The following is a 51,766-nucleotide window of genomic DNA, read 5'->3' on the forward strand; positions in this document are numbered from 1 at the left end:
CAGTGGTCTTTCTAGATGACACAGAGAGAGTTATAAACTTACATCATACTGTTACAGCTATCGTTGAATGAATATCAGGTCAGGGAAACAAGACTTACGTTACTACATAATGTCCTGATGGGACAAACCATAAAAGGTGATCCAACTGAAGGAAGTACATCTTGTTGACGGGATCTTCGTCTGTCACAATCTTTCAACTGATGATGTTGACTCTTGAGTGCTATAAGACCAGACAGCTGTCATAAAACAGCAGAGACATGGTAGATGTTGTAATAGGTGCTTAAAGCTGATAAGGTTTCTGGAACCAGACCAATGAAAGCCTATCTGCTGTTCTTTAAATATATCCTTACCTTAGAATGACTCACAGAATGACTATAGCCATTAGTGGTCAATTTTTACACAAGTTAAACATCAGTTTTAAATATCGACAGAAACAGTATGTTCTTGTGTCTTGCGTAGGTTCAATAAATGCCTTGATGCTTTCTATAACAAACCTGTTTAAAGCCAGCAACACTAAAGAGGTAGTAGTGTGGGCCTGAAACTTACTGTATTATGCATGTGAACATCTTAAAATTTATTTAAGATAAAAATAAACATAGCACAAAAAGTAAGGAAATTTGTGTGTGGTAGACTTTTTCTTTGTTGTAACAATACTTCTTGGCAATAAATCTGTTGGAAAGCCCGTTAATTTCCCTTTTAAATGGTACCACATTTATAAGGAACATGCCTTTGTGGGATGAGCAGCAGAGCTGAGTATGTGGGTTGCCCCCATAAAAAATTTGCCAAATCTTAGTCAATGCCAAACAGCTTATTCTGCCGTTGAATTTTATTTGATCTTGTTTGGTGGATTTGATGATTGAAGTTTGAAGACAAGACATATTGTCAATTAAACAACTGATTCACTTTACAAACAGGAGCCTCAGCAGCCTGTGGAAGAGCCATAAACAGCCTCAACAGCCTGGCACCTCCTCCTCATGCTGGTCACCAGCCTGGTCACACACTGCTGTGGGATGGCATCCCATTCTTCAACCAGCATTTTTCCCAAGCTGACCCCACAAGTGTTCTGTGGGGTTGAGGTAGTCTCTGATAAACTCTGTGGGAGTGAGTGTTGTCATCTTGGAGGATAGAGTTCGGCCCCAGACAGTGGAGATATGGGATTGCTACTGGTTGCCAACACCAGCGCAAACAGGCCTGATGGTGAATGGCAGTCATGGCAGTTTTTTCCAGATTGCTGGGCAGAGAGCCATCAGCCATATCGTCCTGCAAACCTTGACTCCAAATCCGTAGATTTGTTGTTACAACAAAGAAATAATCTACCATACACAAATTTCCTTACTTTTTGTGCTAAGTTAATTCTTTTGCACTTCAAGTGCAAACCAGCACAGTAGCACATTACAGGTGCAAAGAACAGTTACCATAGCTGTTAGTTTTTGATGTTTAAATAAAAGAACACTGCGTTGCTTGATCACATGACAAACACAAAGTTTGACAAAAAGGATTCCTAGATGTTCTAGACAGATAGTAGACATTTTTATTTTGCTGCTGTGTGGCTGAACACTACATATCCACCACATAGCTGTGAGTCATGTTTTACCTGACCCTTTAAGTGTGCTGTCCTTCAAAAAGAAAATCCAGGAGCTCTTCCCACCCCAGAGATGCTTCAGGAGCTGATATCTGGCCTCTGACTTCACTTTACAGAGGAATAAGGAAAGAGAATTTCCCTTGTGGCGGTCACTTTAGCATTGTGTTGTTATTCCATTACAAAGACAAACCAACATGCTGATGGGATCTGGCAGAGACAGCTGCTGCCTGTTGCAGCCTGTTTGCCTTATAAATATCCTGCGCTTTCAAGCTGTGATCCAGTTACTTATTTGAGAAACAAATAACACATTTTTGGCGCCTTGATCTCTCACAGCATGGACAAACAAGACGAAATCCAGCCCCTTTTCGAGTGCAAGTGGGCCACTATTTTCTGAAAAGCTGGATTCTTGTTAGAGCAAAGAGGCATCTTGACTGTGTTTGTGTGTATGTCAACAGGGCCAGAGCATGGGGTGATGAGGAATATCCTCTTCTGATCTCAATGCAGATGACCAGTGATGGCCACAGCATCACCTCAACAGTAAGTCATAAATTTAAACCCATTATTTTGTCAAGATTAAAACAACAACAACTTTTTTCTACAAATCAAAAATTTCTTCAGTTAACCTCCGTCTAGATGCAATGGATGTTTTGGCCATCTTTGTTTTGTCTAATTGCTTGTAAAGTTGCTTTCTAATGAACAAAAAAAATAGGCCCATAATTCTCTCCAGTAAATAAGATGTTGGATGGCTGTAAAACCTGCATTATCCCGCCAGATGGTAGGTTGCATACTCTGTAGTGAGGTTGGCCCAGCACCAATATGTCACCATATAATATATGAAGTCAAACTGTTATAAGTAGTGCTGAAGTAGAGCACACCTGTTCGCTAAACTCTGTAAAAAGTCTTTTTTCTCTATTTTTAATCCTATTTTTCATCTATTTTATTGTCAGGTCATAATGCTAACTTAGATGTATTTTTTGCAGTTTGTTGGATGAAGTACCTAACACTGGCCAACAACAGGAACATCAGCAGCAGCAAGAATTTCTTCACTCACTGGAGACAGTTGTCCTCACTATCTTTCTGTCCATCATTATCATAATGACAGTGTTTGGTAACCTGCTGGTCATGGTGGCACTCTGCAAGGACAGACATTTACGGTGAGCCTTTTGTCTTTTCCAAAGCTAAAATCAGGAAAAAAATGGTTCAATTTGGATTGACAAGGATCTGTTATCAGCAGAGATCAGAATCAGTTGTACAGTCTTTGGGTGCTTTCATATTTTAAGCCTTTCCTCAGCTGCCTGTAAACTAAAACTTGGCTTGAATCATGGTTTATAGGATGTAGAATTGATGTTAAGCAAGCATTGACTTGAATGATACAACTGTATTGCCAACAGTGAGCTGTTTCCAACTACATATTTTAAGACTGACATGTTATTGTGAGGTATTCTGGTTAAAAGTTAACAACACAAGCACTTGCAAGTAGATTTTATGTGATACTAAGTTTTCCTGTTTAAAAAAATTGGAGACTTGTGTGGGACTCTTCTTTTAACCCCGCTCCCTCTGGATTTCTGACCATAACCACCCGCTCCTGAAGCATGTGCTATCCACTACCGCCCACACCTGCATAAGTCTGTCCAATCCTGCCCACATTCAGACATATTTTGACAATCCATGTTTACTTTCCAGAATAACAGACAGTGTGTTTGATTAAAGGATTAATGTGTTCACTTGAGCACCACCTTGACAAAGATTCCTCCATGAATGAACGACAAGTCTAGAAAACAACCGCAGCACTCACATCCCTGTCATTCTTAAAAATGCCACACATAGATAAAAAGACTGTTGGGAGTCTTGGACTGATTTACCTCCTGGTTATGGCTTAGTAATAGCAATGTCAGAGTAATATTTACCAACCTTATTTACACATGATTTATCATCATGTTTTTTTAAAGTCATTTCCTGATCTGTGGAAAGTTTGTACATCATAAAAACCGCAGCGCATCTCCATCAGCTCTCAGTAAATTCATCTTTACTCTATTTACATCATACTGTTACCATCACAGCCCGTGTCATTAGTCCTTAATGCAACAAAGCCAATTTGCATGGAAAGGGGTGTTTTTTCCCCCTTGCTACTGCATAATGGCTCAGCATCTCCTCGCACCAGTGCGTTTGTGGTGACTGCACCACAACACAATAAGAGGAGCATTAAAGCTGGGCCTTTTGAGTTATTGACATAGTTTTAGAGAGTGCACCTCATTTTCGAGCTTTAAAAAGCAGCACACTGTTTGGCTGCACAGAGACAGACACATAATCAAACATTTTATGCAGCACCGCCAACTACAACTGACATACGGTCACGGACGAAAGTATTGGCACCCCTGGAATTTTTCCAGAAAATACACCATTTCTCCCAGAAATTGTTGCAATTACAAATGTTTTTGGTATACATGTGTTTATTACCTTTGTGTGCATTGGAACAACACAAAAAATCAGAAGAAAAAAGACAAAATTGACATAATTTTACACAAAACTCAAAAAATGGGCTGGACAAAATTATTGGCACCCTTTTAAAACTGTGGGTGAATCATTTTAATTCAAGCATGTGATGCTCATTTACACTCACCTCCGGCAGTAACAGGTGCTGACAATCTAGAAATCACACCTGAAGCCTGTTAGAATGAATAAAAGTTGACTCAGCCTTTGTGTTGTGTGCCTGTGTGTGTCACACCAAACATGGAGAAGAGAAAGAAGAGCCGAGAATTGTCTGAGGACTTAAGAAGCCAAATTGTGGAAAAATACGAACAATTTCAAGGTTACAAGACCATCTCCAGAGATCTAGAAATTTCTTTGTCCATTGTACGTAATATAATCAAGAAGTTTACAACCCATGGAACTGTGGCTAATCTCACTGGATGTGGACAGAAGAGAAAATTTGACAAAAGAATGCAACGCAGGATAGTTGGAATGGTGGATAAACATTCTCAGTCAACCTCCACACATATTCAGACTGTCCTGCAGACTCAGGGTGCAAAAGTGTCAGCTCGGACCATACGTCGTAATCTGAATGAGATGAAGCACTATGGCAGGAGACCGAGGAGAACCCCACTGCTGACAAAGAGACATTTAAAAAACAGACTGGAGTTTGCAAAAATGTACCTAAGTAAGCCTCAATCCTTCTGGGAGAACATTTTGTGGACAGATGAGACTAAGGTCGAGCTTTATGGAAAAGCACGTCATACTGTTTACAGAAAATGGAATGAGACCTACAAAGAAAAGAACACAGTACCTACAGTCAAACATGTTGGAGGGTCAAGGATGTTTTGGGGTTATTTTGTTGCCTCTGGCACTGGGTGCCTTGACTGTGTGCAAGGAATCATGAAATCTGGAGACTATCAAAAGATTTTGGGCCGCAATGTAAGGCCTAGTGTCAGAAAGCTGGGTCTGTGTAGGTAATGGGTGTTCCAGCAGGACAATGACCCCAAACGTACCTCAAAAAGCACCGAGAAATGTTTGGAAACAAAGCGCTGGAGAGTTCTGAAGTGGCCAGCAATGAGTCCAGATCTAAATCCCATTGAACACTTATAAAGAGATCTTAAAACTGCTGTTGCAAGAAGCACCCTTCAATTCTGAGAGATCTGGAGCAGTTTGCAAAAGAAGAGTGGTCCAAAATTCCAGTTGAGAGGTGTAAGAAACTTGTTGATGGTTATAGGAAGTGATTGGTTTCAGTTATGTTTTTTCCAAGGGTGTGCAACCAAATATTAAGTTGAAGGTGCCAATAATTTTTTCTGGCCCATTTTTTGAGTTTTGTGTAAAATTATGTCAATTTTGTCTTTTTTCTTCTGATTTTTTGTGTTGTTCCATTGCACATAAAGGCAATAAACACATGTATACCAAAAGCATCTGTAAATGCAACAATTTCTGGGAGAAATGGTGTATTTTCTGGAAAAATTCCAGGGGTGCCAATACTTCCGTCCATGACTGTATAACAGCAAATAAACTGTGAGTTCTAACACCAATGTGTGACACACCTCCTGTTTGATATGAGCCTGGAGAAGTGCTTTAAAGAGAGCTTAATTTAATCAGGGATCATTGCGGAGGTAGATCATCACATCCAGGTGTGCCAAATACATTTCCATGTGAGCGTGTTTAACCAAGTCCAGTTGTTTTACAGCTATGTCACTTTATCTCTCAATTAAAAAGAATAATCTGATTCATGTCCCCACTCTCTGATTTTTGTGTGTGTTTAAGAGCAAAGGCTGTCTCCTCTTTGGCATTGAGTGAGTGTATGTGTTATATAGGGGAAGTGATGTAATGGGGGATGGGGCAAACTGAAGCAAAAGTAGCAGGAATTTTGGATTTTAGAGATATCTGTACATATTTATGATTTTGTTATGGCACCAGTTCTGAACCAGTACACTCAAAAAGTCTTCAGAGAGGTATCAAGGACATATGGAGCAATGCTGTGGCATGTAAATCAAGACAGACAGACAAATAGACAGACAGACGGACAGACATAGCACCAGTTATAGTGGTAGTAAGACGTATCTTTGAATTCACCTAATGTTTTAATATTTGATATAAGGATTAATTTGAATTCTACCATGTTCCTCTCATATCCCCCTTTGTTAGAAAGAAGAAGACAAACTATTTCATTGTGTCACTGGCGTTTGCTGACTTGCTGGTTGCCGTGGTGGTGATGCCTTTCGCTGCAATCGAGCTGACCACCGGACAGTGGCGTTACGGAGAGATCTTCTGCCTGGTCAGAACATCTTTGGATGTTTTGTTAACTACAGCATCCATTCTGCATCTCTGCTGCATTGCACTAGACAGGTTTGTGTGAGTGGATGTAATGCCAAGGTTAGACTACAAGATCTTTTTGGCTTTTATGATGACTGCTGTCAAAGATTATGTGATCTCAGAGCCATGAATTTGTGCCAATGCTTGACCAACAGACATGACAGACTACATAGTGGTACTCAACCAATCATCACAACATATTTACTATACTAAACTGTATTTTTTGCCTATCAAGATGTTGAGATGAATGATCATAATGCTAACGACAGTTACTGTCTAGGTTGCTAAATTATGTCAGCTGTTTTATGTCAACATTTGGATTTTTTTTACTTCTTGCCCTCTACAAGAAAGCTGAGATATTGTCATCTTTTGCTTTATTATTTTGTTTGTTTACACCTGTGATTCCTACACATGCAGCACATTCTGTGTTTTCATTGGTCAATCCCACTGATGTGATGAAAAAAAATTATAGAGTGCAGATGAAAAAATCACATGTAACCTTGATACTGGGACATTATACGTGGGTGAAAACTATTGATTTCTATGGCCGATGTGTCCCAGAACCCTTTGAACATGGGCTCTGATGATGCTTACAATGTGTGGTCTAACCTTGGCATAAGAGAGCTAATGTGGAGGATTTTAACCTCATTCATAAGTTTTAACAAATTCATTTTTCTAGACACTTAAAGACTCAGAGGACTATTCATAAAACCAAGAACACTGCTACGTATTTAGTGCAAAAATATATTTTTCCAGGTATTATGCTATCTGCTGCCAGCCTCTGGTGTACAGGCACAAGATGACCCCCATCAGAGTTGCAGCGATGCTCAGCGGCTGCTGGCTGATCCCCACATTCATCTCCTTCCTTCCCATAATGCAAAGCTGGAACGCCATCGGCATTGAAGATATTGTAAGTTTTAGAGCTGAGATCAGAATATGAAGAGAGAGAGTTGACATAATAGGATGTCCCAAAATAATCACTTGTTACATTATCATTGTCATTATACATATTATTTTTATAACACATTTTTATGTGTGCATCAGTGAAATACTCTAGAATTCTCTCTACAGATTGATACTTTGTTAAAACATGCTGTCCTCTTAAGAGTGAGAGGCTCTCTGTGAGGGCAAACACAGCATCAAAATCTTCAGCTTCATATTCTGATTTTAATAATGTCTCCAATCCCTTGTAAAATGACGAGATAATACAGTGATCACACAAGTATTCCAGTTTCTGTGGAAGCTCTCTTGCTGTGAGCAAAGACAGCACTTCAACAAGCATTTCTTTTAGCTGGTTTGGAAATGTTTTGGCTAAGGTTATTTCAGAACTGCCTTAAAATGATCTGCAAGACTCCCAGAGGCAGAGGGGATAGATGAATTTATTCAGCCAGAGCTAATGAAATACACAACTCTTCTCTCTCTATTTGTCCAGACAGTGTAAAAAAAAACAAGAAAAAACAATGTCCTGTTTGTAAAAGCTGGCTGGATTTCTTGAACTCATATGTCAAAGACGAAAAGTGCATAAGACTTGAAATGCCTTATGTCTCCACATTTAAACCAGGCTTGACTGTAGAATGTTTGTATATGTTTGTCCGTACTTTGGTCATTAGTCTTTCTCTCTGGAATTTCAAAAATCTACACAACATGCCTACTTTGACCCAAAAAGGAATTGTTGTACACTTAAACAATTTTTCTTTTCAGCTGTCAAGAAGTAACAAGAACTGATTGAAAAACTGAGTTTGATTGTATTAGTATGGTAAAAACATGCTTAGTTTGACTCACGTCTGTACCGTGTTTAAAGAAGGGAAGAATGAAGCTCTACACTCTGGTAGAGGGGATTTGTATTAAGGAGTCTATCGAATTCAACATTCCTTTTTGTTTTATTTTACATTTTAGATGGTGTCCAACTTTTCTGGAACTAGGATTCTACATCTGATTTAATTGTTTGACTTTGTCCATCCCCATATTTAATTATTTTGTGGACCATTTCATCACACTTAGTCTTACATGCATTGTTTAACTTTGAGGAACAACATGAAAGACAAAGCGAGAGTGTAGTGCTCATGGAATTGATCATGGTGCACTGTTTTCTATTTAATACAGGGTTTTTATGCATATTTGCATATTTACTTTTTTTCAACTCCTCAGCCAAGGTAAAACCCTAATCAGAGAACACAAAGGTGCAAATGAAATACAACTTGACTGGCTGGTGGAGGGATATAACCATTGGATGACGATTTGAGTTAAATAACTGTAGAGTTACTACTCATCATCAGTGAAGGTTTGTTGTTATATGGTTGTCAAATATATTAACACTTCAGTACATTTGCACTACCATTTGTTAGAGATGTTACAATATCCTTTGGTTATACATTACATTGATAGTGTCAAAAAGGACCAATACTGCCAAGAAACAAAAAAAAACTATTTGACTGAAAGCTGCTGTGAGTAAGAGAGACAGCATAGATGGTGGAATAATAGAGAAGGACTAAAGAAAGCAAACTCCATTTTCATGACCTGAACTCTGATTAAGAAAAATAAAACAATTTCATCCATGGTTTCGTTCTAAATCAACTCACCTGCAAATGTTTGATAACTTTTTCTGCACTGTTTCTTTAGGAGGTAAGTGATAAAAAAGGATAAATACTCTACGTGAAATTTCTTGACTTTTTGTTATGGTGTCAAAACAGATATCAAGTAGTGTTTTTTTGTGACATCCAGGTTTAAATTCTCATTATAAAACCCAATTGCAGCCACAGATGAGACACTGCTTCTTTCTAATGTCTGTTATTTTTACTCACCCGCATCCCAGATTGAGGAAAGGCGAGCTCTGACAGGAGGCTCCAACGACACAAGCTGTGTGTTTTTGGTCAACCGGCCATACGCACTGATCTGCTCTGCTGTTGCCTTCTACGTCCCGTTAGCACTCATGGTCCTGGCCTACCAGCGTATCTACGTCACTGCCATGACCCATGTGCGACAGATTGAGACACTTCAGCGAGCAGGCTCTGCTCCTGTTTCTGGGACTGTTCCAATAATCACCATAAGGTCGTCTACTTCCTCAGATCCAATGGAGCATTATCGCTTTAGGACACCTATGGGCTCCTCCCATTCAGAGCATGCTCCGATAGCGAACAGCCGCATGCGTGTTGAGACTAAAGCGGCAAAGACACTAGCAGTAATAATGGGTTGTTTCTGTCTATGTTGGGCACCGTTCTTCATAACCAACGTGGTGGACCCCTTCATTCATTACTCAGTGCCCTGGCAGCTGTGGACAGCATGGTTATGGCTCGGGTACATCAACTCAGGGTTAAACCCCTTCCTTTACGCCTTTCTAAATCGGGCGTTTCGGAGAGCGTTTCTGGTGATTCTATGCTGTGGGGATGAGCGGTACGCGAGGAAGGCAAGCTGCTCATATGGACATGCCAACAGAGCATGCTCAGCTGCATCAGTGAATGGGACCTCCATGGCATTAAGGTAAATACACAATAAAACACACTTTGCTGGACTTTCCTGAAATATTTGACTGTAGTTGGTCCATCTGGTTGACAATGCAAATCAGATATTAATAGCATGTATGTTCTACAACAGATGGACCATTATAGTTGAGAGCGGTTTCAATGAAGCATTGATCTGTTGAACTGACCAAACATTTTTAAGGACATATGGAGGACACTGCTGATAATGATAAGGACAGGACTTCATAGAAAGTGACTGGATGAACTGGAAAAGTTCTTGAGTTAACTCGAAACAGAAGCTGCAATCGTTGCTGACTATTATTAGAGCCAGTCAGTGAAACAAACAAGGAAAGCTTTCAGCATTATTTTTTGCATATCTTTAAATAAAGAAATTATGTTCATTTCTGATAAAACTGCTGCTGTAGCTACATCCAAACTAATTGCTTCACCAACTTCTATTGCTAAACCCCACTCTTAACTACTGCAAAACCCCACTCTAAACAACTGTAAACTCATGGTGAGGCCAGTCGGGAGAAAAAGCAAGATCATCTATTCTGACGAGAAAAACGTCAGAAAAAAAAGTACCACTTTTGCTACATCTAAGCTAATTGCAACTCCTGTTCCCATTGCAGCAAATAATTATCAGACCAGCACAATCAATTTAGATTGGAGCTTTGCAAGATGCATCTGCTTGATGACCGACATGGAATCTGGCCAGTCCATCAGCTTTGCAAGGTCACACTTATGTTTTCACATCAGTTAACTAGTGAGTTAACTTGCTTTGTTTTTTAAATTTGTGAAAATAACACACTCCACTCTGGCATTAAATTGTGTGTACACTGCCTTGCCTGGGTCCATGACTTGGTATTAGATGGCTGAAATCAACTGACGGACAAATGTTTTCACAACACACCAGGCGATCCGACCTGCCCACTCACTTTCCTCCAAGCAAGCTCCTTTTTTATTCCTGTGCTAGCAGAACAGGCAAGTTGTGTTGTATAGCTCAGGGTAGCCACAGACAGACACCACAAGTTTCTCCTCCATTTTCTGGCTCAGTGAACCTCCGCCTACCCAGGTTGGTCCCCCTGAGATCTGATGATGTATTTTACTTAAGTCACCTGAGGTTCTCTATGCTGATTGGCCATCGCATGTAAGTGATTTGCTTGAGTTCAGATTTTTCAACTCGCGCCAATAACTGAATGAAGTGAGTGGCACATTTGCCTAATTCACACCAATTACTCACTTGATTTGTGCAATTTGCACCCCCCGAGGGTAACTTGCATCTACTCGCATCTTTACATTGACTTTGCATGTAATTAACGCGTGCTAATGATTTTATCCAGTCGGTCTACAATGTCCTCCCCAGCCCAACCAACTTCTTTCATGCTGATATGGGCCTGGAAGATACTCCACAGTGTCAACTCTGCCAGAAAGGAGGCTCACAAGAGCCCTGGAATAGGGGGGCATTGCGGAATGTGCAGGTGCTGAGGGTCAAAGCAGATGTTATCAGCACAGGGATCTCTTGCAGCAGACAGCAGCAACCAGCTAGTCCATCACTTTTGTCAAAGCAGGGGGGAAGCCTCAGCAGTGCCTTAGCCAAACAGCAAGGCTGCTGGCAATGGCACGGGACTGGCAGCTGAAGGCCGACCTGCTGAGGCAGCTCAGATTCCCAAGGAACATCGCAGTGACCACACCCAGGCCAGACATGGTTTTGGTGTCCAAAATAACGAGGAAAGTGGTCCTGCTGGAGTTGACTGTTCCTTGGGAAGATTGGAGGAAAAAGGCCTTTGAGAGGAAGAGGGCCACTGAGGAGCTGGCAGATGAGCGTCAGAGCAGGGGATGGTGGACCTGTTGCAACCCTATTGAGGTTGGGTGCAGAGGCTTTGCTGGCCAGTCTCTCATCAGGGCTCTCAAGATGTTAGGAGTGAAGGGACTGCACAATAGAAGGGCCATCAAGGGCATCACAGGTTGCTGCAGAAAAGGTGTTGAGATGGCTGTGGATCAAGCATGGTGATCCATGGACCACACAAGCTACTCAGATGCAAGCAGGGACCTGATCACCCCGGCTGGGTTGCTTGGGCGAGGGTGTATGATGTTGAAAGACCTGTCTGAGTTGCATCAAGAGGTGTTTGCTAGAACTCAACATGTACTTAATAGACTGCAAAAGAATTCAGTTCACATGCTTATTTCTATATGCTGCATAATGCTTACGTTTTTCTATTAGATCAATATTTGTCAAGTACATGGTGTATTACTGCTTACATTATTATTGACCTTTTTATTAGCTTTACAGCTGCTGCACCTCGCATCTATGCTAATAGCAGTGTTATGCTATTAAAAATTATTGCATTGTAAACACAGTAAAAAAGCGATGCCTAAAAGTCACTGCTGTCAATATCAGCCAGGAGGTTTGTTCTGCTGCCCTCAGGCTTCCATATGTTTTGAGTGTCCTACTCCATGTCTGTTACTCTTAGTTTTGTTGTTTGTTGTCACTTATAGATTTGGAAAGTTTGCAGCCATTCACTCTGGAGTGCTCTGGACTCTGATGCAGCAAAAGTTCCAGCAGGCCTTTGAAAATGTCCTACACTTAAGTTGTGTTACTTGTGCAATTTTTACACACAGAGGATATCTGGTACTTTTTATAACCATTATCACAGCTTATAAACTTTATTGCCTTAGTATTTATTGCCTTTATAAAGTCCTCAGTTAAAGCTGACAGAGAATCTAACAAAATTCCTGTTTGGCTTGCCAGTAAACCACATGTCCTGTTTAAGATATGAGTCATCAGATGTCATCTGTCCATGAAGCAGTGGCATACTTCTGAGCTCTGTGACATCTGAGGTGATGAAACAGTAGTGGACTAGTGGTCTGCTGTGATTAAGCTGTCTCAATAAGCCTCAAAGTCCTGGTAAGAGATAATGGATTTCACAAATGGACTTTCTCTGTTTAACCCAGGTTTTGGTCTTTAGGCTCTGATTGGATGAAAGTCATGAATATGAAAACAAAAAAAACAGTGAGATACAAAAAAGGTCACTGCTGCAGCAAAGGAAGATTCTGGAGAAAAATATGTCTAATTTACAGATTTCCAGTCTAAAGGGGGGTACTTATGTTCCTGTTATATATTCCCTGCAATGTGTAACACACTGAGACAGAACGTTGATATACACTATATGACCACACCTGTTCAGGTGTTTTAATCGGACCTGTTGGACCTGGTGTATAAAATCAATGCAGTCTCCATTTGCTAATGTTTGTGATACATAATTGCTCCTTCTGGAGAGCTCAGTGACTTCAAGCATGGTTCTATTATGGATGCCACCTTTGCAATAAGACAGTCTGTGAAATTTCAACCCTGCTGGATATTCCACAGTCAACTGTAAGTATTATTATGAGAGAGTGGAAGTGTTTAGGAACAACAGCAACTCAGCCACAAAGGGGATGACTAGGTAAAATCCCAGAGCAGGGTCAATGACTGTTAAGGGTCATGGTGAAGTAGCCAATGCCCTGCTGATTCCATAGCTGAAGCGTTACAAACTTCTGGCATTAATGTAAACACAGCAACAGTGCACCAGGAGTTTCGTGGAATAAGTTTTGAGCAACTGCATGCAAGCCTCACATCACCAAAATCAAATGCCTTTGGGATGAACTGGCACAGAGATTGTGAGCCAGGCGTTCACCTCCAATATCATGCCTGACTTCATAAATGCTGAACAGAATGAATCGGCACAAATTCCCACAAAATCACTCAAAAATCTTGTGGAAAGTCTTCTAAGAACAGTGGGTGCTGTTATAGCTGCAAAGGAGGGGCCACCTCCATATTAAAGTACATGTTTTAGAATACAGGATGGCAGGATTTTAAAAGAAAACCTAAACTTAACTTTGTGTCCTTTCATGTCATGCCTTTATTATTCTTAGACTGTGTGGGTGATTTGCTGAATTTTAGTAGTATACTAAGGAATATTAACTGAATCAAACAGAAGAGTCAGAACTGGGTCAGGTATGTTTATCACTATAATGAATTGGCTTCCATCATATACAGTGCATGCTACTGTTAGTGCACAGCTCTGTTCTATGGCTTTATTGATGTACTTTGTTGCAATTCCACAAGAGTCACTACAGATTACATAAGATGAGAATGTTTACTGCTGGTGGCGAATAGCGCCAGGGCAAAACAAAGAAATGATGGAACTTAAAGCCAAAACTTTTAACAAAATCTGCCCTGACCAGCTTGTTAGTTTAGAGAACATGATCATGCTGATGTGGTCTGAGCTTTGTAAAACAAAATGTGTTCTCTGGGGACGATGGAGTTGGTGACCTGCTTGTGTCTGCACTGTTTAACTTTAACACAATTATACACACATCATACTCACAAACAGACATAAGTAACAAAATATGGTAATGCACTAATTTGACACATCTATAAAATGTGTAGAAGTTCAGGTATTTAAGTGGCACTTTGTGATGTGGTTTAAGAATCTAATGATGCATACTCTTGACTTTTCATATAAAGCAAGAAAAAATGTTTTAGACCTAGTGATCACTACGTCACCTTGTTGATGTGTGCGTTACAAGTGTGTGTGTGTGTGTGTATTTTTTGAAAAAAAAAAAAAAAAAACCTGCCGACCTCATTCTTTGCAGCAGTCACAGTGGTTGTCCTTATAATGTGCATGTGGTCTGTGTGTGTTCCCTCTGTGTCTGTGTGGATTTTTTGGGCTCTCCTTTTGTGTGTACAGGAAACAGAGAAGCAAACAGTGTTAAGTCCAATCTGATGTCCTCTCTTTAAATCTGACTTGGACAGAAAACAGACTCAATCAGATAACAGCCGGCAGGGTACTGGAAAATGGAACTACTGGAGGAATCCCGTAGAATTGTTTTGCAGGCATTTGGGGGTAGATTGGTGGTGGATGGTGAATGTTTGTGTGTTTCTTTGTGGTTAACTTTTTGCGATCACACTGAAGAAAAATAGCCATAGGAAACTGTTGATTTGCTAAAGATCCATTATTTTTAGAACCGTAACTAAGTTTGCACTTTATGTAACTCTAGAACATTCTTACAAGTGTTTTTATAGAAGAAGTTTTGCCTTTTTAGCAAGCCTGTACTTTTTGATTTACCTGTCATCTGTGGTTGAACAACTGCATTTGCTTTTAATGGCAATGAAAATGTTTAATAGTGTGCGATCATGTTTATTATAAGCCATTCTAGTTTTCACATCCATTTAATTTTTTAGATTAAGATAGAAAAGAAAAACAGCCCAAGCTGTCCAAATCCTCTCATTTTATGCCAGTGTTTCTCAAATGAATTATATTCTTATTTCTCATCAACCTCTGATTTCTCAATTATGCATTTATTCATCTTTAGAAAAGAAAATCTTTTCTAAAGATTTTCTTTTCTAAAGAAAATCTCATGTTTTATTTTTGATTAAGGTTAGATGCCTTCTGTCTTTACTAAATATGCTCATGAAGAATCAACATCAGTGGGATCTTTTTTCATAATGATCCTAAAGGTAGTTTCCCCTTGTGGTCCCACAACAAACACACATTGTAGATACTTACAGCTTCAGCAGTGGATAGTCGAAACTTGTTTGTGATGAGAGTCAAAACAAAGACCCTGTGTTGTGCCCACCAGTAGAGAAAGTAGAGAAGTCCATCTGGAACAAGTTAAGACTGTTTGTTTGAATCAGTCTTGTGTTACTTGTGCTTATGATTAAATGATGCAGTACAACTTTGTTCGATGTGAATTTGTTTTATACAGCCTAACTGCGAAGTTAGGTTTCACCTTATTATCCAGAGGCCATAGTCCTACGAGCAAGTGGCCCTGGATCAAAGCACTGGCTTCATTGGGGTTACCCTATTGCTGGCTGCTGCCAAACAGCATCAGTCCACAGAGCAGATCGATCCAAACAGTTGGAAAGACTAGTAAAGTATGCGGTCAACTTCAAAATACAAAACAATGCATGGACTCCCAATCATATATTCAGTCAACATTACATCTCATTCTGTTGCACAAGCAAAGGGTCATCAGGGGGTCAGTGGGTCACATAGTTACAACAGCACCATTGACAAGGAAAAGTTCCCTTCTGAGGTTAAAACAACCCACAGAAAAATACATAAAACCACAGATTCTTCGGAGCAAAAATGTACCTTTAAACTTCATAATGTACTCACCCATGGCAGAAGTAATTAAATGTTGAAATGATCAACCCCAAAAAGGCAACATAATCTGCTGTTGACATACTATTCCTGCATGAACTCATAGTCCCCCCTGTGATCTCTGCCCTCTTGTCTAAAGCTAAGGGCTGCGCTGCTTTGAATCATCCTGAGTTACCTGGTGGTGTAGGTGTGGAAAATGCAAAGCCATGCTTGAGATCTCTCCTGCACAGAACTTTCAAATTAAGTTTTTCCGCTCTCTCTTTCAGCCCGCTAACTCTCCGTCTGTATAAGTTCTTCTTTTGCGTACTCCAGTTTGTACAAATGTCCTCTTGTATCAACAGTAAATGGCACATCATCATCACTCGAGTCGAAATCACTCATTTTATCCTTGTTTTAGCTTGGTGTGGTGTTATTATCCCTGTAGAAGCCTGCAGACCCACACAGCTGCTCAGAGGATATCAGTGCACGGCAGAAGGAGACAACATGGCAAAAGCTGCATCATAAATTAGTGCCTGATACAGAGGAGTTTTTTTGGGGGGGGGGGGAGAAATGAAGTGCTTTGTATGTTTTCAACACAGTGTACAGGTGAGCCAACATATTTTCTTGGCCCATTTTTACGCAAAACTTGTTAAACTATGCAGATAAAATGTTCCCAAATACAGCCAGGATCAACTTTCCCAGAAATCACTGGAGGCTAATGCCACCACTATAGCTAAGTACCTCAAATGACACAACTTCAAAAATCCCTAAATATCCCTTTAAATTTCCCAGTTTATGTCATGATAAAGGTTTTGATTTATTAAATTCCTAAGTTTTCCAGTGTTTTCCTGTGTTTTTTCTGTGTATTTCATGTTTCTAGTTTTATTTGGTATTTTGTGAGTTAGTTTTTCTCCCTCTGTGTTGGCATTTGTTCCTTGTCACCTGTGTTTCATGTTTAGTTTAACTCCCTGTATTTGTATGTGTTTCCTTGCTCCCCTCCTAGTGTCTCTTATGTTTTGTATCTCTTCCTGGTTCATTGTTCTTGTGTATTGTGAAGTTTACTGTTTTATTTAGTAGTTGCCTTCCCTTGTGTGTGATTCCAGTTTTTCTTCCTGCCTCAGTTTCCCTCCAATGGTATTACCCTCACTAGTTTCACCTGAGTCTCGTTAGTCACACCTGTCTCTGCTTGTGCAATCACTCCTTGTGTATTTAGGTTCTGTGTTTCTCCATGTCCTTTGTCAGATCGTCAAATGTCTTCCCAGTGTTACTCCTTGTGAAACCTCCAGTGTTTTTGTATTTGATGGACTTTGATTTAAGTAAGGTTTGTTTTATGGCTTTTCCCTTGTGGCTCCTCAGTTGTTTTTTCCTTGTTTTGGACTTTAGTTTGTTTTATTAAATCCTTTTTTGAGTTCTGCATTTGGGTCCTTGTTTTGAGTTTTTTACACCCTGACAGTTTTAGTCACAGAAACACTGTTTGCTTAAGCATAATTATATATTATATCTAAATCAAATAAAAAAAAAAATGAGCATGCATTCATCTTGATTAATTTCTTCTACCATTAAATATTTAAATATTTCTAGGAAAGGGGACCAACATTAAACAGCACAAGTGTAGCTGAAAAAAATTATCAACCTTTATGACCAACTACAGCAAAGCCACCATGTGGTAAATATACCTTTGTAATTATTATAATAATTTTTGTATTTGGTAGTTAATGTTACTTGCCTTGAATAAGCAGATTAGTGGATTGAAACCAGAATTTGAAGCACAGTCCTGCTAAACATGAGGCACTTCTAAGAATGGCTCGCTCTTCAGGCATATGATTGAAATACAATTATATTGTTACTACTACTTGAAATAAAACAAAATGCATAGACATAAAAAATGCGATTTTAAAAACTACATAGTGTAGCCCAGTTCTCAGTGCAATTTAAAGCTATGATATTTACGCCCCTATGATGTTCCACCTTCACCATTAATGCTGTGGAGGCGTAATGGGGGGTTGAAGTGATTCTCCCTCTATGTCATCTTTGGAGGTAGCAACCGAGGCTTAAAGAGGATCAGCGGTGCCAGCGGGGAAGCGCTGTGTACATGCTCATGTCACTCTGTGTGTAGCACTGTGCAGTACTTGCTAGTTTTCCTGGAAAGCTGAACCGCGCTGTGAATTGGCAGATGAGGACACTTAATATTAAGTATCTATATCACAAGGCGTAAAGACTGTAAAAATTCATGATAGGGTTGTAATTGAAATGCGCAGTAAAAACACTTTGTGCCTTCTTTAGCCCTCTTCTATACGGGGAAAACAAACCAAACAGTGCCTTTAAAAAGTATTCAACCCCTTGGATGTTTTACTCTTTTATTGATTTTTTTCATCAATCATGGTCAACATCATTTTTGATAGAAAAAAATCTCTTAAAAGTCAAAGTGCCATTAATTTGTTCATTCATTCATTTGTGGCAAGGAGCTTGAGCAGTTTCACATAGGAGAGTTGAGTAAAATTGCAGTGTCAATATTGCAAGCCCAATGATTGAGATCTATCCACACAGACTCTGTTTGTGCTGTGATTGCAGCCAAAGGTGCATCTACTAAATACTGACCTGAAGGAGTTCAATATTTATGCAGGCACTTATTTTACATCACATATTTTTGTTTAATTATCTTTACTTTGTAGAAATCTGTCTTGACTCTGAAACGTAAAGTTTTTGTTTTTTTTTTTGTAAAAAATGCCAAGTTCTATTGACCATTGATTGATTTAGAAAGTCAATAAAAGAATAAAATATCCAAGGGGTTGAATATTTTTATTAGACACTGTACAAAAGGTGGTGCAATGAATGCTGTGAATAGACCAAAACATTTTGTAGGTGGCTACATGCTGGGACTGTTAACTCTGCTTTTTCTACAGTTGTTTAAAATCATTGACATTTATTCTCACTTCTCTGGTACGCTGTCGTTCCTCTTCATTTCTCTCCACTCTTTCATATTCCCTCCTTCAGAGCAGCTGACATTAGTACTTAAAACAGTGTGGGCTGAATGTGTGAGCTTGAACTCAAAAATAAAAGTATGTGAGTGAGTCAAGAGGTGTAAGATAGGGGCTGGTGCAGGCTTTATGTGTATCCATCAAACTGCAGATAACAAGTTACCTGCCTAGCCTGCAACGACAAACCTTCTGCAGATTTTTGGTGCATATCAAAGAAAAACATCTAAGATATTGTGTTGCTAAATTTTTCAGGAAGCCAGAGAGCTGTTATAAGTCTCTGTCAACAATAAGTGCCAAGTGACTGATAGGATAAATAACAAGCTACAACTCTTAATGTCTAACTCTTCCTGTAGCACTAAATCAGGTGATTTGTCCTGATTTCACCTTCAGCATTGTGGAGATCCCAAGTCTTGTTGAATATCAAAATATAGCTGAGAAGCTGCCATTGTTATCAGGCTTTACAATCAGTGTGACTGTCATGCAATTTGACTGTCTGGCTGTCAGTGCCAAAGCAAGCAATAGCTGTTAATATACCCCTAGAAAGAGGGTTGTGGGAATAGTGTAGGTAACTTTTTGGCTTAAGGCGACAACTGTTCTCAATCAGTGCCGCCTTTTCTTCCCAACTGTTTCTGTGTTTTCACTTAGATAACATAAAACTTGCAGGCCCATTTAAGGACATTAGAATTTTGCTGTGGAACAGCAAGGCATGTGTCAAATGATTGAAGAGTGTGATCAATAGCCATTGAAATACCAATATAATGACATAAGTGGGGTATTAAACATAGTGTCGATTATAGTTGAGCTTTATATGAGGGGCAGTTCTTTTCCCAGACACTGTAGAGTCATTTTGGTGTGAGCAAAAATCTCAGTGCATCAGCTTAGAGTTCAACTCAGTTCTCCAGCGCTATGGTGTCTAATCAAAAACACAAAAAAGTCTTTAATGTCAAAGTAAAAACAGATTTCTACAAGATAATGGCACTTAAACAAAAATATGTAAGGTAAAATAAGCGACTGCACTTTCTTGGGGCATGCTGGTGGTTGGGTGGTTGGGGCGCGGGGTTCAGGTCCGGCCCATGGCACTATTTCCTGCATGTCTCTCCCGCTCTCTTCCCTGTTTCCGACTCTATCCACTGACCTCTCTCTAATAAAGGCATGAAAAAGCGCAAATAAATCTTTAAAAAAAAATAAGCGACTGCATAAACATTCACCATCTTTAAAGTGACTGACCCATTCAACAGAGGTCAAGCCAACTGGTGCTGGTAGTCTCAGAATTAGTAAAATAGGAATCACCTGAGTGCAGTGAATCAGCAGTTTTCCGTGTCAGCTCTCCACTTCAGGCTCTTGGAGAGGGAAATTTCTCTGCCTGAGAACCAAAAGAAAAGACCTGTTTCCTGCACATATTTTTCACCAACCAGGACACACCATATTAGTGCCAAACCAGTGATGGACAACATCACAGGAGGAATATGTGGCTAAATTGTGTCAACCGCCCCCTTGTGGCAGGCTTCAGTATTGCCGGTAGGGACTGATCCTACTGTTGATGTCTAAAAACATTCAAATTAGACAAAATAATTTTGTTTATTTTAGCATTTTGATTTATTTGAGAGTCAAGCCCACGGAGTCTATTGACACAAAATCTAGCCCTTGTACAGATGTAGTTGATGACCCATGCTATATGATAGGTGGAGATGGACCATATTTGATTGCTCCATTTTTCTTTTGGTTGGTACTCAAGCAGTGTTTGAGTCCCACCAATCTCTGATTATTCACTTTGGCAAACTCTGAGCAAGAGTCAGAAACTCTGAATTTACACTTTGTGGTATAGAAAACAGATTTTCTCCCAGGAGAACATGAAGTTGTTTTGTTATATTCCAAATCAAGGACATGGCCACGAGTGTTTGAAACATAATTTCTCAATATCACTCTATTCTGTCCAACTCATCTTCTGTGTACATCTGTGTATACACAATTCATTGGCACGCGTGCTTGATTGCTCCTAAACTTTCACTTGAATCTGTTGTGAGGAACTTTAACTTTATGCTAGATGCAACTCTGTGGACAAAAGTAAGGTCTCATTGCTGATGCCATCTTATACATAGATGAGGGATTTTTTTGGGGCTAAAAATTTCATTTAGCTTTCTTTGTCGATCAAACGTTTCAGTCACTGTGAATCTTCGTAGTGGAAAATGTAAACAAAGGCTGTTGCTGCAGACTGCTATAAATCAGTGCTTGACCTGGTGGCAGCGGTAGGAAGACATAAAAAATAACCATATACAAATAATCAGTCTTTTATGTGACAGACGTGCATGCTGTTGTGTGATGTATAGAGGAATTGGTAATATGGATCTGTACACCTTCACACCTTGGACAGGTATGAAGGTGAACAGTTATGAATAAGAAGCAGATCACTGATGAAAAGGGTCACATTTGTAAACCAAAGACACCAAGTTTACAGACTGGCTGCAGCCATGTAAACGAATCACTCTGTGATTATTATGAGACCTGTATGATTTATTTCTGTTTGATTGAAACCTGAACTCCTCCAGCTGCTCCTCTCTGTATCTGCATCCACTGTGTATTTCTCAGGAGACCTCAAGCTGGTGTTAATTTTTCCCTTTATTTCCTACTGGCATGTGCTCTCATCATATTTTTCTACCCTTGCTGCTTACCAAATTAGTGTCTTAAAACAACAGTTTTACTGTAAGACTCCCAATTAAAGAATTATTTCGATTTCATTTTGTACTGGCTCAGTGGGGGTGTCTCTGACAGGTTGAAGTTTATTTTTTAATTTTTAGTTCTGGAATGTAAAAATGATGGAAAAAGAAACTTGAACGGTAAAAGTTGAACAGTTAAACTGTTGCTTTTATTGCCACACTGGATTGTGGACATCAGCTGCTGTCAGGTAGCGTAATCTGCAGGTTTAGACTCTGTTTGGATGTTGTGAGTTCATCTCTGAAATTCACCCTCTCTCATTTTCCCCATCTGCAGTAAAGACAGGGTTTCCTTGGTGACAAATTGGTAGAAAGGACCCACCTGGCCAAATCAACTCTTTGAAATTCAATTAACACAGTCTTTTTTGTGTGAGGGACAAAGGGCTTGCTTTGTTTTTTGTTATTTAAAAATGATTTTGTGTCTTAGAGACCATCTGGATGTCATTTCAGTGGCATGGAACTTGAATTAAGCCCAAGCTCTAGAACAAAGGTGGGATTAATCAAAATAATTAGAATGTTTTAATTAAAATGTATTGAAATGATATGAAAACACAAATGCCAGCCATGATTGTTCTGGCCAAGAGACAGAATGCAAATGAATCCAAAACAACAAAAAACACTATGAACACTCTTCTTGCTGTCACTGCTTTCATGCAGTCGTAGTTTATAATGGTCATTGTGATATGGGCCATCATAAATGAGTCTGTGATAATAGAATGAATGGAACTTTTCTAAATATGAATCAGCTCATTGATAATGGAGGCTGAGTTTGATAAGACACTGTGAGAGGGGAGGTACAGGTGTGCAAGTGAATTTAGTGGGTGCTTGTTTGTACTGTACATAAGACATAATAAGAGAGGTAATCGAGCTGTATAGCAGAATTGTGGGCTCGTCTGCCTTGATTAATGAATTACATGCATGTTGTACTTTACGTTGTCGGAGCGTACGTGATATAGAAAGTGGTAGTGGGGCGACTGTGGTTCAGTAGGTAGAGTCGTCACCTCCAGTTGGAGGGTTGTGGTTTGAACCCTGGCTTGTTCACTCATGTCAGTGTGTCCAAGACACTTAACTTAGTTGGCAAGATGTAGATGTGTGTGAATGTGTTGGAATGGGATTAGCTTATACTGATGGCCAATTCTCCATAGAAACATCTTTTATCAGTGTGTAAAAGTCGTGTGAATCTGTGTGAATGGGTGGGTGTGACCTGTGGTGTAAATGTGCTTTGAGTAGTCAGACAACTACAAATGTACTAAACAGATAAGTGAACATGTCAATGCAGCTAAATATGAATGCAGCAACTCCTCATTAATAGGAGTTCAGTCAAACATTTCACGTTTGCAATTTTTCAAGCATTTATTAAGGTAGCCTAGCTTAGCATAGCATAGCAAAGCATAGTTTGGCGGAAGGCTCCGACTTTATCACTGCCGATAAATCTTACATGCAGCATTGAGGAGTGATGAGATAACATCTTAAACCCCCGGTTGGAGCCAACAGGTGGATGCTGGGGTGGAGGTGGGTTGAAGCAAGAGCATGGCAATCTCCAGGGTAGCAGGCAATTGTGAGCAGAGGAAGAGACGAAAAATCTTGCAGCTTAAGTAGACCACTGATTTAGAAGGATGAGTCATGTGATTGGATTAGATGCATGTCAGGTGTGAATCACTACTAGAAATTACTGTCTGAACTAACTCACAAGGTTCGTCACATTAGTTACTGTCATCAAGTAATAAGATCACCTGGATGTCTTATTCAAGACATGATTAGCTCCTGAGTAAGCTACCAGAGGGTTTGACATATTAAATAAGTGTAGTAATAACACTCTGAACCTGGCGTTTTAATATATTTCAAGAGGCACATTTTGCAAAGTTAAATAACTTTAAAGCCACTTGCTTGTTTTTTTTTTTTTTTTTTTTGTCCTCTGTTTTCTTAAGACTTAAAATGTGCTCAATCATCTCAGAAAATAGAGATGAAATAGCTATTTTGGATTTTTAAGTTAACACAACTCAGTCTTACAGTACAGCACTACAGAGATTTAAGTGTATTGCACACACGCTGAAGTGTTTTGGCACCTTTGGGTGTTACGATTTTAGCACAAAATGGAGTCTTTGGTACATAGAAGGTTTCAGAGACACACTATGCAGACTGCTTACTATAGAACATCAGAAGTGAAGCTGTAAAACCAGCAGTCTCATGTCAGTCTTTGCCTGCCTTCCTTCTTTTAGCTTCAGGTGTATCACATACTTTACATTTCTCTGTCTGCTCAACAAACAGAAAAGATAGGACTCAGACAATATAACGGCTCACTGTAAATCTGACATAAACACTTGCAGTCAGCATGTGCACAGCTGATATTACATTGGAGATGAGGTTCAGGCATTGTGAGGATTTGTTGGTTCATTTGTTTTCATTTTTATGATCATGTGTTCTTACTTTAAACTGTCTACAGAGCAACATTTCCCCCATGGAGATATACTTCAGTTCATTTCAGTCCAATTCAGTTCAGTGGGTGAAACTGTTCTCTGTTTGGACGTTGTGTTCTCAGTTAAATCCTTAAAGACTCTCCCTGCATGCCAAACACTAAAATGACTTTGCTGCCCCTCAGTGCCATATGAACTGTCTGTGTGTGTGTTAAAGTGAGATAAATGGTAGGGGAGAAACTGACTCTTCAGTAGAGAATTGGACATCAGATAGTTCAATGTTATATAAAAAGATTTAAGTCAAAAATATTTACAAGAGGGAGAATGATTTTGTCTGTTTTCCATAACTCTCGTGTTTCATGTAAGTGTGTCACTCTGGCTGTTGAATACGTAAAAAACTGTTCCGGGAAGGAAACTCTGTGCATGTTGATGTTTCAGTGAATGTCATTTGATGGTCATATGTAACCATTTACTGATAAATTTATTCTTTGTCCCCTTTTTATGTTGGATTTAGTGACCACCAGTAGTTACATATAGCATTACTTATGTTGCTGAAATTATCCTTTTTAAGTGCTTGCCTACTTTCACAGCAGTTACATACAAAGTATATTGATGTCCGGTTAATGGACTCACAGATGCAAAGAAATTCAAACAGCAGCTGATAGCTGGAAAAAGTTTTTTTTTAAGTCTGCAGCTCTTTTACAATTTTTCAGCACACTTGCAGCAAAATGCTAGGAAGGGTGCAACCTTTAATCCATGTTACAAAGTAATCTGCTAAAGTTCTCAGATTACTTCTTTTTTCCAAAAAATGTGTTTTACCGAGTCACATAACACATAAGTTTCTCAATTAAATAATTCAGTACAAGTCACTTTTTCTCAAAAGTAATGTGTTCACCAAGGAAAACTGCCCTCTTCTTCCTGTTGGCACTTAGCTTCATGCATGTGGATGGTAAACACAGCTGTCAGTGTTTAACCCTGATGGTGTATTAATCTGGTAAGATGGCAGAGAGGATGGAATTACTCCTGGAGTAATACCCCTATTTTGTAAGGTTTTTGGATAAAAGGGAAAGGAACATCTTCATAATGGAATGTAATTTCAGCTGTGCTGCAGAGCTGTTTCAGTGAGGTATGCAACATTACGCACAGCTTGAGTGTAATGCACATTGCCAGAATACAGTATTCCTCTACCTATGATGTAAGTATGGTTGTTCTGATTCCAATACCAGCATTGGGAATATGTCGGCGAGTACACAGGTTTATGCACTGATACCGTTTGGTTTAGCTTTTTATTTTGCTTCGTTTAGCAAAAAAAAAAGTTAGCAGTGTAAACCGGAAATCAGTTCTTCTTCTCTGCCTGAAAGTACTGCATGCATTGGCTACCATTTGCAGAGCAGTGAAGAAGAAACAAAGGTCCCACTGCAACAGCAAAGAATGGTGGCTGAGTGACAGTTTTTCTCTGAATGTGATCATTAAGAATGCCTTCCAGACCAGCGCTGTCATACGCAACAAGTGACCCAGTTCATCAAAAGTTTAAAAACTTTTTAACCATAAATCGTTGCCTCTCACTTGGTTTTCCTCTTGAAGCTAGCTGTTGTTCCTTCCCATTGCCGCCACTGATGTCTTTGAATCCGGTGGGCAGCGTTTTTCAGCGAGCCTGGAACTCATGTGACTTTTCAGGACTTTAATGATTAAATCTACTTGGCATATATACTACAGCGGTTTCATTTGTTCCGTGCTTACAACAAGGACATTTTCTGAAACAATCCCATGTTTACGGAAAAGATTTTCACCTGCCCTGCGCCGCGCTGCGCCAACGGGGTGTGTCCAGGGCATTTTGAAATTTTCGTGCAAGGCACAGTCCGGCGCAGTGCAGCACACCGTGCACACCCACGCCTCCATCCCTCCCACCGGCGCAAGTGGCAAAGAGGGAGGAGAGAAGGCTGAGTGGGTTTAACACAGCCGAGTGTAATCTTCACCAATCAAATGAACGCCTCTCCTTGCCTTTAAATGCGCTGCGGGCAAGGCACAGTGCCAATTTCACCTCGCCACCACCATGGACGAAGAAAAAGGCAGCAGCTCCAGGCGGCCAAACTTCTCCCAGGAGGAAACTGATGTGCTGGTCCGGGAGGTCCAAGCTCGCAGTACCAGAATATATGGTATTGCTAACAGACCTCCACGGGCTGTTGATGCAAAAATTGCCTGGGAGGAAGTTACTGATATTGTCAATCAAGTTTGCCCAGATATTCAGAGAACTGCTGCCCAATGTAAAAAAACGGTTCAATGATGTAAGGAGAAGGGCCAAAAAAAGCTTTAAGAGCAAAGAACGCACACAGTGGCCACCGGGCTGTGCATCAGAGGCCACGATGCGCGTCACCGTGTGGACCACCTCACAGGACAGATGTAATCTGTTCCTGTGTCATGAATAGGAGTACAAAATTAAGTGACAATTACATTAAACACAGCAGCAGGCTAATCCAGGCATCATGCTTGTGATCCACCTGCATTCCTGCTCTGTCATCACCAAATAGGAGAACCTTTGGTGATATATTCTCTCCCGGTATCTCCTCCTTATCCTCCTTGCAATAATGTACTCTATCTTTTTAGATCAAGTTAAGAATAAAGATTAAAACAGAGAAATATGGGCAATCACAGGTAAATCCTTAAGACACCGACTAACATTTATTCAAGGAGCATCTCTCTCTCTTTTTTCTTTTCTTTTGAATTTCATGAGATGAGAGAAGCCGAATATATACTCCGTATCGGATGCCGTGGCTGTTTGTGGTTGGCTGAGAGATGTGAACTGGTTAGTTTTTATCACTCCCAGCTGCCATCAGGTTGAGTTTCAATTACGCGTGACAAACATCTTTGATCTGACGTCAGATGTGACGGGAAAATTTATATAGATACAAATGTATATGCTGGTTCAGACGGTTACATTAAATAGTGGTTGATGTGATTGTTTATTGCATTGAAATGTGCCTGACACTCTGGAAACCTGCCTGTGAGGTTTTGGTGACGTGTGCGCCTGTCAGCAAAATTACCACTACACCAGGCGTGCTTCGCCTGCGCCGAGAATAGACCAGGTTGGAGCTGGCGGGCTTTCAGCGCACCTTCCGCGCAGTGTTTTGGCACGAAATTGTCACTGCGCCAAGCAGAATCTGTCGACACCTCCCCCTGGTGCGCCGCCACACCCATCTCGGCACAGCCTGGTCTACCAAATTGCCAAATTGGCTGTGCATGGTGGTGCGCCGGACGAAATTACCACTGCGCGGGGTGCCCCACGCTCTGCCACCCTGCGCCACCCTGCGCTGCGCCATGAAATTAGAGCCAAACGTCTTTCTCTGCTTGCCTTTTGTAGATGCTAAGAAGAATTCTTACCAATTGGAGGCACCACTGCTACATAACTTCTCCTTAAAATCTTTGGAATGGACAGTACCTATAGCAAGTGTTGGCGGGGAGGTTGTTGACAAAACTTTAGAACAGATTAGATTGAAAATTCATCCCTGAACAACCTTGCATTGAAGCAGAAGTCTATAAATGATTGTTACATTGAGATGATAGGAGACATTTCCAAGAAGTGTTTATATGACCTGCATTACTTCTTATAAACCCTTTTTTTTAAAGCAAACAAACCCCCTGTTTATAACAACACCATCAGACTAGCATTTACCTATACATGATAAGCATGATGGATTTAGGAAGTTAGACTTTCCACTGAAGCCAAACTAGGTCAATGTGTCAACCTACTTTATTACACTTCCAGCACACACAGATGTTTATGAGTGTACTGTATTTATTTAGTGAAATTTGATTTTGGAGTTGCAGTAAGAGCCCGCCTCTCACTCTGTCTCCTGTACTCACACAGTTCAGTTTTGCCTCAGCTCTCCACTGTTTGCTGCTGACCTGCTCTACTCTGTGGACATGCACTTTGCCAAAATATAATGTAACCACTGAAGAGAAGACACTTCTTACTTATTTTCATCATTTTTATTCTCATCTGCTTTTCTGCAATCTTCTATTAGCGTGAAGCTGTTCAATGAACAAGACATTCAAATAGTTTTTGTTATGAGTTTCCCTAGCAACAGCAGCAGGTAGGAGTAAATAGTTGTTTATTATGGGTTAGTCATCAAAATGGGTCACACTGATTTTTTTCTAGACAAAATCACATGTGATGGGCTTTTGTTCTAAAAGGATGTTTGTCTTTAGGAACTTATGTAAACATAATGGTAAATGGACTTGAACTTGTATGGTGCTTGTCTAGTCATGTGACTACTCACTGCAGGTCACACTAACCCATTCACACCACATCCAAACATTGATTGGGAAAGCTGTTAAGTAAAGTACCTATCAGTATTTGTCCCATTTATAAACATTCACATGCCACTGATACTGCAGTGGAAGCAATATGGGGAATAATAATGTTAAAGATTCTCATACTGCAGACAGTGAAAGACAATGTAAAAAAGACAGAAGGGAAATAATGCACTTCACGTCAGTTTCATGCAATATCATGTAATGTTAGTTTTCATTGCATCCTGCTGTTTTTTTACCCTTAATATTAGCTTTTGCTCTTAAAATTTAAAGTGTTTTAAGTTATATTTGTTTCCCCACACTTTTTTCTGCACGATGGTAAATTCACAGAGCTGGTTGGCTTTGTGGCTAGCTCACGTGCCCTGTGTATAGAGGCTTTTTTACTTGAGGCAGGAGGCCCTGGTTCAACTCCAACCCTTGGCTCCTTCCCTGTATATTATTTCCCTCTCATTCTCCCTGGGGAAAAGTGTATAGAAATAGTTGGATAGAAGACACCTGCATAAACTTGGACAGGTTTCAGAAATACTAGCTAGTATGATCATCTAAGGTGGGACCATAAAAGAATACGGGCAGCTGAAAGGAAGGGTCTCACTGGCTGTCAGATCTGCTATAATCCATCAGGGTTGATGTTTCTTGTGCTGCTTTCCAGACAGATTTTGGCTGCTGACCGCTTCCAACTGTTTCAGTTCTGGCCAAAAGATTAAATCAGGATAGTTTCATTCATCATACTTAACTCATAGTGACTGACAAGACTGTGTTTGTGTGTGTGACAGAGTTTGTGTTTGACAGAATGATAGTTGCATGGTTTTGGTCTGAGTTGTCCAACAGCCATCAGCTATTAATTTAAAGCTCTGAGAGCTGAACCTGGCATTTAATGTGCAGCCAGATAAAACTCTGGGCTTGATATGCAGATATCTAATTTGAATTTTATCTTAATGAAATTGAATTAAATATAAACAACCTGAACTATTGGGTAAAGATAGATAGAGCAATCACATTTCTGAATCAATGATAAACAATTATCACAATTTTTTCATATATATTAAATTTCTAAAGTTCTGGCTTGTGCACAAGGTATTCCACATTTTTTTTCATAGTTTACACGCTGTCTATAAAAAGTAGTGACCCTCTTGGATGTTTTAACCTTTTATTGATTTTATAAATCAGTCATGGTCAATATAATTTGGCTTTGTTGATGAAAAATTACAAAAACCTCTGTAATTTCAAAGTAAAAACAAACTTTTAAAAGTAATGGCAATTAAATAAAGATTTGTAATGTAAAATAAGTGACCGCATTAACATTCAACCCCCTCAAGTCAGTATTTAGTACATACTTTTAGCTGCAATTACAGCACAGAGTCTGTGTGGGTTGGTCTCAATCAGGCTTGCACATCTGAACACTTACATTTTACAACATTCTTCTTTGCAAAGCTGCTCAAGCTCTGAGCCATGTAGCGGTGGTTCTCTTGCAAACTGAACAGGAATGCATTCATTTTACCCTCTACCTTTACAAGCCTTCCAGGGCCTGCTGCTGAGAAGCATCCCCGCAGCATGATGCTGCCACCACCATGCTTCACAGTGGTGATGGTGTGTCTGTGGTGATATGCAGTGTTTGGTGTCTATCAAAAATAGTGTCTTGTCTGATGTCCAAATAGTACCATTTTGGTCTCATCAGACCAAAGAACTTGATCATGGAGACTCCCACATGCCTTTTGGCAAACTCTTTAATGAGTTTTCATCAATAGTGGCTTTCTCTCTGTCAGTCATCCTTAAAGCTTTGACCGGTGTAGAACCCAGACAACATTGTATGCAGAGCCTCTCCCATCTCAGCTGATGAAGCCTGTAACTCCTTTAGAGTAGTCAGAGGTTTGCTGGTGGTCTCTCTCACTAGTCTCCTTGCACAGTCACTCAGTTTGGGAGGACAGCCTGATCTAGGCAGATTTACACAGGTCCATATCCATATGGACATGTTCATATTCCTTCCATTACTTGAAGATGAATTTAACTGAACTCCAGGGGATGTTCAGTGCCTTGGAGATGTTTTTGTATCCATCCCCTGACTTGTGCTTTTCATTAACCTTTTCTCTGAGTTTCTTGGAGTGTTCTTTTGTCTTCATGGTATAATGATAACCAGGAACATAGATTAACCAGCAACTGGGCCTTCCAGACATAATCACTTGAGACACATTCACTGTGCACTCAGGTGATTGCTATTTCACTAATAGTGATAATACTAGCACTGAGTGGCTGGACCTCTATTGAAGTAGGTCAGTCACTTTAAAGGGGGTGAATATTTATGCAGTCACTTATTTTTTTATTATATACATTTATATTTGTTTTCAAAAAAGCAAAATGATATTGGCCAAATTGATTTATAAAATCAAGGCACTGTATATTATAAGTAATCATAATGTAACTTAATATAAAGCGCAAACACAATTGAACATTAGAAATCTGAATTTAGAAATCAGAAAACACTATGCATATTTTTCAGCGGAATCAATAGGCCTGACGATAGTGGTGTAGTGGTGCATCCAGAAGTGGGTATACTCTTTAGAGACTGCAAAATAAGTGGATATTATCCCTATACCTGTCCATACCCTGCACTACACCACTAACTGACGGACAAATTTAAAAGAAGATATGGATAATAAGATTCCTTAAATCAGTTTGTTTTCAGCAGATAATCAGTCTAAAAAGTAAACTCCTCTACATTGTATGTTTTAAGTACTGCATTTCAGATTATTTTCTTTGAGGCACAAGATGAAGCTAAATTTAATGACTGGAGTAATTCCCCTAGATTAAAAGTATACAGTGTTATAAAATGCAAAAGAGACAAATGAGCTCACCTTTTCCTTTTAGAGACAAACACAACTCAAATATGCAAACACGGACAAGAAGCTCAAAATAGAAGCAGCAGCTTATTATCAAGTTGTCCATCTCTGAGCAGGAAGTGAACTAATTTAACTTCAATGGGGGGAAAGTAGGTCCGAGATTCAGTAAGATTAAATCTCTTAGAAATGAAAGGATTTTTTGGATGGTTTTCTTAAAGACATTGCTATCTGAATGATGAGAATCTGCTACGACATATTGAGACATACGGACCAAATTAATATCACATCTGCTAGGAGAAATTCAATATTGATATATTTTATTTGAAGGAGAATATTAAACAAATTAACTGTTCTCTTTCCAGTTGTATAAGCTTGAAACATTTTTGTTATCAAATTGCTCAGAAATATCTTGACATGACATAACTGAAAGATAGCCTCAGACATTGACCCTTGTGCATTTCTGCAAAAGTGCTGTAGTTAAGCTCCACGGCATTATGCCTTTGTACTTTGTATTGATTCCATAGACTTCTGCATCACCAAATATTCAAACTCTTTAAACTCTTGTTCTACTTGTGGATTTAAAAAATAGACTGTCATTTTTACAGCCTAATTTACAGCTGTAATCTGTAACTCTACAGCCTGTAAAACACTGCTAACAGATGTGAAACCTTAACAGCACTTTAACATGCTCACAATCTGACAACAAACTTTGCAGAGGCATACATAATACACACATGCTGCCTTTTATCAAGAAAACCAACATAATGGGGATAATTCCACAGCGTAATGATGTCTTCTCTGCTATCTCACTAGCTCAGTAAGCTAGCGACATGCACGTACAAGCACGGCTGTGTTACCTTCAGCTGGCACAGTGCTATGGGCAAGCAGGAACTACAGATGCTTCAAGGGCCCTCTTTTCTTTCTCTTTTTTGTGGTCAGAAGAGAAAAGAAATAGGGGATTTTTCTTTCAGTGATGGGTAACTTCTACAAAAAAGTGACTAATAATGGATTAATTGAGTTATAAAACTAATGTGTTATGATACTCATAATAACAATAATGTAATCGAGTACTCTAATGGATTACTTTGTAACATAATACCCCCAACACTGGTGGGTATATACAGTGGCTGCTAGTGGAGTGATTAGCCACAGCTACAGTTTTGTCAACACCAGACAACATTTCTTTATTAAAACAAGAGTAAAAGTGCCACACTGTAAGTTTCAAATACTTCTTCATGAGTTACCAATGTATCTAATGGATGCTGCTGTGGTAGCTATTAGCTCAGATGTAGCTGTAGGAAAGCAGCATTTACTCTGAACTGGAGCACAGTTCTTTCTTAAAAAAAAAAAAGCAAAGAGCCAAACCAATAACTTGTCTTGGCAAAGAAGATGTTTTTGCACATCTCTTGACCTGCCTTGGCATAAATCTTATTTGCCAATAACTTCCACTATTTACAAACTATGGCCCATAGCCTGTCAGCTCAGGAGAAGCACACGCATACTAGCTCATTTTGTCTTGTCCTGCCCTCTCCAGACACTTTCTATGGGAGGTTTCCCGGATTAATGTGAAATACATCCATGCAATCGATCCTTGAAACACTCCATCTGGCTTGTCAGGTTATACAAAAGTTCGCTAAGTTTTATGTTTTAATTAAGCCTCTGTTTATTTTTTCTGATAAAATGTGCTTGGAAATGATGTAAGGTCATTCGAAGAAAGGTCCTTCTCCTTAAAAATGACTACCACTGCAAAATAGCAAACCACCAAACGTGAAACACAAAGGATTTTCTGTCCTAGAAACCCAGATGAGGTTTAAAAAAAGAGGCATGCATTGTGGATTAGTACTAAAAATCAGTGTGTGTGTCTCAGTTGGTCAGTGTTATTCTTTTATACAGTGGAACTCCATAGGCATAAGACTGCAGAAAATTGGCTTCAGCTCCCAGTATATATGTGAATTTGGCTGATGACCACATTCTCTTCTACCACTAACATACTCACCAAATTTGCCTGAGTTTACATTAACACACTGTGAAAATGCTCTGAGCTTTTGATAGTTATAGCACACTTCCTATTTATAAGCTACTGTTGTGTTTTCCCTCTCTGTGTTTTCATTTGGCTTTGTCTCAGGAAGAGATACAAGGATCTTCATTTTGGAATGACTGGAGGTTATGGAAAGAAATGTCTGCCTGAGAAATTAGGCTGGCCAGGATGAGAGCAGCAGAAATCTTATGCACCTATCAGCAGAGGGAAACTCTTTTGGGGGGGGTGGGTTATATTGTTTACAGCAGTTTGGAAAGTGGTAAATTTGAAAATCAGGTTATGGAAAAGCTTTTAATGAAGTTTAAATGCAGCCAAATGTCCTGTGTTGTTTCCACTTTCCAGTCTTTGGTGTACCATCCAGGGCTGATTTATTATACAAGGGCTTGCACTTGGAGCTTCCTGTTTCTGTGCTTGGGTTTTCTATTACAGTTTAGGTGACCCTAAATACAGAAAAAAATCCTTACTTGCTTGGATTTCAGGTACAAAATTGCATCCCTTGGATTACAGTTGATCTGTCTGGCATAACATTCTTGTTATGGAAATGATACCGGCCCAGATAAGGGGTGCAAATGAAGCCACACTGCCAGGTAGCCTCTGTATTTCCCCTGAGTGTGAAAGCTGTCCAAGCTGGGCTCCAGTCTGTACCTGCCTTTGTCTTTGTGTATATGTGTTCTTATGCTTGTATCGAAAGGTGAATAAATTCAGTAAAAAGGACAGGGATGTTTGTGATCCTCACACTGCTATCTGCCTTTTTTCTTGAGTAAATGGTCAGGGGGTCACAGGCGAACACGTAACCTTAATTCTAGCGCTAACTCTCCCTTTGCCTTACTCCTCAGTGTTCCTGTGGGAAAACTCACCATATCTCTTGTCCTCATCAACGCTCCCTTCTCAATTTTTCAGTCCTCATAGCAAGGAGATGAGAGTGAAATTTGATTATTTAATGTCCCTGAAAGATATTAGCGTAAAATTAAAGACACACAAACCATTCCTTTATCTGCTGCTGATCTCCCTTAGGGTCATGTTACAGTTCAGGAGACATTTTCACACAAGTGACTTCATGTCTGTAGTGCAGGATAGACTTTTTGACTCAGAGGGAGACAGTAAGGGTCAAGCACCCAGAGACAAGCAGTCAGTGTATGGCAGGTGACTTTTCATGCACAGCTACAAGGCTATGCACACCTTACAGAAGACAAATTTAGCACACATAAGCAAAAAATGTATAACCCCAACTCCAAAGAAGTTGGGACGCTGTGTACAATGTAAATTAAAGCAGAATGCAATCATTTGCAAATTTCATAAACCCAAACTGTGTTCACAATAGAACATAAACAACATGTCAAGTGTTGAAACTGAGACCTTTTATCATTTCATGAAAAATATTAGCTAATTTTGAGTTTGATTGCAGCAACACATCTTAAAAACCTTGGGACAATAGGCTGTGAAAATAAATGGCACTAATAAAATACAGCTGGGGAGCATTTTGCAATGAGTTCAGTTAATTGTCAACAGTAACATGGAGCATTTTAGAGAGGCAGAGGTTCAACCATTTGTGAACAACTGCGTCTAAATATTGTTGAACAATTTCAGAAAAATGTTCCTCAAAGTAAAACTGCAATTACTCTGAGTATCCAACCGTGCACAGTACATAATACCATCAAAAGATTCAGAGAATCTGAAAGGGTCTGTGCACAAGGGACAAAGCCAAAGGTCAATATTGGATGCTTGTGATCTTCCGATGGCATTGCATTAAAAACAAGCGTGATTCCTGAAATCACTGAATGGGCTCCGGAGCACTTCCAGAAATCATTTTCTGTTAACACATTTCACCATGCCATCCAAAGGGAAAGCAAAGAAGAACCTATATGTGAACACGATTCAGGAACGCCACCATCTTCTCTGGGCCAAAGCTCATTTAAAATAGGCTGAGGTAAAATGGAAAACTGTTCTGTGGTCAGATGAATCAAAATTTGAAATTCCTGTGGTCATCGGTTCAAAATCCTGCATCTCTGATGGTATGGGGTTGCATTAGTGCCTATGGCATGGTAAGCTTACACGTCTGGAAAGGCACTATCAATACTGAAAGGTATATAGAGGTTTTAGAGCAACGTATGCTCTCATCCAGACGTCTCTTTCAGGGAGGTCATTGTACATTCCAGCAACACAATGCTAAACCACATACCACATCCATCACACTAGCATGGCTTCACAGTGGAAGAGTCCAGGTGCTAAGGTGGCCTGCCTGCAGTCCAGACCTTTCACCAATAGAAAACATTTGCTGCATTATAACACAAAAAGTCCACCAAAGAAGACTATGGACTGTTGAATAGCTAGAACCCTTCATCAGACAAGAATGGGACAGCATTCCTCATCAAAAACTCCACCTCCCAGATGTTTACAGACTTTGTTAAAAGAAGAGGGAATGCAACATAATGGTAAACATGACCCTATTACTACTTTCTGGAGGTGTGACGCTGCCATCATATTCAGAATGAGACAATATTCTTTATGAAATGGTAAAATGTCTCAGTTTCAGCATCTGATGTTGTTTATGCTCTATTGTGAAAAGAATAAGAGTTTTATTGCGTTCTTCTTCTTCTTCTTCTTGTTTCACATTTTATAATCTATATTACCTTGAACCCTGTTTTCACCCAGGGTCATGTCCTGGATGTAGTTTAGATACAGTAAAGTCCTTCCATCCAGCAATTGCTGCTTTTCTGGTTTAGGGTTACGTGGGACTGGACCTGATCCAAGCTGTCACTGGCTGATTGGCAGGTATACAACCTTGACAGGTCACAGGTCAATCATATGTTAGTATATATAGTAGAAATGAACAATCATTCACGCTCAGGCAACTTACATTTGGGTTAATCTAATTATTGTGTCTTTGGACCGTTGAATGTCGGTGTTTAACTGTGTGACTGTGTATAGAAAATTTAAGTTGTCTATTAAGGGATTTATCAAAGATGTAATGTATTTGTGAAAGATTCTCACATTTTTGTGAAAAGACATCAATTCACAAAGTAAATTTTGAGGCAGATTCCCATCAGAAAACAAGAAACAGCCTGGCACAGTGACACGGTGCAGCCACAAGTGGAACTTTTTATGTGTGTCATGATCCACTGTTCCAATTTGTTGGACTGGAATTCAGCCACCTATCAAACTGACTGACAGATAACAAAAAATCTGGCTTGTAAAGGTGCCAGATGTATTCATGAGCTTCTTGTTGAAAACATGATCTATGTTGATCTGTTTTTAACACACATTTCTTTCTTCTTCTCCTCTACTGAAAAATAATAAGAAGTCAAATCAGTTTAAATGTATTTCAAACCTCCATCAATCAATCAACTTTAATTTGTATTTTTCCAATTTCTTTTTTCACAAATAGAGCAGGTCTGGACCAGACTATTTGATGGGTTATTTATGAAGACCTAATATTAATCCACGATGAGCACAGCACTGAGCAGCATTTACCAGTTACAGTGGCAAGAAAAAGTTCCCTTTACTGGGCAGAAATCAGACTCATGCTGAACAGCCATCTACCAAAACTTTTGGGGTAGTACAGGAGCCTAACAAGGTAGTAGATGGCATTTGGTGTAAGGGTCATTGTAGTTATTTAAACTAATAATGGAGGCCTGTGTCCACCTACTTGCATGTTCTTACCCTTGGCTGCTGTGTTAATAGCATTTCTTATCAGGGGAGACCTGAAGAGTTGCGGACTTCCCCTGGCATTAATGCGAGCACAAAACTGTGTATCAGGGGATTCATGGGATCAGTTTCCATGGCCGAGCAGCTGTATGCAAGCCACACATCACCAAGTCCAATGCCAAACGTCAGATGAAATGGTGTAAAGCACACCGACTGTGGAGCAGAGGAAATGTGTTCTGTGGGGTGAGGAATTACGCTTCTCTGTCAGTCAGATGGGCCAGTCTGGGTTTGGCAGATGCAGAGAGAATGTTATCTGCCTGACTGCACTGTGCCAACTATGAAGCTTGGTGGAGCAGGGATAATGGTATGGGGCTGTTTTTCTGGGTCTGGGCTTTGCCCCTTATCTCCAGTGAGGCCAGTCTTTATGCTTCAGCATACCGAGACATTCTGGACAATGCTGTGCTGCCAACTCTGTGGCAAAAATTTGAGGAGGGCCCTTTTCTATTCCACCATGACAGAGTCCCAGTACACAAAGCAAGCACTATAAAGACATGGTTTGAAGAGTTTGACATGGGAGAACTTGACTGGCCCGAACAGAGTCCTGACCTTAACCCCATCAAGCACCATTGGGATGAACTGGAACAGAGATGGCAAGCCAGGCCTTCTCATCCAACATCAGTGCCTGACCCCATAAATGAAATGAATGAGCACAAATTCCCACAAAAACTACTCCAAAACATTGAAAATCTCCCAAGAAGAGTGGAGGCTGTTATAGCTGAAAAAGAGGGGGGTACCTCTATATTAAAGCACATGTATTTAAATACAATGGCATTACAGTACCTATTTGTGTAATGAAAGGTGTCCAAATACTTTTGTCCATATAGTGTATGAGGGAAGACAATTTAATGCAGAAGAGAGCAGACTCATCCTGAATAAAACATTATACAGTACGATAAAAAATTACAAAAATCCCATACAACAAAATGAGTCAAAAATCAGTTTCTGTGTTATGAAAAAATTAACAGTGTTTGAATGTCAACTACTTCTGCTTTCTTCACTCCTGCAGTTCACTTTGGGATTTTGAACTGAGACAGAAACAAATTTAAGGGGCCCCATGAGAGAAATTAGTGACATACCACAAGTCAGTTCTTGTTTCTCTCTTTCTGATCTTTCAGGATGCTATGTTGTCCCCTACTTATCTGTCATAGACACAGAAAGAAAAAGAAAAATCTGTTCCCTTAGACTCAACAAAATGCTTATGTAAAGTCAGAGATCCCTCACCTTTTCCTTTTTTTTTACATAGAAAATAAAGTGAGACAAATTAGAGGAGACACTGAAGGGAAAGCTCTGGTGGGAATTTACCTCCTAAATATTTTAGCATTAGCCCAGCCATTCACTTAAGAAACCCATGTTGTAAGATTTGATTTAACTTGTGGGAAAGCTACAACTCTCCCCATGCTCGCTTTAAAATCTGAAATGTTCTATGAGGTTGTTTTTTTCTGATGATACCAGCCAGATTTAAGCCAAGCTGCTAGTGGTTTCAGGCTGCACACTGAACATCTAAGGGAAGATATGTGCATTGCAATGGAGTCATATATTTAATGTGTATGTATTCAAGTATCCATATATCATCTGATATGTTTAATCTAAACTTCTGCATTGGTCTTATGGATGAGATTTAAACATAACATGTTCCTGTTTTACTTCTACATAGAACCATATATGTAAAATGACCTGAGACTCAACCAGACAGGAATTAATTTTGTGGTGATAAGAAGTATAAACATCTGAACTCTATCAGTAGCATTAAAGTATTTTAGTCATTTGTATTTATTATTTAAAGGTGTATCAGTCTTGAGCAGGAGAATGAAGCTGAAAATGCTCATTGTAAGCATGAATGTGTTTATAATTGTTAACTTCATGTGGATTTGATCCCTACAAAGGCATAGTACAATTTTTTTTTAATATAAATCCATCCAAAGGTCCAGATTTCTAGGAAGAGAAGGATCATTTTTAGGCCTTGAAAGAGTCATGGATGAAAGACAAGATTTGCTGTTGTGTCTATTTTTAGGATTTCTCCATGCTGGATGAGTTAAGATAAACTCAATAAACCTCCAAACTTCCATGAGGCAGTAGGAACAGCTGTTGGCAGAGGCTTGTTCTTGACCTATTACTTCCTTTCTAGACTATTTGATTACTTAAATTGAGAATGAATGTAAGAATTAAACCTCAGGATATTAGCCGTTACTTGGCAACATGGACTTTTCAGCAGAAATCATGTTAGTAGCAAATAAAGTTGAGTTTTTGACCTGAAGTCTTTCTGTAATCCTGTATCACCTCCTCAGAATTTCTGTGTGATTTTGTCAAGTCCTGATCCCTCCCCTGGTGGCTGTGTGGAACATCTTCAACTGTGTGACAGAGAGAGAGAGACAATGAAGGACAGTGTTGTGTTTGGACAGTAAACCGACTCTGTACAAAATATACATAAAACAGAGGAGCAAGAATCATTTTTGTTTGTATTTCCCATCACCTCCTGACCCTGGACATGCCTCCACATGAGACAGCGTGTGCATTGAGAGTGCTTTTGCGCATATTTGTGTGTGCATTGGCACTAGAGTCAAGTAGTAGCTCATAACAGGAACTTCTGTTGGGTTGTGTGTTTCTCATTGTTTCTGTGTCAGTGTTTCCTAGCAGTTCAAGAAATCAACACACAAAAGAGCAGAATATTAAATCTCATTACAGTGTTTTTTTTTTTTAATTTTAGCACAATTAAGAGAAATTTTACAAGAGAAAACAACAAATAAATGAGTTAATTTCAGTGAAGTCACATTTCGTTACTCTCAGATCTCTGACAGCTGGAGAAAGGTTCAAAATAAGACTGAAGTTGCTAAGATAATTTTCAAACCAAGCATGAGATTATGCTTACTTTTTTTAATTGAGTTTATATGAAGCATATTTACATGTTGTTTAGCTTTGATGAGATTCGATTTGATTTTACTTACACTTTACCCCAAAATACAGCTTAATTATTATTAATGCCTAGAATATTTTTAGTGTACATTTAATGAGCCACTGCCATTTATTTTCTTAAATCAGGCATCTGCAGTCACTAATTTTCTTTTCTAGTATTAGTCTCTGTAAAAGTACTTTGTGGCCCAGCAAACTCTGTTCTAGGTGCATTATTGTCTCTCTAGACACCAATGGACCCTCAAAATCAGGGAGTGAGTAACATAGTAGAATTTCACCAAGTAATCCAGTACCAATTAAGTCATGACACTGGTTCAGAGAAAATAAATGACAATAAGTTGATGTGAATTAAAATTTCTAGCAGCATTTTGTTGCTTCTGGGACTTGTATTTTCTGAACATTTAAAATATTGTTTAATTTTTTAAAAATGTATATTGTTTGTAGATACTGTAACTGACCTCTTGTGGCCCACCTGCAGTACCTCTGGCCCACACTTTGGAAAGCACTGATTTAGACTGTATGGTACACAAGGTATTGAACAGTGTTCAAATTTCAGTTTTATTTATATTTCCTTTTGTTTGTGCTCAACTTACAACTTTGAAGCATGAAACATAATCCTTTTTCTCAACTAGAAAACTTCTTTAAAGGTATGTTGCATGTGGAGCATACCCTAATTTCTGTCGTTCAATTAGATGTGAATTGTGGTAATAGAAAAAATGGTCAAAAAGAAAAAAAATGACCAGCATATTCAAATATTCTATGCCACCCTGTATATACAGTATGTATATATGCTACTGTCCCTAATGGGACTAGGATAAAGCTTTGTCTAAGTTTGTTACTCAGGTTTGTTCTTCTCTTTTTCAGGTTGTCCTTCCTGCCAAACCGTAGCTACAGTGACAACGGACGAACGATACTGGCCAACGAACACGAGTCCCAGGACTCTCTTGGACCACTATGAGGCTGACTGGAAAGATTTGTGATATCATCAGCTGATATGAAAGACCATTTGGTTTGGCCTCTGTTATGTGAACGGTCTACTCTGAGCTAAACTGAACTGTTCAAAAGGAGGTTATATCATCTAGATATCACTCTATGATCGAGCATTAATACTGACAAACATTTAAACATATGTTGATGCTGGACATCAAACATGCAGAAAGTCCAATGTTACTCTTGCTGACTCTAAAAGAGACAAATAAATCTTCTTTATCCACCATTTGAGGAGTAATGTGTCAGTGGAGGCACACTGTGGAAACATTCCCGTCTTTCTTGTTTTTAAACTCATAGACCTGTTCCTCACTGGAACAATCTCAGTGCCACAGACCTCAGAACAGAAGGCAGAACTCTGGATAACGTCATGAGAAAAGCAAGAGGCTTCACCTTTGTCCAACTTGGACTTGTCATTCTTGGAGCTATGTTTTATAAAATAAACCAGATATTTTGGAGCTAATTTTGAGCTGTACACTCAGTTGACCACTGGTCTTATCAGATTAGAGTTTAGTTTATTGTGGTGCAGCTTGTTTTAATCTTGTCAGAATCAATGGCACCACTGAAGGTTTAGAGTGGAATACTAGAAGTAGCTCATTTATGATGGAGTACAGCATCATACAAACTTTTATGTATCTTGATCATTGTGATGGGAACTTTTCCAAACCTTTCACGGCAAAAATCCTAATGTTATACCTCTTGCAGTGACAAGTTTCACATCTGTTACATGGGCCAACATAGTTTTATTTAGTTGACTTTACAGTTAAACTCATCATTTCTGCAACAAATTGGAAAATATTATTACCTTTTATGGACCCCATTTTTATCCTGCAAGAAGATACGGTGATGAATGTTGGAATTTACTTTACGGCATATACACAAATACGTGTACATGTGTATCATGTATTTCATACATATCTCAAAACGATAGAAAGAATTTGTGGAATCTAGAAAAACATTTTCTGGTCTTTTTTAAAGCTTGTGAAAGCTGTGAATGATATTTCTGTGTATCGTATACAGATTATGTGTAATGACAAGTTTTTCTATTTTTGCTTTGAAACTATTTATTGTCCTTCAACCTGTCGCTTTTAATTTTTTACCAACAAGCATTGAACAGCGGATGTTTCTGACATATATCTCCTTTCTTGAGGACTTCAGTCTAAATTTCCCATTTGTATGTGTTAACAGCATACATTATACCTCGTGGCTCATTTTGCTGCTTTTTCTATTTATTTAAACATAAATACAATAAAACACCTAAATCGTTGTACATATCTGTCTCCATATTGAAAGGAGAATTCAACACTTTTTGAGAAACTTTTTCCAAACTGAATGATAAGCTCCTTTGATGCAAGTTTAACTTTGAGGTCATTCAAATGAAGAACATAAATTGTAAAACAACAGAACCAGTTCTTTGAGGAAGCCTACCGTACACCTGACAGGAATGATCCCTATTTCCATCTGACACAGATGTCATTTTTACACCAAGCACTTGCATTGCTGAAATAGCATTATGAGTTGAATTTGATTTTATATTTATTCAGTAGAGACAATGTAGTTTAACATAGTTTCATAACTGGGCATGAAGCTGATATACTGCACAGAGTTTATAGTTATTGCTAATTTCCAACTCCTATCCCTGGTTGGGCTTTTGAGTAAACACTGTATGAAATATGCAACATTCAGCAGCATAGAATAGCACATGGCTTTACAATATGAAGAATAAACACACATACCACAGTAAAATGTATGGATTCTATAAATCACTAAAAAACACAACAATCTAAAGATGAGTACAGCTCTGATTAATTTTTAGTGAGCACTTGACCATTTTTGTGGGGGATTTTCATTTCAGTTGGTAATAAATTCCAGAGTTTACAGCCTTTAATGGATAAAACTGACTGCTCAAATGTTGATCTACGCTTTTGTATGTTGCACTTTTTATTCCCCTTGCTTCTTGTCACTCTGTCTTTTCTGGACAGAGGTTAAGTGGTGAGAGTACTGATACTTTTAGATAAACAAAATGGGTTTTATTGTATAATGATCAAAGATTACTGATTGTAGAGGGTGAAGCTTGAGCCCATACTGTCATACAACATGACAAATAAGAGAAAACCATAAGACTTGAGCTCCCTGAGTTGGTATATAATTTCAAACAATTCATGAGGATTTGGCACTTAAATTAGCACCCCAGGGTGTGTTTGTCTCATAATAAAAAAGCTCATTCCTATAGGGATGCAGAAAATTACTTTTTTGCACCCTAGACCAGTGACTCTCAAAGTGTGGGCCGGTACCCCCTTGGGGATCGCGAGACACTTAGAGGGGTCTCCAGATGCCTTTAAAAACAAAGGATATTTTTTAATAACAGATTTGCCACTTTACGACAACTGAGCCAAATTTTGACCCATTATAATCACTTTTTCCTAACAATTTTGAACAAGTTTAACACATTTTTGCCACTTTAAACCATTTTCAGCCACTTTCACCATTTTTGTGCCCATTTATGCCACTTTAACTTACTTTTTTTGCTTATTTTTGCCACTTTATCTAATTTTTGCCACTTCTAACCCATTTCTGCTACTTTCAGAATTCCATTTCACCACCTTTACCACCCATTTTAGATAGAGAGATAGTCATGGATTGTCATTGCACTGTAAAAACACAACAAAATTAAGTTTGGCAGCCTCCTCTGTAGCAGCAAACACAGTCGTCCAATCGTTGGTTAGAAATCCCCAGCCTGCTGGCGAGGAAGTAGGCACCCGTGATAAAGATGCTCGGTACGTCAGGTTTGTGTGGGGCCACTCTTAGCCTAGCCTGCAGCCTGGCTTGTTTGCCCCGCTTCCGCCTTCTCACCAATTTTGATTCTGTTTTTAAGTTAAGGGATTTACATTTTTAAGAAGGCTATTTACTATGGCACAACAATATTTAGAAAATATTTGTTTATTTGATCAGAGTTGTTATTTATTCAGGTTAAATATAAAATATGGATATCACAGCTTAACTTTTCAATTGACCATGATTTTACTGACCTCCATGGTCTAGTTTTGATTGTGCATTGCTGTGTTCAACCACCTTCAGGTGCACTGGGGGTCCCCACTCTCTGGCACCTTTATTTTCGGTTGCAGGCTAAAAAGGTTGAGAACCACTGCCTTAGACCACCTAAAACCTGGTCTAGAGTCTGAAGTCTGTGGTGCATTACTCCTGATACTAAGAGGATTATCAATCAACATAGCATTTCGGGGGTTTTTGTAATGCAGCTGTGTTTAGGGCATTTTTTGGTGTTTTGTGAATCCTTTAAAAAATATAACTTAAATCCACATTATCCATCCTCTTTGCGCTCTGAAACACCAGGAGCCACCTTGCCACCTTGCGTGCTGTCTAAATAGCAAAATGAAGTCAGATAAGCACCATGTACTTTAGACAATGCACTCTACACCTTCAAAAAGACTGAATGAATAAAGAAGAAGCAAAGACAGTTATTACATACTCGGTTGTGTTCCTCTTTAGGTTTGGCAGTTCTAGCCACATGTTTATATGTTTATATTTCCAAGTGTCATTTGAGTCAGTGGTGTTATCAGCTGGGTCTTTGTGATGCAGGTTTAACCCTTAAATGTTTGAGATTTGTTTTCATATCTGCTCAGCCTCTGTGTCATTCACCATCTATCAGAACACTTAAGAGACACACTGAGGTGTGAAACCAGCTCAGCTGCCTCCTCTCTGTAATCACTCAAATTTGTGTTTTGGTCAAATCAATGTCCTCATATCTGCCTCAGAAAATCGCAGTTATCACATCATATTTAGTTTTTATGTCCAATACACAAACTCAGAGTCTGGCTTCAAAGAGGAGTAGCTACAGGAACATTTTGTCAGTGTGACAGCTTTTTACAGTTCATCTTTATTTGTGTGATGGAGATGATAAATAAACAGAGAATTTGATGAAGAATTGGTGGACTGATTCATTTCTTTGCTGTCTTGAAAATACAGTTTTCAGTTTCAACTTCCCTTGCGGCTTGTTAAGTAACTGTGAGATTTCCAGAGAAGCTGTTCATCTGTGGGAAATATTAGGATGGAGTGCCTATTCAATATTAAAAATCGGATTGGGATTGGAGGCCAAAAGTGCTGATTGGGACAACCCTACACTGGAGTAGGGTCACACCACAGACAAGCGAAAAACACGGAGCAATGAAGTAGAGAGGTCGGTATTGAAGTAGGATTCTTGCCCATTAAAACGTGTAAATATGAATTATTATTAGCTTAACGTTATGCACCAGTTTAAGATATGCTCACCTTCATTTGGTTTGACCTGGCTTAAGCTTCCATACCATTAGCAAGCTTTATAACCTGGCATCCAGTTATAAGGAGAGCTCAGACCTGCCTCCACCTTTCTGAGAGCAGTAACCTAGACAACAGGGGGTCACAGAGTTGTAAGCTAAAATTCTTCTGTCAAAACTTAATGGTTAACAATTTTAGCTTTAAAGCATGTCCAAACAAAGAGTAAACATTTCTGTTATGCTCAATAAATCATTATATAATGATATTCTAAATTGCTTTATTATAATAAGTCAAAGCCTAATGCAGTGATCAACTGGCAACCCCAAAGCTTCTTATCTGGCCCCTAAAGATGTGGGTTTTAAGGTATCTTTTGTCTTTAATCTCTACAGCTATCAAATCAACCCATAAACAGTCAAAAATGTGACAGTTTTATCAGAAATGACTGCATGTTTGATCCAGTTTTTCCTCAATTTCACCTGCATAATCAGTCTAGTCCTGATTAACTGTAGTTTTTGGAGTCATCTTTCCACTTCAGGTTCTTGGAGAGTGCAGTTTTCCTTCCCAAGAATCAAAACAAAACATCTATTCCCTGCATGTTTTTTTTTTTTTTCACCTATTAGTTCACACCATACTTCTGTCAAATCCACTGATGGACAATCTGGCAGCCTTAGAAATATGTACACATGAGGATAAAGATATTAGCTCCCAATGAAAATGTCATTGATATAAAGATATTCTTAAGTGCTGTTAAACAAATGAAAGAATTTTTAACACAGCTTTTTCAGATACCATAGTTTTATTTTGGATGCTGAAATTAATTTACTTTGCACACAGAAATGGAAATATTCTACATAAACCAAAAACTACCAGGGTCAAAATTATAAGCCCCCTGGTGCTAATGGTCAATGGTGTCTCTTTTTGCCTGGTTAACAGCCTGCAGTCATTTGTTGTAGTTTTCAACAAGTCTTTGACACATCCTCTGAGGAATCCCAGCCCATTCTTCTTTGGTAAATCTCTGAAGCTCCTCCAGATTTAAGGCCTTCTGGCATGGACCTTTGTCTTCACTTCTCAGTTCACCCCACAGATTTCCAAAAAGTTTTGACTTTGTGCAGACTACATAATGATGCTCACTTTGGTCTTCTGAAGGTAGTTCTTCACCAGGAGCCATGTATGTTTTGGGTTGTTGATGTGTTGGAAGACAAAGCGATGACCCAGACCCAGGATTTCTTTCAAAATCTCCACATATCCTTTCTTCGTAGTTCCTTCCACCTTGACAAGGTTTCCAGTTCCAGATGCACTGAAATCTCATAATACTCCCACCACCATGTTTCACCGTGGGGACGGTGTTCTTCGGGTGATACGTCTTTCCCTTCTTTCTCCAAACATAAGCAATGTCTCTGTGGCCAAAGAGCTCTAGTTTGATTTCATTTGACCAAAGGACATGCTTCCAGTATTCATCATCTTTCTCCAGGTTGTCCTTCGCATACTTCCATCTGCCTTGAAGTCATCTCTTCTGCAAAAGGGGAGTTTGTCTTGGTCTGTTACTTCGCAGTGCATTCCTGTGCAGGGCTCTAGTGATGGTCTTCTTTCAGACTACAGTTCCTGACATGTCTCCTTCACTAGTGTCTTGGCAGTTGTTCCGGGGTCTTTAGACACATGTCTCACTAGTCCTCTTTTCAGGGTCTTTGAAATCTTTCTCTTCCTACCTCTGCCAGGCTTGTTCTGGACTGTGTGGCTCTCATTGAATTTGTTGATTATACTTTTCACTCCAGTTCTTGACACTTGGAAATGCTGTGATAACTTTGTTTATCCTTCTCCTGCTTTGTGAGCATCCATCAATAATACTTTTTCTCAAGTCTAAACTGATTTCTTTAGTGTTTGGCATGGTGCCTTCTCAAGTGACAGCTAAAACCCTTTCTGAAGCTTTTATAATGTGCGTAAACTGGGAAACTTAACTTGATTTTACAAGCTTTGAGCATTGTAAACTTAAAGCATGGTGCACAATATTTATTTACTCATTTATTTTTGCCACAGATGGACTCTTTAAAAAGCTTTTTTTCCTCTTTTAAAAATGATCTTAATCACAAAGGAAAATATATGATGATAATTAAGACATACAGAGTTTAACGTGTAAAGTCATATTCCATAAAAAATATATTTCATGGTGTAAAACTCATGTTAATTAGTTTTATTGTTAATTAATGACATAACAATGTGGCTTGTTTTGTTGGGGCACCAAACACTTTTCTTCCAGACTCATCAAGGTTTTAGGGTTGAAAATAACTCGACTAATTGTAATATGTAAAAAAAAAAAAAAAAAGCTGAAAATTGATCATCTAATCAAATGATGGACCTTCTGTTATAACAGAAGGGCATTTATATCACTAGGATCCTCTTAGAGACTCTTAGAGTCAACCGTTTCTCTGTTTAGTGAATAAATAGGCTATAGTTGGAACTTGTTTCAGTTGTGAAACAATGAAATAGTTTAGTTCCAAATTTTGATGGCATACATTACATAGAGATAGATACTTTATATCACTTTCATACACATTGCCTTCAAATATTCATTCAATTTTTACACACTCCTAGAGTGACTTTGTGATAAGTTTGTGTGACAGAACCACCAACACCCATCTGCTCCTCTCCCTAATGCCACTAGATGTCGCCACATACTAGAAACTAACATGCTACTAAACCACTCACAGGTGTCCTGTTGTAGTGATACAAATATCAGTGTAAATTTCCACAGAACACAGTTTTACTTTTAAAGCACCAGTATAAGTGGACAGTGCATGGGATGATGGAATAAAATCGATGTCTAAATTCTATCTAGACATATTTAGTTATGTTTGGTGTTTATAGCAAGGACAGAGCCAAAAGGGTTAGGTATCCAGGTCCAAGCCCTAATTTAAGAGGGTCCAGAGACATGCTCTTCAGCAAATGTTTGACTTATTAGCCAGTTTTACTGGTTATTATGAAGCCATCTTAATACACATGTATACATTTAAATTAAATTAAAATTAAAATGCCAAGGATCCTTTACATCATTTAAGTAGAAATCATTCAGCGCCACAACTTCGTTTAGAGCCAATACCATTTTAATGTCTAATTGTTTTCAAGGTGTCTCAGTTTGAAACAGCAAGCTGAAGATCCCTAATGTTTATTATCCCTCCTAAAAACAGGCAGCAAGTGTGTGGGTGCTATTTTTTTAATGTTACACAGCATAGGTAGAGTACTTAGTTTTTACACAGCAAAATATGTTTAGTCAAATGAACAATGTCAGAGTTAATATTGACACTTTTGCAGTGTCCATGTGGATCCACAACTCAGAGCACTGATCTGAATCTTTTTTTCAAAGGTTAGAACCTTCAAGGCATACTTTTCCAACAAAGTATAGCAGCTTTGCACATCTGGCTTTGGTTTTGTATTTTAAAGTGGGCCATCAGTGCCTCCTTTCTGCACAGAGCATCACTGAGCTGCGGCAGAGCCAGTAGACAAAGCTCAGCAGCCCCTGAAGTCTGATTGACCAATCAAGCCATTAGTAATGGTTGGCTATTTGTCTTATCAGTCATTGATGGAAAGCTGTCATGTGGTTTCATTTCATTAAGGATTTTCAAATAGTAAGCATATCTAGCATACATTGGATTGCTTTTATTAACTGTACACTGAGGGTGACCCAAATATTTTTCACTAAGTGACCCTTGGGGAAATTAAGTTTGGACACCCCTGGCCTAAGGCAGATACCTGACTGAAAGAAAAAAAGAAAAAAAAAAAAAGAAAAATAGCAAATATTGCAAATTTTCTTAAAAACAATGAACTTTTTGACAGGGATTTTCTGTTGTTGTCACTTTTCTCATACCTGTCCTTGCAAAATGTTGCTTGCAACAATGCCTGCAAGAGCTGTGAAAATCATGCTGTGAATACAAGATAAGACATTTAAAAAAAACATCTCAGATTAGCAAGGATTACAGTTTCATTACCAAATTAACTAATTTGGGTCTTTTTTGATTGTAACCCCAAATAAACTCCACTCAGAAACAAGTTGTTTTTGTAAAATTAATTGTTAAACTTTTGTTTTTTTCCCAGCTGGTGACTTTTTAACTGAAACATTTCTGCACGGCACGTTTCTTGAACGCTCCACATGAGTGGGCCAGGACAGCATTATTGCTAACTTTTGCACACTCATCACTAAATTTAGAACAAAGCACGACACAAGTGACTGTTTTCTGAGAAGGGACACGTTTTAAAAAGCCCAGAAGTGTAAGTATTAAGAGTCACTAGCTCCTTCACTTTACTGATTGTTCTGAGTCAACAGGATGCCTCTTTTTATAACTAAACTTACCCAAACATTCAAACTTTAGAAGTGATATAAGTGAACAAGAACTTTCCAGGAGTTATATAACACGTGCATGACTCTTCCGGTGTCTGGCTAATGTTCCTTAAACATTTATGCTTCTGACAAGCAAGTAGTTTATTCTCAACCTTTGAAGTTAATAAGTTAAATGAATAAACGATTGTGCTCTGTGCCAACAGCAGGACCCTTGTAATCTTGTCAGATATGTTAGAGGGGAAGAGAAGGTTAAGTGGAGGCTTGTCATGGGGTTATCACGGCACGTTAGGATCTCAGAAGTGTCTGTAAAGGGTCTAAATAATGGAGCTCTCCAGTTTCCCTACATATGTCAGATGTAATAGTTTTTATGTTTATAAATAGGCAGCTGCGCATTGAACCCAGTTCAACACAAGGTCATAATCTTTGCATTTTTTTTTTAAACTGAGAGGACTATATTTCTCATCAGTGCCTGTGGCTTGGACTCAATCAACCAACACGCCCACAACATCCTAGAGCAGATTTTACTGCCTTATTTTTCATGATTGTGAGGCTTAATTTTATAACATTCATAACACAGTGGCCTGTCATACAACAAACCTAAATACTAGGGGTGTAACGATTCACAAAGTTCACAGTTTTGGTTCGTACCTCAGTATTGGGGTCACGGTTCGGTAGGGGATCAGTTCATTGATAAAAAAAATAAAAAGTCCCAGATTTATAATTGGGTTGAAGCTTGATTTACACAAGATATGCATAGTAATGACTGCTTTACCACACAACCACGCTTTACCACGCTACTAATACAATGACGGTAGCCTAAATGTGATGTTTTTTGCCTAAATTGGTCAAAAAAGGTGGTATACTGTAAGATAACTTAAGAAAAAAATGTATCAGAAAAAGAGAATGAAGCCCCCCCCCCCCCCTTAGTTTCGATCTACAAACTCATACTGGTGGCAGTCAGACACACCCAGATGTGCTGCGCCACAGTACTTTACATCACTATTTCCAGCACGCACCATGACGGTGTAAGTTCTGATCAGCTGTTTTGTAAGTCTGAGTACTTTTCATTTATTTACTTACCTGGTGAGGCCAGGAGTTGAGCATTTTTTTGACATTTTTTTTTTTTTTCCAACCGGGGGGCAATGTAGCCAACAGTTCCAGCCAGAGCAGCAAAACATAAAGAAGAATCAGTCAGAAATGGTGGAGCTTACTCAAACTTTCTGAGGAAATATCTCTAAATATAGTGAGTTGTTAGAAAATACAAACATATGGTGTTAGCTTACATAGGCACAGAGACAGATAAGTGTAACAGAACAGCTACACTAAAGTATTGGAACTGTGAGGCCAATTCCTTTATTTTTGCCAAAAGATGAATATGAGACAAGAGATCAACATTTATCCTTTTATTTTCAGGTATATATTTTTATTTACATCTGGATCAGATACAGATACACAATTTAGAAGATAGTACCTTTTGTTTGATCCTTCCCACTTTTTATGTGAGCAAACGTATTTGAACATGTGTGTCCTATTACATTTATTATTCACACAATAAATAGCACTGAATGTCTACGCTCAGTTTCAGATTTGGGTTTTGCCTGTGCAGACTGCTTATAGTTAGAGGTATAACCAACATGAAAACCAGAGAGCTGTCTATGAGTGAAAAACAACCAATTATCTGAGATAAGGAAAATCAATCACAGCCATTGCATAAACATTGGCCATTGGAATGTCCTGAAGAAGAAAGAAACCACTGGTGTACTCAGAAACAGACGTTGGACAGGTGGACCGAGGAAAACAGCAGCCGTTGGTGACAGAAACATTGTGAGAGCTGTAAAGAAAGACCCTGAAACAACTGTTAGTGACATCAGCAACAACCTCCAGAGGGCAGGAGTGAAGGTATCACCATCTACTGTTCACAAAAGACTTCATGAACAAAAGTACAGATTATGTCTATGGAAACATTTTGTCTGCCAATTTAAAAAAGATGCAATCAAACTGATTGGGAGATCCTTCATCATGCAGCAAGATAATGACCCAAAACACAATACCAAAACAACACAGGTGTTTATTAGGGGCAAGAAGTGGAAGGTTTTAGACTGGCCAAGCCAATCTCCAGACTTAAACCCTACAGAGCATTTTACCTGCTAAAGACTGAAGGGAGTAACCCCCCAAAATAAACAACACCTGAAGGAGGCTGCAGTGAAAGCCTGCAAAAGCATCACAGAAGAAGAATGTTTAGTTTGGTGATGTCTGTGGGTCACAGGCTTGATGCAGTTATTAAAAGCAAAGGATTTCCAACTAAATATTTAATCTT

General features: G+C 39.0%; 1 protein-coding gene across 1 annotated transcript; it reads left to right on the forward strand.

Annotated features, from left to right (window-relative positions):
• The first annotated feature begins 2,096 nt into the window (after window positions 1-2,096).
• si:dkey-247m21.3 (5-hydroxytryptamine receptor 4) lies at window positions 2,097-40,818 on the forward strand. Its single transcript, XM_041811499.1, has 6 exons — window positions 2,097-2,119; window positions 2,563-2,736; window positions 6,209-6,409; window positions 7,133-7,286; window positions 9,189-9,853; window positions 40,725-40,818. The coding sequence occupies exons 1-6, from the start codon at window positions 2,097-2,099 to the stop codon at window positions 40,816-40,818; spliced, it is 1,311 nt and encodes a 436-aa protein (XP_041667433.1).
• Window positions 40,819-51,766: the final 10,948 nt, after the last annotated feature.

The sequence above is a fragment of the Cheilinus undulatus genome, linkage group 17 (assembly GCF_018320785.1).
Source record: "Cheilinus undulatus linkage group 17, ASM1832078v1, whole genome shotgun sequence".
NCBI lineage: Eukaryota > Metazoa > Chordata > Actinopteri > Labriformes > Labridae > Cheilinus > Cheilinus undulatus.

What these genes read in the sequence shown, in the direction of transcription:
- si:dkey-247m21.3 (XM_041811499.1), top strand. Translation starts at nt 2,097, where the DNA reads ATGGCCACAGCATCACCTCAACA. An exon ending in TGCAAGGACAGACATTTACG is followed by an intron (nt 2,737 to 6,208) that starts GTGAGCCTTTTG and finishes CCCCTTTGTTAG; the next exon opens with AAAGAAGAAGACAAACTATT. An exon ending in TGCTGCATTGCACTAGACAG is followed by an intron (nt 6,410 to 7,132) that starts GTTTGTGTGAGT and finishes ATATTTTTCCAG; the next exon opens with GTATTATGCTATCTGCTGCC.